This window comes from Oryza sativa, chromosome 4 (assembly GCF_034140825.1).
Source record: "Oryza sativa Japonica Group chromosome 4, ASM3414082v1".
In the NCBI taxonomy this organism is placed as follows: domain Eukaryota; kingdom Viridiplantae; phylum Streptophyta; class Magnoliopsida; order Poales; family Poaceae; genus Oryza; species Oryza sativa.
Window position 1 is genome coordinate 5,243,958 of NC_089038.1, and position 70,918 is coordinate 5,314,875.

Below are 70,918 nucleotides of genomic sequence, written 5' to 3' on the forward strand. Positions count from 1 at the left end.
ATTTTCAACTTTAAATTTAAAGCAAATTTTGAGGTTTTCTCATTAAAATTTATTTTTCAGCATTTGCTTTTAGATCGCTAAGAACACGTATATAAAAGTTTGTATTCACAAATTACTTCTCGTTTACGAATATGCCGTTTGGCTTATTCCACGAATCTTGTCTTCCTTTTTTGATTGCATTCGACGCGTCAAGATTACAGTATATGATTCAATCATTAAAATGGGGACGATCCGCGCAAAAAAAAAAATTAAAATGGGGACGAGTGAATATATGTAGGCAATATACGTTATGTGGATGGACCCATTTTAGTACACGGGAAAGTTTTTATATATATATTTTTTAAAAAAACTTTAGTTGAAGTTGTAGTGGCATATAAGAAATAAGCTATTCTAAACAAGTTGCCTGGCAGGTGGACCTAACAGATGTTAATCTTTAATTACCTAATACTGGCCGATGCAGTGCACGGACATTATTTTCTAGTCCTTTCGTTCTAATATACTAAGTTATTATATTTTTGGACGGATGGAGCTAGTAGTAATTATAAATATCTTTTAGAACATTGGTTATAACTTATAGATATCGATAACTTATGAAATGAGCGTGACAATGAGCGTGACAGATTATATATATATTGCTCAATATTTTAAAACTTTTTAATAACTATTTAGATATATAATATAATACACACGTAGTAAGAGACGGGAAAAATATAGAGTTTAGAAAACTTTCCCAAATATTCAGCCGAGAGTTGCCAATTCTGCGAGGAACGCGTCGACGTGCTCGTCCCTGACGCAGAGCGACAGAACGCTGGCGCCGCCGCCGTCGCGCGGCAGGCACGCCACGCAGCTCGGCACGCCCGTCGGCTCGAAGTGGCACATCACCCGCGCCGCCCGCCCGCCGCCGAAGTCCGGCGCCTCGAACCCGATGTTCCGCCAGCTCGCCACGTAGAACGCGCTGTACCCGAACAGCACGCCGGCCAGCTGCTTGACGCGTTTCCCGTTCATGCCACCGCCGCCGGCGTTCTTGAACTGCAACGGTATCTCCTCCTTGGCTCGCCGGATCAGCCTGACGACGTGCTTGAGGTCGCCGTTCGCCACCTCGTCGCTCGTCGGCACGGCCACCTGCGAGGTGACGCAGTTGCCGTAGTAGCCCTCCTTGGCGCCGACGTGCTTGCGCGCGTTGGCCGCGAAGACGAGCGGCGCGGGCGCGTCGGGGTCGTCGGAGGAGATGACCGCGCGCGTGCGGCTCCGCCACAGCGCGGCGGTGACCGCCTCGAACACGGTGCACGGCTCGCCGGAGTCCACGTTGCCGGCGGCGGCGGCGTACTCCGCCTTGACGCGTTCGATCATGGTCGACGGGATGGTGATGTCGAGGTACGCGAACCGCTTGGTCTCCAGGCTCAGCATCGTCTTCTCGATGGCGGCGACCAGCGGCGGCAGCGCCGGGAGGGAGCCATCGCCGCAGCTCACCGGGAACACCGACGGCCGGGGCAGCCCGCGCGCGAGGTCGCCGACGGCCTGCAGGAACTGGGCGATCCCCAAGCCGTCGGCGACGACGTGGTTCCACGTCACGCCGACGACGAACCCGCCGCAGGCGAACTCCGTCACCTGCATGAGCAGCAGCGGATCATCCTCGCCGCATCCCTCCGCCGGATAGTCCACGGCGAGCTCCTTCAACACCGCCGCGAACGGCGGGTCGAACAGCTTGACGTCGTCGAGAGCGCAGCTGGCCGTGGCGGCGACGAAGCCCACGCCCTCGCCGGTGCAGGAGATGCGGAGCCTCCGTTCGCCGGCGGCGAAATTAGCTCGGCCGGCGATGGGGTAGTAGTAGACCAGAGCTTGGGACAGTGCCCTCTTGATCGCCATGGCCGGCTCAACGATGCCATTGGTGAAGATGTGGAATGACGTGAAGGCGGCGAAAGCAAGAGCCTCGTCGAAGGAGGAGAGGCTGATGTCACCGGGCGGCGGCGGCGCCGGCTTGGTCGACAGGCCGACGAGCTCCGGCGAGGACTTGGTGATGACAACATTCTTCATTTTCTGGCTGATCTCCTGGTAATGTTCGTTCAGAAGTTTTTAAACAGAAGTTGTATATATCGGTGCGACTAGACATAATTTGAAGTTTATAATTACAAAGCGTACAAATGCAGTTTACTGAACAGAAATGCACATAAAAATATTATACTCCCTCCCTTTCTAAATATGACACCGTTTACTTTTTAGCACATGTTTGACCGTTCGTCTTATTCAAAAACTTTTGTGAAATATGTAAAACTATATGTATACATATAAGTATATTTAACAATAAATCAAATGATAGGAAAAAAATTAATAATTACTTAAATTTTTTAAATAAGATAAACGGTCAAACATATTTTAAAAAGTCAACGGCGTCAAATATTCAGAAACAGATGGAGTAGTTAAATTGTCATGACTTCACTCAAATGCATATATAAAAGAAGCAAGAACGGTCCATATTCGTTGTGTAGTATAAGTTAAAAAAATTAACAAATATTCTACTTGTTTTGCTGAGGAAATGATTAATAGATATAAGAAAAAAAAAGTAAACTAAGAAATTGACAACCCTTTTTCAATATTCCAACTCAAATTAATTGTTATAATAAATATCTAAATTTTGTAACCACTGAATATTTACTCCCCTCCGTCCCAAATCGTGACATTCAAAATTTGTTCCAAGTGAAATGAGTGTAGCTGAACTGGTTAGGTTCTTTGTGATGAAATCATGAAACTAGCTCACCCAGATTCAAGGCCTAGACTAGACACATGTTCTCGTATTTACGGCTAATTATTCTTTCAGCGATGAACGATGTTCCGTCAACAGCGAGTCGTTAGTAGTAACTTCATCAATCTCCAGACGTGCTAGCTCAGCCTTCCAAAGATGCTTATTATAAGGGTAGGGTGTCCATGTACGCGTATGCGTCTGTACCATGTTTAAAAAAAATGTTCCAAGATATTAGAGGGCTCAAGAGTATTATTTTTCCTAGCTATATATCCACTTGTCATTTATTTCTCACCCAGTCTTACCTAACCCAACCGTCTTTACACACCCATACACATGCCTCTTATTTAAATAATTAAGTGGAATTATAGTCTTCTTGTCTTTAATGTTAATCTCTTTAATTTATATATGTGGGAGGTTAGCTAGCCAAAACTCTGGGCATTGCCCCAGCCAATATGATTTTCAATTAGTCTCATAGGATTTAACAAACTGTACAAAATGAAGAGCCAATGTTTCAGTGGATCAAGAACAATACACCATAAACTTAGAAGAGAGTGTAATAAGTAAAGTCTAAGGGACAAGGTGATGTTCATAGTTTCACAGTGTGTTTCGAACTGTGTGGTCTCAGTGCAAAACAAAAATATATCTTACGTCCAGTAGTCATACTAATCTGTTAAGTACCTCAACATATCTTTGTGCAGATACATAGATAAAAGTTATTATATTTTACAACAGAGGAAGTAGAAATTAGAATCACATCTCACTTACACGAGAAATTGCACAACATGAAACATACTATCAACATCAGTATCAACCTCAAAAATGACTTCACCATCACCTGTATTGAAATAGGTGACTATACATAAACATGGCGCGCATGCTGTGCCTGTATTGATGAATGATTGTGATGGAGGATGTACATCATTGGTACCTTGTTATATTAAACATAGATTGTCTATTTAAAAAACATTGTTACCGAATATATAACATGAACCAAATTTTTAAGATTGGATTCTCACTGTTATTTGTTACACTAATTTTGGCTGATTAGTGGAGTCAATACCATTGGATAGTTCTGCACTTGCAGAAGAGTCTTCTAATGAGACTGATCTTGTGTGATGTCTAATTCTGAACCCTTCATTACGATGGGCTAACAATGCATGTCTTTCTCCGTTTGTTACAAGCTTCCTTGGTGACATATGCTTGATGCAACATATCCAGGGTTCTCCATTGCAATGGAATATTGGCTTGGAGTGTTGCGTCGCAATGCTTTGTTAGCATTAATCTTCGCTATCTTAGCTTGCCTTTGCTCGGGGTGTCAAATTTACATAATACGCCCTATCAGTTGACCTTTTTTTTTCAATTATCAATGTTCTACTCTATGGTTGAGGAGTATCATGAGTACATTGTGACTGCATCTGATGGTGAAACTCGTCTGGTGGAGGGGTCAAATCATTTGTTAGTAAAAAAATTTGCAAGCATATATTGTTTAACTTTATTAGATTTAGTGGAGGTATAAAACCATGATGTACCATTTAATTGAACAGGGCATGTTTGACAAGATTGTGTCGCATGCGATGAGCTTGGTTGATCATCTTCAAAATTGATGCAATGTGGGTTCTTTACATTTGGAAGGACATTTGAACCCTTTTTTCACTTGTAGGCTTCACAACGTTTTTTAAGTAATTCTAGCTTCTTTTCGTCAGGCATTTGCGCATACCGCTCCCTATCTCTTTGTCTTCTTTTTTGCATTGGGATTTAAGAATGGGGATGATGACTCGGATGGCGCGGCATCAACTTTGGAAGATGAAGCTGTAGATAAACATTATCAACAACAAGCAGGATGTATCTTCTCGAAAACAACGGTGAGAAACAAAGTATTATATCTCTTTTGTAGCTCTACTACTTATGGAATATTGAGATGAATATAAACCTATGTGCTACCTATGGATTGAAATTTATACTCTACACACATGGGTAATCTTATATGTCTTTTCGATCAATTAAAAAGCTTCACATTTAAAAAAACATAATGAATTTAAATAATAAAGCAATAAATATAACTTTGGATCATTCTAATGGTTGTGGACCAATTTATAGCTTGGAAGATGAAGCTGGAGATAAACATTATCAACAACAAAAGAAGATTATCTAAATATATGATAGTATATGATCTTGGGTTTCCTTTCTTGAGTTGTGATTTTGTTTCATAACACCAGGGGGGGCTGTGAATTTGTTATCATGGAGGTTGGTGGAGCTTCAACAAAATAACATAGAATTTAACAACAAAAAAAATTAAACATTGAATTTGTGAATTTTCAATTTTTTTCAACAAAAGATGATGCATCTTCTTGAAAACAACGTTGAGAAGCAAAAAAAAAATGAAATTACTTTGTGGCGCTCAACTATATTGCTGATTGATGTCTTATGTTTTTTTTTCAGATGTTTATGTTTGTTTTATTGAGCTGTAGGAGGGTGATTTCATGGTGATCTACTCTGATATCAAGTCCGGCAAAAATGTAATGTTCTCTCTTCCAATTAATTTGTTCTTCTTACATCCTTTGAACTGCACTTAGTTAGCTGTGATTTTGATCTGGATGCATGATGCATATGTATGAGTAGTTTGCATGCCTCTCTGTTTGTCTTTATTTCTACTGGTCGAATTGGGGGAAGCTGTAGGTTTTATTGTATATATTAGAATTGCATATAGTGGAGTAGTTGTTCTTGCTCTTGGTGCATTTAACATGGCAGAGTTGATGCAAAGAACTAACTTTGGATCATTCTAAAAAAATTAATCTGGTTCTAACCTTTTCATCTATGTGTATGTTAAGAGTGAAAAATAATTACCGCTAATACTTGCTATATTTAATTGATTTTGTCTGAACTTACTCAATAAGGTGCATAAAATGATATATGCAAAAGGTGGAAAGGTAGTGACATTATAAATAAAAAAGAACAGAAATACCATGATGTAAACTAATTATTTGTTTCTACCAGTACATAACCTATAGCTATGTTCTTACACCGTGCAGGAAGTAGAAGAATACTTTACAAATTACAGTGCCAAAAAATAAATGCAATTCTTAAGGTTTGCATCATTAAGGGCTAAATAATTACCTTCATCCATCATAAAATAAATACAATAAACGCAGATTTAGTATCACGTTGAACCGGAAATTGCTCACTTAAAAAAACAAATTTGGGGGCATATATTAGTGTCGAGCTCAGTATCCACACCAAATTTTAGGTACATATGAGTCTTGTTTGTGATCCGTGATTTCAGTTTTATATATAGGTTGATAAGATATTTGTATCATACTCAGACATGTAATTTCTATCGTTGGACTCTTTATGTAATTCGGTATGTAATTTCTATCGTTGGACTGTGTGCATTCCATCTAATTGTTTCCAACTCTATTTGGCCTTTGTAATTCCTGAGTCATGTATTTGTATTCAACTCAATTTGTGCTTCATCGGAAGGTGATTCCACATAAAAAAACTGAACGGGAGAAAACCACGCGTAAGAAAAACCAGCCTTTGAAAAAAAAAACGGATGGCAAAAAAACAGTGGTGGAAAAAAAACTGGACAGCCCAAAAACCACGCGAAAAAACTGGGCCAAAAAAGCGAAAAAAACTAGACAGCCGAAAACTGGGCAGCCAAAAAAAACAGCATGCGCGTGCGGGAAACTGGCAAACCGGACAAGAAAAAAACTGCGTGTGAAAAAAACTAGGGCAAAAAAACGTGGAAAAACCGGGTAGCCAAAAAGAAAACCATGTGCGTGTGCGGGAAATAGATATAGATATAGATATTTTGAGACGGAGGGAGTACATTTAGGAAATTGGGAGGCGTGGCTGGCTATTTGTGTGCTGTCTTAACTGGGCAACATGGGCCTCATGCAGTCGAGCATTGTGAGGTTTTGGACTGTGGGCTTCGTCAAATAAAAAATTCAGGAAGTTAGGCCTAAAGCCTGCCCTGCCATGGGGCTGTCATCGAAATGGAATAAGTTCACTTATGCCCTCTTGTTTAGGCTTATAAGCTAACTTATAAGTCAAAAAGTCTAAACATAAACAAACAAGCAGCTTTTCCGTTTGGCTTTTTTAAAGCCATAAGCCACTCTAACACTATTAAGCCAAAAGCTAGGTTGGAGAAGCTTTTTTGGCTTATGCGAGGTAGATATATGACTCAACCACTAAACTTAGAACATTAAATCCACCGGCTTATAAATCATATAAGCCAATAAGCTAACTTAAAAGTCTAGACCAATAAGCCTAAGCTTAAATAAAGAGGGCCTTACTATCTCTTATCTTTACGTCGAGTTTAATTAGCACCCCTAAACCATAATAGTGGAAATCTTTAACCCTCAATTTACAAAACCGGATTAAATTAGGTCATTTGGCAGTATATATGGCTAGTTTTGATGACTTGGCAAGTTGACCTAGTCCACCAGTCCTAACTTAGGCTGTGTTCTTTTCTCCTCTTTCCCAATTCACTTCCCTCGTTTGTCGCACGCATGCTTTTCAAATTGCTAAACGGTGTGCTTTTTCCTAAACTTTTCTATATAAAAGTTTCTTTAAAAAACATATTAATCATTTTCAAGTTTTTTGGTTAATATTTATTTAATCTCACTATAATCGTGTGCTTTGTTTTCCATGCCGGATCCCGAACGCAGCCTAAGCGTCTATGTGGCAAAAAAAAAAAAGAAAGTGGGTCCCACATGTCATCCTTGTTCCCTTCCCCTTTCTTTCTCCCTCTTTCCCCTCTTTTCTCTCTATCTCTCAAGAGTAGGCGGTGTGCAGTTGCGGCTTGGAGAGCCGGCGGATCACGCGGTTAAGGAAAGACCGGCCTTGACGCGTTGCTGCACGGTGCGTTAGCATGAGTTGGTGCGCGAGCTGCTCATCGGAGGGGCACTCGGTGCCAGGAGTGTACCCAGCGAGCTGGGCGTGGCTGGTGGAAGGTCGGAGGAGACGAGGGGAAGTAAAGGAAGAAGTGTGATGGCCACTTACATATGGGCCCCACGTATTTCAATTTTTTAATTTTGCTGACAAGTATGCCACGTCAGCAAAACCAGTCCTTCATATTGCTATGGGACTTAATTTGTACGGTTTTATCAAGACAAGGGGTGAACATTTATGGTATTATGGTTTAGGGATGTATATTAAACTGGACGGAATGATAAGGGACTGAAAGTGCACTTATTTCCGGAAAGGCTAGTTAGCGCGCGCGCGCTGCCGGAGCGCGTTTTAGGCCTAGAAGGCCCAGCGCTGGCGCGCACCCCCTTCTGCACACTCTTTTCTTTCGTTTTTTTTCCTCACTTTTTTTTCTGATTTTTTTTATCTTTTAGCAAGTTTTGAGTTTGAAAGTTTTTAAATTTTGAGTTGAAAATTTTCAAATCTGGATTTAAAAGTTTTCGAATCTCGATTTGAAAATTTTCAAATTTTTCAAATCTGGATTTGAAAGTTTTCGAATCTCGATTTGAAAGTTTTCAAATCTCAAATTGAAAGTTTTCAATTTTTTTCAAATCTAGATTTGAAAGTTTTTGAATCTCGATTCTCGAGTTGAAAGTTTTCAAATCTGAGTTAAAAGTTTTCGAATCTTGAGTTGAAAGTTTTCAAATCTCAAATTGAAAGTTTTCAAATTTTTTCAAATCTAGACTTGAAAGTTTTTGAATCTTGATTCTCGAGTTGAAAGTTTTCAAATCTAACTTCAAAAATTTTCAATCTGTTAGTAAAAAGATCTCCCAAAAAAATTTCCAGAATATTTTCTTAATTACTATCATTAGTGTTAAGTATATTAACTAATATACGTAATTAAGACTAAAAGGGGGGAAGTGCTCGCCAGGTCCTTTTCCCAGCGCGCGCTAGCAATCCCCACTTATTTCTCATCGAAATACTTGTAACAGCATTGCAGGAGAAGTGAAAACGGATGCTGGCCTATACGTTTATAGTAAGTCTTGGGCCATGCAGAGGAACCAAAGATTGCGAGTAGTGATAGCGGATAGAGTACCTCCTGAAGTTAAACCATAAGATTTGCTCAATTTTTTAGAAACTTTCGATCATCAATAATTTCAAAAGTATTTATTACAAGAATAAATAATGTTCTTAAATTCATGTACTCATAAGCCTTGCACCTAAACAAAATAATAAAAATTTAGCACACATAAGCCTTGTACCTAAACAAAATAATAAAAATTTAGCACACATCATTTTTAATATAATAGAAGTTATTCCTTCTTTGTTTCAAATAAGCTACAACCACCTATAGATGTTGCAAATTATAGAACCACAGATTAATCAACCAAATTTTCATTATGGTTGGTGCGAATATATCTGTTGGGCTGTATAACCATTTTTCTCAGTGGTCTGCAACTGCAAGGGTATGCAGTTCATTGTCTTTCTTAAACTATAAAACAAACCTCCAAAATTAGTGGCCGATCAATTAAATTTCACTCATATTACCACTAGCAACTGATGTTAAACTGAAGTGGAAGATACTACAAGAGAGTAACTAAGCTGCAAATAAATCGTTTGTCAGATCTTATACCATTACTGCAACCATCACAGCCGATCCGACCGATGAGAACACATACATCGTATTTTTTCGTAGTAGATCGGAGAGGGTATTATTTATTAATTTATATTCAATATAATTCAATGGACTGATCACTGATGATACTACCTCTGTTTGTTTTTTATAGATAATGCTATTGATTTTTGTCACATATTTGACCTATTGGAAAAAAAATTTGCGTAATTATAATTTATTGTGTTGTGAGTTGTTTAATCGCTCAAAGTATTTTAAGCATAATTTATATCGTATACATTTACATAAACTTTTTAAATAAAATAAATTATCATCTATTTAAAAAATGGATAGAGTATTAATTATTGCCTCCGATAATAACATGCATGATTGGCCTCATCTTCTGCCACCGTTGGTCGACCCCGTTCCGTTTGGCCGTTTCCCAAAAGATGTGAGTGTCAACTCAGTTGAGCCGTGAGACTGGATGGTGGCCTTTTTGGTGCAGATAGGATTGCAGATAACTTGATCATTATCCTAGTCGGGCCGGGCCGGCACGGGCACGACCCTAGTCGGGCCGGGCTGTGCTTGGGCCGGGCCAAAATTGCGGGCTTTGTGCCGGGCCGTGGGCCTCGGGCCATATGGCCATCTGTACCCGTTTGGCCGTTTCCCAAAAGATGCCGCTATTGTCAACCACGTTCTTGAATTCTCGATCTATAGTTTCCCAAAAGATGTCAGTGTCAACTCAGTTGAGCCGTGAGACTGGATGGTGGCCTTTTTGGTGCAGATAGGATTGCAGATAACTTGATCATTATCCTACCTAGGATGATCTCTTACTAGTAAAGAAAATAAATAAATATAAATATAATTTTACGGTTTTTAAGAAGAAGCTATAGCGCACTTCTCTAAAACTAAAACACAGAAATTGATAGTCCAGCAAAACTAGCCCAAACTATCCTTCAACCCGTGCAGTCCATATTTTTTTTCTGCTTTTCCTAAATCAAGAATGTATCCAAATTATATTATTGTCAATTTAACTGAAATTTATCGAGAACAAACAAAAATGGGTCTTCAAAATTCAAGGTCACATCAAATCATGGCGACATCTTAGGAGCTGAAAATTGGTTTTGTTAAAAATATGATGTTACATTTTTAACTCTTTTCATACATAAGTGTTACACATCCCCAATATCTAAAGTATCTTTTATTTATTAATACTATCTCTTTGACTTTTTGGGTGCATAATATAGCGCCATAAATATTATGGTGCTGAAAATCTCTCATAATTTAATATCACAGCCACCTCCGATAACTTCAGTGTTCAGATTTGAGAAACTCTGTAGCCATACTGACCAGAGAGGCTCACATGGATCCGTACACTAGCAGGGCTCCGGCGAGTGGTGGTGTCGCCGCCGGCGACGACGACGAGGAGGCGGCGTGCCTGCAGGCGTTTGAGCTAATGTGCATCTTCACCGTCCCCATGACACTGAAGGCGGCGATCGAGCTCGGCCTCCTCGACGCACTAGCCGCCGCCGGCGACGGCCGCGCACTGACCGCGGACGAGCTGGCCGCCGCGCGGCTCCCGGACGCGGCGCCGGACAAGGCCGAGGCGGCGTCCTCGGTGGACCGGATGCTGCGGCTCCTCGCGTCGTTCGACGTCGTCAAGTGCTCGACGGAGGCCGGGCCCGGCGGCGAACCTCCCCGGAGACGATACTCGCCGGCGCCCGTCTGCAGGTTGTTCACCGCCGGCGGCAACAGCCACCGTGGATCTCTGGCCCCCTCGGTCTTGTTCGGCGTCGACGAGGACTACCTGTGCACCTGGTAAGATCGACCTCAAAAGTTCCATCGCCAACTACCAGTTTCAAATTCAAGCTAAGTCCAGGATTTGAAATTTCGTCCCCCACCGGAGATTTTCGCCCGAGATTTTCGTTTTTTTAATTTTTTTGTGAATTTGGTCAAATTGTATTCAAATTCATTGACAATCAGTCAAAATTTCAAATAATTTCGGCAAAAAAATTTCGAAATTTCTGAAATTCGGTCCCCCGGCAAAAAAACCAATTTCAAAATTGAAAGCCTTGGCTAAGTCAAGCCGTTTCCTGTGAAGGCGTCAGTTGGCGGCGGCGGTGGGCGGCGGCGGGCCGTCGGCGTTCGAGAGGGCGCACGGGATGCGGATGTTCGAGTACATGGGGACGAACCGCCGGCTGAACACGCTGTTCAACCAGGCCATGGCGCAGCAGTCCATGATTGTGATTGACAAGCTGCTCGACCGCTTCCATGGGTTCGACGGCGTCGGCGTCCTCGTCGACGTCGGCGGGGGCACCGGCGCCACCCTGGAGATGATCACCTCCCGGTACAAGCATATCACCGGCGTTAACTTCGACCTACCCCATGTCATCTCTCAGGCTCCATCTATTCCGGGTAACTAAATATACTTCTTCCGTATAATATTATAAGTTGTTTTAATCTTTTTTATAACTAAATTTATTAAAAAAAATAGCAATATTTACAACATAAAATCAGATTCATTAAATTGTATTATAATATTGTTAAATTTTTCTGTGATTTAGTAAACTTAAAAATATTTGACTATAAAAACAGTCAAAGCAACTTAAAAATATGAAACGGAGGGAGGGAGTAATATTCTATCCATTGCTATGATAGTTGTGTTTGAGTAGTTGACTTATCAATATTAGTATTAAAGACTGACGTAACGTGCCGACCTTTAATTTAACACTAGTATATGCTGAGACGCGAAAAACGTTAATCACCATACGTTCAAATTAAACCACTTTTCACGTGTGCTCAGGGGGGCAGTTTGGACCAAACCATAATGTTGAACTGTTGAAGGGAACCAATAAAGTGGGGATTTTGGAATTTTTCCACCAGTAAAGTATATGCGATTCTAATTTTGAGATTTACAACGGTGGGCTCACCATATATAGTCTAACCCTTTACACACCATTTGCCTTATCTCCCATAATAAAAGTCACTAGAACGGATACCATCATTTCAATCGGATGGTAAGCCACATCTCAATCGGATACGGCGTCCGTCACAGGCTAGAAGTCACAGATGTGAAGAGTTATCTCAATCGGGAAAACAGCCGTCACGGATGAATCTATCTCAATCGGGTCCTAATTAAAACCTGTCACCGATAGCTTTAACCCAGACGACTAGTCAAACTATAGTCCGTCATGGATGACCTATCTCAGTCGGGCCACAACTAGTGTCCGTCACAGATGACCCTTATCTGTGACGGGCATTAACTTTAGCCCGTCACAGATAACCCTCATCTCAATCGGGCCTAAGTTTATGCTCATCACATATGAGTATAATCCAAATTTTTTTTTTTATTTTTTGGCTAGCCTTAGACCTTTGAGGTCCATGCCATGCCGTCCCGCCTCTCCCAGGCCAGTCTTTTTTGTCCTCACTCGTGTGCACCCGGGAAGAACTTCCCGGTCGGTCGGTCACAGATGACCCTCATCTCAATCGGGCCTAAGTTAATGTCCGTCACAGATGAGTATAATCCAAACAGATGAGTATAATCCAAAAAAAATAAGTATAATCCAAAACAAAATAGCTAGCCTCAGACCTTTGAGGTCCATGCCATGCCTTTTGTCCTCACTCGTGTGCATCCGGGAAGAACTTCCCGGTCGGTCGGTCACAGATGACCCTCATCTCAATCGGGCCTAAGTTAATATCCGTCACAGATGAGTATAATCCAGACAGATGAGTATAATCCCAAAAAAAAAGGTCCATGCCATGCCTTTTGTCCTCACTCGTGTGCATCCGGGAAGAACTTCCCGGTCGGTCGGTCACAGATGACCCTCCTCTCAATCGGGCCTAAGTTAATATCCGTCACAGATGAGTATAATCCAAACAGATGAGTATAATCCCAAAAAAAAAAGTATAATCCAAAACAAAATAGCTAGCCTCAGACCTTTGAGGTCCATGCCATGCCGTCCCGCCTCTCCCAGGCCTGTCTTTTTTGTCCTCACTCGCGTGCACCCGGGAAGGTCGGTCACCTATCCCAAAATTGCTCCAGGCCAAGCACGCTTAACATCAAAGTTCTTTGGAGATCAGCTTCCGGAATAGTAGTTGTAACTTGTTGGTATGAGTATTCTATTAATCCTATTAAGCCCTATGCCAGGATGTCACACCCCAACATCCTCCATTCATATACATTCATTCATTCACATACATTAACATCAATATATTTAACATAGCCACATTCACATAACATCTATTTTGATCACATATTTCATATCCATTCACATATTTCACTAGCAAAACCGAGTTAATTGGATCAAATATATATAATTCTAAGAAAAATGAATTTTGAATTGAATTTTATAATACTAAATAAACTCATATGAAAAAGCTGTCAAAAACAAAGTTGTAGAACTCATTGAGATCTGTCAAAAATAAAGCCCGTCATAGATGAGAACTTTAAATTTAATTTTAGGCCGGTGTGTCAAATGCAAAAATCATAAACAAAAAAATTGTATAATTCATCGAGATCTACAACTATTCTATCGGTTCTTTGTACAAATAAGTTCATTTGAACGATTCAAATTTTGAATTTTCAAAATTTGACAACTTTGAACAAAATTTGGGGTTATTAAATGATTTCAAATGGAAAAATCACCAAAACCAAAATTGTAGAACTCATCGAGGTGCAAAACTTTTATTTTGGTCATTTTTCTATATAACATTTTTTGAACTGTTTGAATTTGAATTTAAAAATATGACAACTTCAAAGAACATTTTTAAATACTAAATAATATCAACTGAAAAAGTTGTCAACAACAAAGTTGAATAACTCATCAAGATCAAAAACTTTTATTTTGGTTATTTCTTCCTACGACAAAGTGATAGTAACATTGTTCACAAAATTGACATATCTCTTATATGGTTTTATAAACTATAACACATATATGTAAAATTTGTGAACAATGTTACTAACATTTTGTTGGATAAAGAAATAACAAAAATAAAAGTTTTAGATCTTGATGAGTTATTCAACTTTGTTGTTGATGACTTTTTCAATTGAAATCATTTAGTATTTGAAAATGTTGTCTGAAGGTGTCATATTTTCCAATTCAAATTCAAACTGTTTAAAAAAATGTTATATAGAAAAATGACCAAACTAAAAGTTGTAAATCTTGATAAGTTATATAACTTTGTTGTTGACATTTTTTCCATTTGAAATCATTTACTACCCGTAAAATTATTTTGACTCATAAAATAAATTATTATACTGCACTTAATTATTTTGCTATAGTTAAACTTACAATATAAACATTTCATATGAAAAATGGAAAAATACTCATCGGTGACGGGCTTTAATTAATGCCCGATAGAGATTAAGTTATCTCAATCGGGCATTAGTATATAGCCCTTCACTGATGATGGTCATCTGTGACGGGCCCTAACTTGAGACCCATTTGAGATATGGAATGCTATCCTAATCGGGTCTAAACTACGGCCCGTCACTGATAGGTGCCATCCGTGACGGGCTTAAGTTTTATGTCCATCTAACATGTCTGTGCATTCATATCTCAATCGGGCACTTTTCGGCCCGATTGAGATGACTTCCTTGTGATGGCCCGCTATTTGTAGGCATGTTAGAGGCCGTCACAGATAGAAGGATCTGTACTAGTGAGTATAGCAACATTATAATTAATTAAGCTCGTCGTAGATGTATTGTAGCGATGTTAGACGATAGTGGCATGGCCGATTTTACATGTAAATGGTGACCGACTTATACACTCCAAATATCAAGAATTAGTTTGATTAGCTGGTATATGTTAGAAATATATCAAAGAAAATAATTTGCATAGTTTTTTTACCCTAAATCACGGGGTTGTCTGAAAAAAAAAAGCAAAAACCTAGGGAGTCTTTCATTACATATGCCTCGAAACCTAGAAATTTTGTAACATTTCCTCGATATTTTCGGCAACCCACTGTAGTTCTATCTAGTTTAAAACACTAGTTACTTGGGGGATGATTACGAATTGAAGAGTTGAACATTGTGTGGTTCAATTTAGTACCAAAAGATATGAAAATGACTCGAAAGATGGCTAAGAAATACTACCCATATAGTTTTTCTATGTTGGTTTTACATGCAGGTGTGAAACATATAGCTGGAAATATGTTTGAGAGCATATCTAATATTGGAGATGCAATTTTCTTAAAGGTATGGTGAACAACATACAACAGCTCCTTCTCTATGAATTCAATATCTATATTAAAAACTAAGATAGCATGGTGGTCATAATTTTTGGTTGAATCAAATGACTTTATCATATATATTACAGAATAAAAACAAATGTTTGTCAAAATATATGTACAGATGATCCTCCACATGCAAAACGATGAGGACTGCATCAAGATCCTCAAGAATTGCCACCAAGCCCTGCCGGACAATGGCAAGGTGATTGCTGTTGAGATTGTCCTCCCGACGATCCCAGATCTGGCCCAAACAGCACGATACCCGTTCCAGATGGACATGATCATGCTCAGCAATTCCCGGGGAGGAAAGGAGAGGACAGAGCTGGAGTTCGCCAAGCTAGCCACGGACTCTGGTTTCAGTGGTGCCTTGCGAACAACCTACATCTTGGCCAACTATTGGGTTCTTGAGTTCAGCAAGTAGCTCTGAAAAATCATGTCAAGTTCAATTTGCTAAGCATTTTAATGTGTGCATGGTTATTTCAATACCATACAAATGGTGATCAGAATCGCTATATATACTGAACAATATATGTCAAATATACAATATAAAATGTAAAGTGTCCCTTAAAATTGAACAATATTGTACATATGTTTCAGCATTGCTAATAAAAGCATCCAACTCAGGTTATGGCTATACTGAGTAGGGCTGAATAATATGGTTTGGCTCATTAGGATAAGGAGTTGGCTCAGCTCAGTTTGCTATCCTAAGGCTTAACAAGCTAGACAACCAGCTTTCTCGTCTTGTTACAAGTCTCGACCTAGCTCCTTAAGCTCATGAACCAGAGCAATAAAAATCAGCTCAAAATCCATCTGTGTTGACAACGATGGCCTCTTCAAGTATGGCACGTAAAACAAGAAAAGTCATTAGCGTGTGATTAACTGTAATATTATACTAGATGATTCCCCGCGCGTTGCAGCGGAATTTACAGAAAACAAAATGTACATAGCGTAAGCTTGACAAATGAAAGGAGAAAAAAATTGAAAGCAAGTTAAGGGGCTATGTTCTTCTCATAGATTACCTATGCAAACTAACTCCTCGAAGACAACTTTAAAATGTATATGACATACTGCCCATACGGATAGCTTTATGACCAAAACAGTAAAAGAACGATTGTTCTTAGTTTGATATGCTGATTGTTCTTAGTTTGATATGCTGTACAGAGAGCAACAAAGTAAAAAACTTCAAGTGCTTTCTGAACCCTTATTATGGATGAGCTTCATGGAACCAATCGCCTGCTGTCACAATAACATCGAGCAAACCCATTTCGACTCCTGAGCATATCTGGTAATTGTATCTCAGCTAGGTCATGTAAAAGGAACCCTAAATCGTGCCTCCATATAAAAAATTAGTTCTATAAAGTGAGGGCACAGAAAATATCATTGACCTTTTTAGATTGTCCTTTGCAACCAAGTGTCAGTGATAAGACTGAAAGGATGAAAGTTGAAATTTTAGTAAGAATAAGAATATGCAGTGCACTAAGCAAATGGGGTAAATGAAAATAAAGATCCAATATGCGATACCTTAATAGTCATGAAATAATCGAAAAAATAGAGTGAAATCTTGTACTTACCAATTGAAATAATCGAATAGTCATGAATTATTTAATTTCTCTAGAGCATAATATACTTGTGACATCCAACCAATAACATAATGTGAGCATTGATAGTTGATCTCTAGCAATATCTAAGACGTTAACACTTATTTCTTCTCCTGAAAACAGTTCTCAAAATTAGTGTTACTAATTCTTGCAGAAGAGAAACTCAATTCCTCGGCCGATCAAAATAACTTACTTTATTTGCTGATACAACTCCATCTCTAGAAACAACAAATTCTTCTTAATTGTCTCCAACTTTGGTATAGATGTTATAGAAAACTATTTCTGGCAAAATGAAATAAGGAACCAAATGCAGCTATACACCTGAACTTAGATGACAAAAAGTGTGCAGCATGCTTATGCTTACTCGATAGGGAATTAGGGGTTTATATAGAACATCACATTGATAGATCTGCTAGAGACTGGTAGTAACAGAGGATCCTATCAACTCCTTTCTGCAGTCCAAAACCCAAAATACTGATAAGCAAGAAAAGAACATGCGGACAATAACGTGTTGCATTGCTGTAGTACATACCAGAAGGTTGACACAATACAACAGTTTGACAGCAAGAGAATGAACAACCTTATCTTTTCATCGTCTCACATTTACAGGAGTTGCAGCCATTGGCGTGATGAATAGATGTTGACTTGAAGATAAAATCCAGTTATGGAGTGATGACTCTTCAGATAATTACTTCTATGCTTCCGTTTCCTTATGGAGTGATGGAACAGCTCCCAGAGAAAGCGATCAGCCTAGCCGGTTCAGGTTTTGTTCGACAGCAAGCCAGAATTGTTTCAGCGTTTATGCTTTATAGCGAACAGATGATTAGGGAAAACCAAAACAGGAAGGGAAGATGATGATATACCAAGTAATGCCAGATTGATACATTTATTCATTGCTTTAAAAGTGAAATACTCTTCCTATTTAGGATTAAAGAAACTAAACAAAAAGTACATTGAAAGCTTGAAGGGTACGTGGGAAACCATTGTATCAGAAACGGTGTTGTCTATCGAAGCCTTAAAGGATCTCTGATATTGAAAGCTTTTGTAAAGTTTAGGCATACCATAGGCAAAGTCAAACAAATAAATAGTAATTTGTTAAAAGAAAAATACTTGAGAAGGGAACGTATCTTACATCATAAACATATATCTGCTCAAAATTGCATGAGCTATCATAGATTCTAATGCCCTGGCCCCTGGGCTGTCCAACTAAAGACCTGAACACACCAATCACAACAGGGAGCAAAGATCTGAACATTAGTCAATCCCAATATAGAGCAATTTTATGGTCTTTGAGGAGGTACCATGAAGTACCATTTTTTCTATTGTAAATTTGGTACCCCATAGTACCTAGGTACTGTGAGGTACCATGAGGTACTAAAATTTACATTAAATTTTTGGTACCTCATGGTATCTCCTCAAGTACCGTAGAATTACTCGTGAAATTAAGTAAAACACAGTTTTATATATGCATAAGAAAGATGGACATACATGGATATAGATGCTCGTCATGTGACGAACAATCATCAGCCATAAATAAAACCAATCGGTTAGGGTCAAAACCATCAGAAATTCAGCATCACCGAGGATGAGACAAAGAGCAATAGTTGTATGCACTTGCTGCTTGACTGCATCAAACGGCTGGTTAGCATGTTGCTGGAGCCTGGAGCCCTGGAGCACGAAATCCTCTACTTGAACACCAAATAATCCAAAATTGAGATCTACGCAAAGAAACAACACAAAACGTAGGGGAAACCATAAATCTGCCCCCTGATGAACTTGGTGTCCGACGACAGCGACGCTGCCAGTGGCCGGGAACCGGAAGGGGCAGAGAAGCGAGTAAATCAAACTACAGGGTGGGTGACCTTTATTACGGGCATGGTTTCTGGTGATTGATGGTCAATGATTTATAGTGTGGGAGGCAAAGAGGATGCAGGAAGGGGAGACGAATCGTGCGAGACGACGGGTGCGGAGCGACAACGGTGAGATCAATGGGGGTGAAGTGGATGCGGGAAGGAAAGACGAATCGATGCAGGAGCAGGACACTCATTACTCGTGTGAGTTGTGGGAGAGCGATCTCGGCGGTCCGGGAGAGGAAGAGGTGGGCGCCTGCAGCTAGGGGACGCGATGCGGTGCGGCCGTGCGTGTGGACGATCGATCGCTTGATTGAGATCGAATGATGGAGACAGAATGGGGTGACGTGGAATGTCACGCCCAGAAATTCACGAACCAGAATTTCTAAGCTGAATGTGCATTAAACCCCTGTCCAGGACCAGCCAGGGTACACAAACGACAATTGTTGACATACAGATCCACGTCTTACAAAAATATAAAAGATTACAAATGCAGCGGAAAAAGATAAAAGCGAGCTAAGCCTGAAGACTTGACTCCTGCAGCGGGCGATTCCATTCCACAGGCAACCCTTGACGGCAGCGACGAAACCAACCTCTTCAAGACCTCTCCAAATGAGAAGAACTTCAACTCTGGTGTGGGGGAAAAGAGCAAGACTGAGTACTACCCACTGTACTCAGCAAGTCATACCGGAAGAGGAGGTATGATGCAAGATATATCCAAGGGAGGCTAAAGGTTCTTTTGCATAAAGCCGGCATTTCAAAGCAGTAGTTGAAAGCAGTAAAACAGTTGTAGTAATTAATCCATATTAACCAATCACTGTCCAACGTTACACCACGTTGCAACAGGCCCAAACCACCACCTGAACTAATCAGTTCATTAAGCTAAACTAGGGGTGAGACTAATCACGGTGAATCTGGTCGACCGCCCATAACCGCGGGCACGGCTATTCGAATAGTTTTACTCTGATCAGAGGTGTACAACTGTACCCACAAGACACAGCCCCACGACACGTTCCCGTGCGCCGACATGCCACCACGACATACCGGAAAGAGGCCGTGACAGGACCCTTCGCATAACCCCCTCTAACCGATCGCACCACACCTTAGGGTTCGCCCCCGTCCCCAGCCGGCAACGGGCAGCCCCCCTTTCGTGCCGCGGTGAATCCGGCAGCCGATCAACCGGACACCCCGGCCGACCCAACTCCATCACGCCCACCCTCGCCTGGGTACGTCGGCTAGAGAAAAGCTACACTACAAGCCCAGCCGTTGCCCACGCTGGCTTGTGGTAAGTACGATAAATTCTTCCAGGGCATCCCGCGAACCGGTCCTTAATCGCCATGGGCACGTCTAGCAAAACCATGCACCCACAGCCCACCATGTAGTGTATTTTAATTAACCAACACCATTGCGGTGGCACTAATCCAAAGCTATTGCCAATAATCAAAGTCTATGCTTTAATGTGGCCCCTTTTGTGTACTAGTTGAACTAAGCATGGCTAAGCATCTCCTAAACCAACCTCTAGTCATTTTAATACCCAAGTTATCAATGGCGTAAGGGAAACAACATATAGCTGAGTAATAGGACCCATCCCACATGATATTGTAAAACAATGCAAAATTTAATAGAAATGCGGGATATTTGTAAATTAGGTACAATATGATCAATTGCAATGTATGACTTGCCTTGCTCTCGCACTGATGGAACCACAGCAACGTCTTCGAGAAACCACGAATCGACGGAACGGCCGAAATCTACGCGACAAACAAAGCACACAAGCAAAACATGCTATAAGACTACTGAAACAGGAAACAAAACCATTTTTAATGGATTCTATACATTTTTATGAATTTACTGAGACTTGAATAGACTTAATCGGAGCTCGGATGAATTAGTTATGATTTTTAGAAGATTCTCTGTGTTTTTACTAATAAAGAAAAAACCTTAATGTATTTATTGCGCAATATTGCCCCAGGGCTGACGTCAGCAAGGGGTGGGGCGGCGCCGACATGCGGGACCCACGGGTCAGTGACTCAAAGAGAGAGAGGGGCGGCTGGCAAGCGGGGCCCACCGGGCGGCGGCTCACGGGGAAAGGAGGAAGGCGGCCTGGCTCGGCTCGGCTTCAAGCCGGCCGGCCGGTTAGGGCGAGGGCGGCGGCGGCAAGCGGCCTCCGACGGCGGCGGCCGGCGAGAAGACGACGGCGGCCGGCGACGCGGGCGACGGTGCATCGCGGCGACGCGCATGCGGGGAGCGGCGGCGCGCGCGGGAGGAAGAGAGAGGGAGTTCTCACCGGGGTTCGGCCGGCGCGGGAGGAGACGACGGCAAACGGCGACGGTGAGCGACCGAAGAGCGACGGCGAACGGCGGCCGAGCTCCGGGACACCCTAAGAGAGGAAGTGAGAGGGGTTAGAGGGAGAGAGGGTGCCCACGACGAGTGAGAGCCATGGCCGACGGCGGCGGCTATGGTGGTACTCACCGGCGTGCGGAGGGAAGCGGGCCCCGATGGCGGGATTGGATGGGGATGCGGCGGCCGGGGTAGCTTTGGCGGCGGCGAAGCTAATGGCGGTGGCAAATTGGCTCGGCGGCGGCTCCAGCGGCGGCGAGCGGCGACCGGAGGAGTGGAAAAGGCGGCGGCAGCGGGTATAGCGATGCGGGAGTGATGGAGGGCACGGGAGAGAGCGGCGGAAAGAGGAAAAATGTGGAAGGGAGTGCGGGGATGGTTTATATGGGCTCGGGAGGGGCGGACGAGGCCGGGAAGCGGCCGGATTTCTCGCCGACGTGGGGGATGGAGAGAGAGAGAGAGAGAGAGAGATTCGAATTCGAATCCCTCCGTTGCGGGGTGCACGCGCGAGTGGAAGGAGGTGCGGGGAAGGTGGGCGGCGACGTGGGCGTGCGGTACGGGCGGAGTGGGCGCGGGAAACGGGGAAACCGGCGGCGTCGGTGGCGGTTTCGGCGGCGGCGGTGCCGTCGGCTGGAGGAGGAAGAAGGGGAACGGGCCGGCCCAAGCGAAGGAGGCCGAGCGCGGGAGGGAGTGGGCCGACGGCCCAATAGAGAAAAAAAAAAAAGAAGGAAAAGAAAAAGAAAAGGAAGAAAGGATTTTTCCTGGGATTAAAAATTGCACTTTGGTGATTTTTAATTGGTTAAAATTATTTCCAAGGCTCTGAAAATTCCACTAAAAATCCTGTTAACATATTTTGACATGTAGAATCCAAGAAAAATTCCACATGCCGATTCCGATTATTATTTGCATTTATTAATTATGGAATTAGCTCTAGGTTAATTAAGATAATTTCTTCGGACAATTTATTTAACCATTTTTTTTAAAGCAAGCAAAAGGGGAAACTTCCGGGCGTGACATGGAAGCACCAGGAAACAGAGAATTCCAGTAGTGGGGATGATTTGTATAGGTATATAGGATTCTATCCATTGCGAATAAGGATAATTTGGTCTGAATGTACTGATAAATGCACTCAAAGGGCTGGTAGTGGCGTATTTCTTCAAATAGATGTAAAATTATAATGTTGTGGTTACATATACGCAAATACTAGTGATACTTTTCAAAATCAATAATGTTTTAATGGTATCGATTCAATTAACCCATTTCTATATTGCCATGTCCTCCCCATCCCCGCCATGCCATCGCCGTCTCATCGTCTCCATGCGGCGGCACAATCCTACCGGAACCGGTACATCAGATCCATTGAACAGCTCGGATCCGGAGCGAGGTAGGCAGAGGTGTAAACCTGGCGACACAATCGCCTCTACCGACAACAGTGAGCCATGATCAGCCATCGCTGCTGGTAGGGAGAAGCAACAAACCAAGAAATTTCTACCGGTCTTCATTTTGCATACGTTGCTTCTGCTATGTTTCTGCTGATTACCATTTAACATTCATACCTAGACCCTCTTTGTTTAGGCTTAGATTTATTGGCTTAGACTTTTAAGTTAACTTATTGGCTTATATAATTTATAAACCAATGGATTTAATGTCCTATGTTTAGTAGGGGAGTCATACATCTAGCTCATATAAACCAAAATAACTTCTCCAACCTAACTTTTTGGCTTAATAGTAGAGTGGCTTATGGCTTAAAAAAGCCAAACGAAAAAACTACTTATTTGTTTAGGCTTAAACTTTTTGGCTTATAAGTTGACTTATAAGCCTAAACAAAGAGGGCCTTAGTTTCTTTCTAGAACAAATATTCAATATTCAGTGTAACACAATGGTCTTCATATAAGAGATGATAATCTAAATAAATAGTAGATTTAATTTGTTATTGATTCCTCAAGTTCCTGTAGTTTTTTTTATGTAGGATTCAATTTTTATGATTAATAACAGGTGAACTATATATGCGTATGGGGCTTAAAGAAATATATATCTGAAACCCAGGTGCATTTGGGACAGTAAGAGAGTATGTTGCAGCTGAAGATGCTAATACAACTTCTGCAATTTGGCAAAGGCGAACGTTTTCCTGCACAAGGACGTCAACTCTCATGAGGTTTTGATATGGGCCAAATTGTTCCGAAACATATTTTATACAAAATATTAACTGTGGAATCATCCTTAATTGCTTGCAAGAATAGTTGTGAGTATATCCAAGTTCATTGAGGGGAATTTCCAGAAATTACAAAGCTAAGCAAATACAGAGTTTAAACTAATTAAGCCATGATCTTTAACATTTTTGTATGTAACTCATCATTCTGTCAACACTATTCATATTTTTAAAACCTTGGTTACCTTAAATCAGGTTCTGGGCCATTGTTATGGCTCCATCTTTCCATGTGGTTCAAGGTGACCTTCAGATATATCATATTGTTTTTCATTGTCCCCCGCAAAAAAAAAAATTGTTTTTCATTGTCTGCTGGAGTCCATCATTTCCTACAGGAATACATATGCAAATTTCATTTTAGTGTGATTTTGAACCAAAGCCATGCCATTGAGCTAATAAAAAGAGCAGTCAACCTCTTGATTAAGAAGGTAATCTTCTCTTTGATTGTTGTAGCTCTGAAAATGTTTTCCACTACTACTACTTCGGTATCCATGCTAATATCTTACGATTCTCAGTCATGATGATTCTTTTTAAGATCTTTTTGGCTTGACTATTATGTTTGTATTCTCTCAGAGAAGAATCCGCGGAAGGTGAAAAATTCTGAACAAACTGGTCAAGCTTTCACCTGTTGATTTTCTATCATTACCAACTTAGCCTGCTTTTGTTATCCATATGCTTTCCCACCACCAATGAGAAGCAGTAAATTCAGTCATGTGATATCATATAATGTTTAAGAAATTTATTTGAAGTCTTCCTGACCTGAATGCTGTAGCATGGTTCAGATGTGTTGTATTTGTGACAATAAGCTATTCATATATGCAAGGTGCCAACTGACACTCTGCTTATCAAAGCATAATAGCAGTGCCTATTGCGTGCATTTTTTTGTGAATAAGGGGGAAGAGTTGATGTAATGATGAGCTGAATATGTTTACTGTGTATTCCAAACCATAACAAAAGAAAAAAAAACTCTAGACAAATGATTTGTCTGCTCTACCCTTACCTGCCCATTTCATAACCTATGCTGCTATTTTTTCTACATGCAAAATGACTGTGTAAATAGTACTACTATGTTATTTATAATTGTACCCATCTGTGTGCAGTATGTTGGAAATTTGGTCATAATTCGGCATATTTTAATCTAAAATATTAAGACAATAAACATGACATACACAATGAGAAGCGATCTAGTGATAAGGCTAAATATAAACATGAGCATGCTTAAAGTAAAATAAGCATAGACATCGTTGACATTCACATAGGATTGAAATCCTATGGATAACATTGTGAACATGTAAATAACAAAAAGAAAATCAAATAAAGTTAGAATCTTATACCCAGATAATGGTGCAGAAGATGTTGAGGCACTCGTATTGCCTCCGTTGATGTTGTCTCCTCCGTTCTCTCCAGTAGAAGCCATGGTGAAACAGAAGTAGAGGAAGATGCAACATTAACGTCGAAGAACAAAGAACAGGAGCAGTCACGCTTGAAGCGCTACCCAAAAACTTGATCGCCCGCCTACCCATGCAGGTTGTCAAGTGGACGGAGTTCTGGAGGCACCTGCTCGTCTCGTACACCTTCCGTAACCGACGGGCTCGTTAATACGAAATCAATTCTCCGTATTTATTACCATCCGTTAAACAAAACGAGAGAGAGAGAACAGCAGCAGATGCCTGCCTTGCCTCGCCTCGCCTGGCTGTCCGCGCACCATCTCAACCAATCAACAGAGACTGTCCACTAGCTCCGTATTTAAGTTGAGACATCTTCACTTAGATTTCCAATGTGGTATTATTACCCATAGCACTTAATGTGGGCCAATGGAATTTATTAGGATTTAATTGGGCCTAGCCCATTAATCTAACATGGTATAGAGTATTAACATTGTATACTTGAAATTATATATCTGTTCAAATGGCGTGCACTTTCTAGAAGTATACAAAATTTGGAAATGTTTTCTCTTTATTGCAATTAACTTCATATGTTGCAAATAATTGCGAACACTCTAGGAAGAGAAAGGTGTGTAAAGCAATAGAGAAATAAGTGACCAATTTTACAGCTCATACCTTTAGTCCAACTTATTTTAATAAATGATCCTTTAGTGAAATTTTCACTAAGGCTACATGTACATAGTAAAGTTGTAGCTAGGTAATTTTGCTTGCTAATATTGCAGTTATTTGATTGTTTGGTCAATAAAAAAAAGTTGCAATTCCTTTAAATTCTCTCTTTGTTGATACAGATTTAAGCTAATCAGTACAAACAAATTTAATACATTTATCAGAGAGGAAGATCATGGTCTCGTGAACACGCAACTCCACATGCTAGTAATTGCGCACCAGATTATTACTCCCTCCGTCCCATAATATAAGGGATTTTGAGTTTTTGCGCGCATGCACTGTTTGACCACTCGTCTTATTCAAAATTTTTTTGGAATTATTATTTATTTATTTTTGACTTACTTTATTATCCAAAGTACTTTAAGCATAACTTTTCGTTTTTTATATTTGCACAAATTTTTTTGAATAAAACTAGTGGTCAAACAATGCAAACAAAAACTGAACTGAACATCTTTTATATTATGGGACGGAGGAGAGAGTAATTTGTTTCTGTTGAATGAATCAATTATTTAATGGACCCACACGACACTTGTGTGATATGATTGACGTTGTGTACTGATTTCACTGTTGTGAGCTTGGGATTGATGTTGTTGGTCTGGTGGCTTGGTAGATGCAGAAAAAAGTATAACGTTGCAGATAAGTTGATAATAACCATGAGAAATTTTACGGCTAACAGAAACAATAGAATAAGTGAAAAAACGACCCCTGCGCTCAAGATTTGTACTGCCATCCTGAAAATCTCATGTCACCCATCTTTTTTTATCTGAGCAAATATGTTTTCTGTATATGCGTGAAAAATGTAAAACTGTAAAACTCAAAGCTTTGTCAGATCTTAGCACCTCGAAATATGTTTCATAAAATGAGATGCACATTGTTATAGATCCCTGTGTTTGTACTATGTTTTTATATAAAAAAAATTATATCCAGTACTTTAAAGCACCTCATAGGTGGTAAGGTACTGTCACATGGGTTGTCACATGGGTTGTCACATGTGTGTCGGTTTATTTAAAACCAGCACATATTACTGTTTTCCATCTTGATAGGACCACTAATTTAAATAAAAACCGACACCTCTACTATATGTGTCCTTTTCTTAAAAAAAATCTTATACTTATTTGATAGGTGCCGGTTCTATATAAAAACATACACATATAGTATTAGCACTTTTTTTTTAAAAAAGGCACGTATGACAAACTATAGGTGCCGGTTTTTAAAAAATGGGTACACGAGCCAAGCCCAGTGCCACACACATAAAAATCTCGGCCGCCCCTCTCCTCCAAACCCTATCCACTCCCCCTCCCATGGTGGCTGCGGGACCGTGGGATCGGCAGAGATGATGGTGGATGAAGACCGATACAGCAGGACGACGACGACGGTGTCGTGGTTGGTATGTTCGGCTCAATTCGAGCTGGCTCTCCTTTTTAATGACTTATACGAATCTAAAAATACCGGTTCTATTTTTCTTATAGGTGTCAATATCTTCTATTGGTTACCTATAAATCCTTACAAACCGATACCTATGATATATTATGTAGTAGTGCCATGTAGTGCACCAACACGCCATATACTAGTTTCAGAATTGAGACACACTGATCATTGTGAGAGAGAAGTAGACCAAACAAGGCAAGCTCGCATGGCTTCGGGCATTAGCAGGACTCCGGCCACGGGTGTCACCGCCGGCGGCGGCGACGACGAGGAGGCGGCATGGTTGCACGCGCTTGAGCTGATCTCGGGCTTCACCGTCTCCATGACACTGAAGGCGGCGATCCAGCTCGGACTCATCGACGCACTTACCGCCGCCGCCGACGGCCGCGCGCTGACCGCCGGCGAGCTGGTTGCGCAGCTCCCGGCGGTGGACGATGCCGAGGCGGCGACCTCGGTGGACCGGATGCTGCGGCTCCTGGCGTCGTTCAACGTCGTCAGGTGCTCGACGGAGGCGGGGCCTGGCGGTGATCCTCTCCGGCGCTACTCGCCGGCGCCTGTGTGCAGGTGGTTCACCGCCGGCGACAACCACCAAGGGTCTCTGGCACCCAGGCTCATGCTCGACGTCGACGAAGACAATCTGAGCACCTGGTATGCGAATTTTTATTACTTTCTTTTGAACCTTATTAATTTTTAATTTAAAAAACAAACCCTTCCAAAATCTAAACTGACGTGATAATTTTTTCATGCCATGCACTACCGAAGAAACCATCATTACCGGGTCGGTCAAAATCCATAATTGCCCTGGTTTATTAAAAAACCAGGACTAAAAATCATCGTTAGCTCCGGTTGAAAAGCTCATAGCCATTTTATAATACCAACCAGAATTAAAGATCATTTTTAGCCCCGTTCGAAAAAGTGTCCGCCCCCTACTCTTTTTGTTCCCGTTTGGAAACACCAACCGGCACTAAAAATCGGCGCATAGTATATAATCCCTCGTACTTATCCTCTAGCAACTACCTCTTCCCTTATCCTCCTCTCTTTTCTTATCCTCTTCCTTTCCTCTCTCTATTCGATCTTATCCCCTCAAGAGCACGCAGATCGGGCGCGCGAGCGAGCGAGTAGGACGGCAGAGGGAGGCACGGCAGGCGGCTGCGCGGTAGGCGGCGGCGGGGGACGGGTGGCGCCTCTGCCAGACGGGAAGCGGGAGGCGATTGCGGCATCGCCGGATGGTGTTTTTGGTTTTTTTTTTAAGAATTTGTGATTCATTGCATTTGGAGATAATCGATTTGAGGATTTGTGATTCATTGCATGGATCTATGATGTATAATCTGTGATGTATTTGATTGTGTGTGGTGTGAATATGTGATGTATTTGTGATGATTTTTTTAGAACTTGTGATGTAATTTCTTTTAGAATTGTGATGTATTTTTTTTTAGAATTAGTGATTTGAGGATTTGGAGATGATCCTTTTGTTCTGTGATGATCGATTTAGGGATTTCACGATTTGGAGATGATTTAGGAATATAGTGAAATCAATATTCAATGTTGAAACAATGAAAAAAAAAGAAAAAACAACTACCAACAGGAGCTAGCCTAGCTCTATTTTTAGTCCCGGTTTGCAAAAATAGATTTTTAATCTTGGTTATTTCAACGGATTCATACTCCCGGTTGCATAACCGGGACTCAGGGGATTACGAACAGGGGTTAAAAACCTTTTCTCTAGCAGTGATGCCAATTAGCTGACGTGTTCAAAGTTGTTTATTTATAAAATTTAAAATTTAAATGGTTAAAAAATACATAAAACTTTTGACACTCCCACTTAAAAAAATTCATCGCATATAATGCCGAATTTAACTACATGTTTTTTTCATGTGAAGGCATCAGATGGCGGCGGCGGTCGTCAGCGGTGGGCCATCGGCGTTCGAGAGGGCGCACGGGATGCCATTGTTTGAGTACATGGGGACGAACCACCGGTTCAATATGCTGTTCAACCAGGCCATGTCGCAGCAGTCCATGATGGTGATGAACAAGCTGCTAGACCGCTTCCATGGGTTTGATGGCATCAGTGTCCTCGTCGACGTCGGCGGGGGCACCGGCGTCACCCTGAAGATGATCATCTCCCGGTATAAGCACATTACTGGTGTCAACTTCGACTTACCCCACGTCATATCTCAGGCTCCATCTCTTCCGGGTATGGCAATAACCTATCTATTGCTAAAACAAAAACGATATATATTATTCGACAGTTTTCACTTTTTCAGGGACAAAATCACTCAAATTTCTAACTTTCCTAATCACTTCACGACTCATGCTCCATGACCTCCTTCTCCAGTTCCGGCGAACATGGAATGAACTCTAACAAACTCAGACGAGCTCTAGAGCGGTTAGGTCTTCTGGTTGGCGATGGTAGGATGGGTGCAGGGTAGATGGGAGGAGTTCCCTGTGCAGTACGCCCCAGTGGCGGTGGCAAAGCGGTGAGAATATGGTGTTGGTGGAGCCAGAATTTGCTCAAGAGTAGGGACAAACTAAGATAATTTACGTAAGTTTATCTTTTATCTTCTATTTTTTAAAAAATAAATTATAATTTAAATAGATATTTGCGTCTGAGTTATGAGTATGTAGGGCTGTAGACCTAGCTACCCTACTTTTATATATGCTCCTGGGGGCTAAGTTACCGCATTCCCGCTAGTATAGAAGAGGATGGTGGGCAGGTGTAGGCAAAAGGCTTGTCATAGGACTGTCTAAGAGGCCATGAGAGGTGGTAATAGTTATTGTGGCAGGAACCGATGGAGATGAAAGATGATAGTAGTGTGGGGTCACCAGAGCTAAGGAAATGAAGATGAAGACACATGGTGAAATAAGGTTGAGGGGAGGGGGGAAGTGGCGTGGTCTAGCCTATCTCACCAGCAGTCCAGCACCAGAGGGAAAGCCGATGAGGCAGAGGGTAGTGGGGCACGGGGTTGGAGGCAGAGCAATGCTACTTTGGACTTGAATTGAATGGAACGAAGAAGTTGATAACTAGGAAACAAAGTAAAATCTGAACAATTCGACTTAGATCTAACGGTTAGATAGATTTGTGTGATTTGGTGAGATGAAATGTATTGAGTGACACATACATGGTTCCTTTCTATAATACAAGTGTGTACTCGATATCATAAAAATACTATAATTGAGATTTCAAATGAGCACAGCTTGTTAATTAATATCTATGTGGCCCACATAGATAATGTTATTTTTGATGGAAATTATTGTCAGGCTTTGCCCAACAGTATAGCTTTTATAAAAGAAAAATATTTACATCATACAAAGAGGACACAGAAAGATCTGAAGAATATTACAAAGTTTGTAACCAAACAAACAATAGTTGTTTAAGGGGGTCCTTCATTCTACACATTTGCCAAAACTATCATCTGGAAGAAGTTGAGATTGGAGCTCCAACTGATACCCAAGTGCTGCCAACATTCCAAACTGAATGGACAGGTAAAGAAAAGATGCAGTTTCATTTCTCTCCAAACTATCATCATCTTCTTTTGCACAATGACTGCGGTCTAACATATCTCTTGTGTTAAATCGGTCCATCGATAAAAGCCAAGCAAATACTTTTATTTTCATCACGCATCTTGTCTTCTAGATACAAACAAATGGCCTTGGTGGTTGTAGGAAAGAAAAAAAAATAGTTTGTAAAGTCTTTGAGTCGAGAATTTATCAACATTCCAGATGAAATTCCAATGATCACCATATCCCGCTTGCAAGTGAATTTGTTCGAGCTCTGACTGCAAAATTAGAAATTCCTCATAAGTATCAGCATTCAGTGGCAAAAGAAAAGCATCTTCCAACGGCTTTGAACAAATTTGTTTGACAAACTCAAGCTTATCTGAGCCAACAATATAGAGAATGGGAAATTTATTGCATCTAAGTTTCTCATTCCAAAGATCCTCCCAAAAAAAAGACTAAGGTTCATGTTCTCACCGTACTCTGTGCAATCCCTTTAAAGATATCACCTAGGGATATAACATCCTTCCACCAGAAAGAGCTTTTGTTCATTCCCAAATGGGGTGGCTTTGTAGTATAATAAGAGTTCCATATATGATACACCTATGAAAGGTCTGCACTCCTATAGAATTTGGCCAAGTGCTCTATCAACAAGGCAATGTTTTGGATTCTCACGTTAATTATATCTAACCTACATTTCTCCTTTGGCCTACAGACTAGCTCCCAAGAATCAAGTGACTTTCTGGTAGAATTAGCGTTATTACCCCTCCATAGTAAATTCTTTCTTGCAGTACCAATAGCCTTGATCACAGTTATAGGCAACTTTAGATAGCACATATGTTACGTAGGAATTGTTGAAAGCACCGAGTTAATCAGAGTTAATCTACCTCCTTGAGGTAGAAAAATAGAACTTATTGTCAAACGCCTTTCAACTCTATCCACCAGTGGAGCAAAATCTATCACTTTTGAGCTTGTGATATCCATGGGTAACCTCAGATAAGTGAAAGACATAGTGCAAACTGTGCGACCAAGCAAACTAGCTAGCAATTCCACCTTCTCATCAGTCAAGTTGACACGGTAGAGGCTTGATTTATGATAATTTCACCTTTAAGCCTGCGGATTGAGCAAAAGAGTTCAGAAGAGCCTTGAAACCGAAAAGTACAAATTGGGAGGATTTTAGAAGGATCAACATATTATCAACATATTGGATAATAGGAAAACCTTTCCCATCCATCTCATTTATGTGCTTAGTAAGCAGCCCCAACGAATATGCATTGTTTACCACTCTCTGCAGGAGATCATCTCCTTGGCGCACTCCCCTTTTACAACAGAAAGACTTCCGTAGCACTCCATTAAGCATGACAGAAGAGCCTCCCAAAATAAAAAAAAATGATTCATCCAACCTAACCACTGATCATTAAAACCCATGCTCCTTATAATGGCCAGCAAAGCAGAATGTTCAATTGTATCAAAAGTTATCTCAAAATCACGCTTAAGAAGTACAATTTCTCTTTTAGATTGCTGACATTGGTGGATATAATAAAAAGACCAGGCCAGACAATCTTGGATTGTTCTTTTGATGAAACCATATTGGTTCTCATGAACAATTTTCAAAATAACATAGATAATGCTATTGTTAATAATGTGGCTGTGTGCGTTAAGACACGTCTAATACAAGAGGTCTAGCCTCACAGGCAAGTGTCTCTGGCAAGAAGCTAATTAACTGACTGTGTACTCCACTAAAATATCATGTATTAATTTGTTTTAACTAGTACTCCGTATCTTGCAAATTAAATTATCAAGGAAAATAAAGAAAACATGTGGTATAGGCACAATGCATATAGCTCGTTTAGCAATTTGGAGGAAAGGGATTAAGAGTTTAGAGAAGGAATTGGTGTAGTATTGGAAATGAGAATTATGTTTACTCCGTCCTTTGTTTGGGAGTAGAAATGACGATTATGGGGAGTTCATGTGAAAATTGAATTCTAAGTAACAATGTAAGGTTTTGATTTATTTCCTCATACTTAACAAAGTAATAATGTAAGGTTTAGTCTTAAAATTGCCTTCCTAATCCCTCCTAAAACACCCACATCCATCAATCAAACAAGAGATTTAACAATCACACCTCCCAAACTCTCATTCCCTCCTTACTATATTCCCACCAACCAAATGCATCCAAGGGGACTTTTGCAGTATATTCTACTGCTAGTATATATTAGCAGTATGTGAAAGGGTAGATTTGGTATTTGTTAAAACTCTGAAAAGGGCTGTTTAGTAATTTGAAATTGAGATTTATTTCTTGCGATTTAATTCAATCGGGAGTTCCTTCCTGGATCTTGTCGTCCGGGCGTTGTAGCGCTCCCATCGGGCGTGGCGACCACCCGAATGGAGGCGTAGCGATTCCTTCGACGGTCGGATTTAATCTAGTAGATTCAGTTTGCAATGGGCATGATTTGCATAAGAACACTAGGAAAAAAAACTGGTTAGGGATAAAACCACATAATAGTGTAAATAGATTTGATATGTTCACAGCAATGAAGTGGATTATCTCATACATTCTTGGTTCGATCAGTTTCTAAGTCTCTGAATTCCTAACACATACCAAGTCCTTAATTCATTGAACATAAGAAAGAACAGCGGCGCCGATTGTGGTCGTCGGCAGCTCGCAGAAGAAATTAGCGGCGACGGTCGCCCATGCGCGCAGCATCGAGAAAAAAAAGGCTTCAACTGGGTGGCGGCTATCGATCGGATCTGACCAACTGAGGAAACGTGAATTTACAAAATTACCCCCCACGCAATTACGCAAATAGATAAAAAGATAGATATACCCTAAACAATTTATACTGCAGGATATTTGGAAGGAAGATAAGATGAATTTACACCGTTAAATTAAATATACTGGTAGTATATACTAGCAGTAGAATGTACCGTAAAAGTCCTCTTTATATATAATCAGAAACATGGAGAATTTTATACAATCGTCCCTGAAGTTCTTTTTTTTATTTTCCCTTCTGTGCATAATCTTTTTTTCTTTTTTAATACAATGTAGTTATTTATATTTTTTTATTGTAGCGCCGTATATAGAGCTCTTATGGTGTTTTTGAAGAAGATCGATATAGCCTATTTAATTTATAAAATTTACTGTAGGGGCTTTCCTTACATTTTCCAAGTTGGAAACATGGTGTTCTTGTAAAAAAGTATAAAAAAAGACGTTTTTAGCGTAACATATGCCTCAAAACCTACTATTATTGAGATTTGTTCACTCTTCAGCAATCTGCTATGGATCTTGCTAGTTCAAAATATGATATCGTGTAGACGAGAAATATGACTATAAGCACTACAGCAAGTGCGAAATATTAGTATCAAGTGCCAAGGCCCATCTGTACATGTTCAGAAATCGGTACTGATGATGGGGTCATTGCCGAAAGTTTGGTGCCTGGTTCAGAACCGGCACCGATACCAATTACTAACCAGCATTTATATGCATGTTTACGGTAGTGTGCTACATATGGAAGCGGTTCCTCTGACGTGAACTGCCCAATGACGTGGTCACTGATAGGTGGGCTCACGAGCGGTAGGGCCCACATGTCAGTCACCACGTCTCTCTGACTTCACGTCAGATGATCACAATCCGCTACATATGTATATAAATTAGTTTTCCGTGTTCGACTTTTCATATGCAGGTGTGAATCATGTAGCTGGAAATATGTTTGAGAGCGTACCTAAAGGAGATGCAATTTTCTTGAAGGTACGATGAACTACATATAACAACTGCATGCCACTGCATAAATTTTAAACAAAGTTCTCGCTAGAATAACTCCTATTGTCTTACCTTTATAAACATCTATATGTACTGACTCAAGATCTGCAAACCAATGCTCCATTATCATACGAAAATGTAGCGACTCAAAACTTGGGGCAGCACAAGCGGATCGACAGGAAGTTGTTGGCCCACTCTTCATTAATTAAATAAACTAATTAAGTTTCACATTTTAGAGATTCAGTATGTGAAAGTTAATTATTTCATTTGGTTAAACTAGAATAGGTCAATAAATAGCCATGAAAGGAATTGTTTGTAAATTTATCATATTTTACAAACCATAAACTAATGTTGCTTGAATAAATGTGCAGTCGATGCTCCTACGAAACGATGAGGAGTGCATCAAGATTCTCAAGAACTGCCACTATGCTCTCTCAGACAATGGGAAGGTGATTGTTGTTGATATTGTTCTCCCTGAAACCCCAAAACCGGTACCCGAAGCACAAAACCCACTCCGGATGGACGTTATGATGCTCAACAATCTTCGTGGAGGAAAGATAAGGACAGAGCAGGAGTACGCGAAGCTAGCTATGGATTCTGGCTTCAGTGGTTCCTTCCGGACAACCTACATTTTCGCCAACTTTATGGCAATTGAACTATGCAAGTAGCTCTTGAAAATCATGTCAAGTTCGTATTACTCCCTTCATCACTAACTGAACTTTTGGCTATGTATGTAGACAATCATTTTGCTCAGATATCTTGTCCATATGTACAGCCAAATGCTCACGAAGGAGTATGTATTTCAATGTGTAATTGTGTATGGCTAACACTATACCATTCAATGGTCTGAAAATTAAAAACTTTTCTTCAATAATATGAAGTATCACTAGAAATTGAACAGTATTACAAATAGTTTAGCATTTATAAAAAAATGCATCAAAGGTAGGACGGTTTGGTCTAGGCTGAGGATTGGATTGGATTAAGTGGTTTTATCTTTTTTAAAAAAAAAAATTCGTGCAATCTTTTCACTTAGCATGCCCACGAAAATATTGAAGCTATCCTTCCCACGCTTAGGTTCTTCTCCAAGGAAATTGCTATGTATATGACCCAACTGTCCGACTCAGATACGACTGAATTTGATAAAAGGTTGTAAATGGCTACAGTGCATATGAACATGTTCTTCTTTGATTGATCTATGGTTGCATGTCTCTAGTTGTATATGAGTTATGCAACTGGGTCATACGTATAACAATACTCTTTCTCCAATACCTAGTTTCGCCTCCGAATTACTTGATAGATAGAACCCAACTAATTAACCTACTCCGCGGAGGGCGTTGCGACGGAGCGATTGGTTGAGACGGACGGAGGCGTGGACGTCGAGAGCGGAGACGTGGTGCGGTCGTGGACAATGACGGGTGTGGCACTAGTAAAATAGAGGGATCCCCTTGCCGCCGACTTGGTCGCCTCCGGCCATGATCAATTCACAACCATCGGGGAGAGAACTGAGAGGCGATGTGCCATACGGCATCGGTGGAGGTGGTCGAGGGGGACAGAGTGGAGCGGACATGTGGAGGAACGCGTCTACCTGCTGCCAAGCTCGCCTCCTCCCGCCATCGCCTAGAGTCTTGCGATGGCCGCCAAACAGGTGTGACGGCGGACGAGAGAGCGGAGCAAATCCGGGGCACGCGTGGTAGATGGCACGATGGGGCTGCGGTGGCATGGAGCGCCGATGGAAGGCGGGGGTAGCACCAAAGCGAGGGGAATAGTGAGTGAGAAAGAGGGGAAACCGGGGGCTCCTAGTTCATGTTAACGCGCCAGACAAGTAACTCGTGCATGCCGAAGGAGGCTCGACTTCAATTCCTCAGCTTCACTTTTCGCGTATGTCCAAAATTTTCTGCGTTTTGCTCACTTGCGTTTCTGAGTTTCCATTGTCTCTTTCCTGAACTACAAGTTCCATTTGTAGATTTAAGTAGAAAAATAAAAAAATTACTTCCTCTGTTTCATATTATAAGTCTTTCTAGCATTGTCCACATTCATATATGTGTTAATGAATCTAGACATATATATATATGTCTAGATTCATTAACATATATATGAATGTGGACAATGTTAGAAAATCTTATAATACGAAACAAAGGAAGTACTTGATAATTTTTCTTTTTATTTTAGTCTAATGATGTACTTAGCGTTAATGAAGGTGTCAAGCATATTTTTATAAATAAAATAATAATAAACAATCGATTCAAAAATTTTAAAGAATAACTTCAAAGCTGAAAATTTTGAGTTCAAAAATTCAAATATGCGTGAAAGTATTCATAATTTAAGTTGAAAGTTTTTAAAATTTGAGCCGAAAGTTTTAAATTTGAGTTGAAAATTTTCAAATTTGAAAGTTTCCAATTTTTCACTTGAATGTTTTTAAATTTTGGCTTGAAAGTTTTTAAATTTTAAATTAAAAGTTTTAAGTTGGACTTGAAAGTTTTCAAATTTGAGTTGAGTCGAATGTTTCAAATTTTTGGTAGAGTTTTTTCAATAAAATATAGTCTTAAATTTGGTTTGAAAGTTTTAAAAATGGGAGCAAAGTGGATAGTGCTCGTAAATAAAACGATCTGTACTAAATACAACACTAATTTGTGAGTTTTAGTTTTCCGTTCCCATTTTTGGCCAGATCCGTAAGGCCTGACAGCACCACATGTGTGCTCCCTGGCCGGCTGGCTTGGAAATTATGTTGCTGTTTGGTTGGAAATTATGTGCGACTTCATTAGCCAACGCACGGTACGAATTAGCAAAACCGGGGGAGGGAAACCGTGTGCGAAGTGAGGAAGAGGTGCTCGATGTGGAGAAAAAGAGACGCGATCTGACACGTTGGATTTGGTGATCCCACGATCCATATTTCGCGTGTCTGCCTTGGTCCGATTCAACACCACCACTATATTTTTTTTAAAGTAAAGTATGTATGTATGTGTGTATGTGTTGTGTGTGTGTATATATATATATATATAAAATCTATTTTACACCCCTCCACTAGAATAACTATTCTACACCCCCTTCTCATGGGTCAAACCCACCTCCCCCACCCTCCCTAGGGCCCAAAACCCTCCTCCCACCTCGGTCAAAGCGTCCTCCCGCCGGTCAAACCCGCCCACCACTCCCTCCCCTACCCACCACTTTGCTGCTCTCGTCTTGTAGGAATCGTGCAGTAACAGGACGGTCATCGTGCAGTAACAAGACAACATTATCGCAGTAACAACGTCAAAAAGTAGCCATGATGGATCTTGTTTCGTTAAGCGTTTTTTTATGAACTTCATGGTGAAAACGGATTGGAAATACAAGATATGATGTGAGAGATATTGCTTTCTAAAGATCGAGATTTACCTCTTTTTTAGTCCTCGTCTCACTGAACAGCGTAGTAACACGATGGCCAATATGCAGTAACGCCTCTGCTTTTCGCAGTAACAACGTTAAAAAAATAGTTTTGATGGTTCTAGTTTCGTTAAGAATTTTTTTTTTTACGAACGCCATGATGCAAATGGGTTAGAAAAATAAGACATGACGCGTACGTTAGTACTCTCTAAAGATTGAGATTTAAAATACTCTAGATCTAAAAAACATTACTACTATATGGCCACTGTTACTATGCATATTCTCTGTTACTACAAATTTCGTCATATTGTTACTGCCAAAAGAGCAGTAACAACCTATAAAGTTTACAGTAACAACCTATACATTTTTATAGTAACATATGATGTTACTACCCTTCTGGGATAACGTTACTTCCGAATCATAGTAGCAAGGTATGATTGTTATAGGTACATAACTGATTTGCTCACAAATCATCATATGGTGATCTGGTTAGAAGTGCTTAGCATAAACCATGAGATCATGGGTTCAAGTCTTGAATTCACCAATTTATTTTTAATTTTTCTAAAAAAGAGAGAAGGAGGGAGAGAGAAAAAAAAGGAGGGGGGCGCGGGAGAGAGGAGCGATGGGAGAGGGGCGCTAGGGGAGAGAGGAGCAATGGGAGAGAGGGAGGGGGCGCGAGAGAGAGGAGCGAGGGAGCGCTGGGGGAGAGAGGAGCGATGGGAGAGAGGGAGGGGGCGCGGGAAGGAGGGGAGGTGGGGACGGATGGGAGGGGGTGTAGAATAGTTATTCTAAGGGAGGGGTGTATAATAGAGCTTTTATATATATATATATATATATATATATATATATATATATATATATATATATATATTAGGTCTATTATACATAAAGAAGTACATCATTTATTGATCCATAACCGTTTTCATGGTATTGGAACTGTTAGCCATACACACATTGTAATACATAGTAAACATGAACTCGGCATGCGTTTTGAGATCTACTTGTTAAACTCCAGCGCCCAATAATTGGCGAAGATGTAGGTTGTCCGCAAGGTACCACTGAAACTAGAGTCCATCGCTAGCTTGGTGAACTCCAGCTCCGTCCTCTCCTTTCCTCCCCGGAAATTATTGAGCATGATCATGTCCATCTGAAATGGATATTGTGCCGTTGGGACCGGCTCTGGGATCGCCGGGAGGACAATCTCTACAGCAATCAGCTTGCCATTGTCCGAAAGAGCTTGGTGGCAGTTCTTGAGGATCTTGATGCAGTCCTCGTCGTTCTGCAGGTGGAGGATCGACTACACATATATGAAAGAAACATTTGTTTATGGTCTGCAATATAATAAACCGACATAACTAAACATAAAATTATAACCAGCATGCTATCTTAGCTCAAAATTAAATATTGAATTTAAGGAGAAGTGATCATTGTATGTTGTTCTTCATACCTTTAAGAAAATTGCATCTCCATTAGGTATGCTCTCAAACATATTTCCAGCTACATGTTTCACACCTGCATGAAAAGACCAATAGACCATCATAGAAAAACTATCTTATCTGGGTAATATTTCTTAGCCATCATCTTATATTAATCCTTCCCTAAGTACGTCATGTTTTAAACTAGATAGAACCCCAGTGGATTACTGAAAAGATCGAGTAAATTTAACAAAACTTTCAGGTTACGAGGCATATTGTTAACACAAAAAAAATTGCTACGGTTCTTTGGCGGATTTAGTTAAAGAAATAAACCGATTGGTAGATGAAAACTTACATGGATAAGGCTGAATTCAAAGAGCATTCGTGAAGAGCATGGCAATGCAGTTTTATATTTTTAGTATATCTTTTAAATAGGCAGGATTAGTTATTTTAGTTATTTTTCTTTTCTTATTACAAAATCTTACCTCGTGTCCAATATGGACTTGTACAAACCCGAGGGTATATAATCTTTATGATCATCATACGTAGAATACAATAAAATTTTGACGCTTCTCCAACCTTTCGATGGGTTCTTGTTTTCGAGTAGGGTTGATTCAGTTATGTTCAATCTCTAGCGAGAAATCAAGTTCGGGGCCTTGTTCTCGAGTAGGGCTGCATCGGTTAAGTTCGATCTCCAATAAGGAAGTAAGCTCGGAAACTTCGCTTGTATCAATATGTCTAGAACTTCCTCGGTTAGGTCATATCGATTCTATCTTTAATTGTATTGTTGTTTAGACTCGTATCAGCCTAGTTAGAACTTTCTTGGTTACGTTTGATATTCTGACTAAGTCAGTATCTCTTTAACCACATTACTATTTTAGATTGATTCGATATATCCATCGTGTTGTATAGATCTATCGACTAAATAGGATTTTCTTGTTATCTTCAATCTTATATTGTCTCAGTTAGTTCTGATCTATTAGATCATTGCTAATAAGTTTAATTCCAATGAACCAATATATTTTATATCATGTTCATCAGAGTTCTAACCGATGAGTTATCATACTCCTAAGCTTTAGCTATCAGACGTATCGGCTAGCTGGCCAGTACACATGCCAATCTATTGGCATCAGATCTCCATCCGATGTTTGCTCTAACCTTGTTAGTTGTAGGATCAAACTAACCGGCATGCCCTGAACCCCAAATTTAGGACCTGCAGTGGACTTAAAGCAAATCTCTCAAGCCTTTGTGTGTTGCGTCATATTTTACGTCAACACATATGTAATGCAAAAAAATTGGTCCTTTTTATAGCATTTGATACTAATTTGAACCACATGTTGTTCAATGCTTTTATTCATAATCCTTCCCTATGTATGTTTTGAAACCAATGTTTTTTATTTATATGTATTTTGTGGTGAAAATTGGCATGTGATTTATATTGCTTTTCATATTTGTTGGATCATTGGCTAAGTGGTGTTTTGTCTTTTTATGGGACTGGCCAGACCGGTATGTTGTGTGTGGTTAGACTGGTTGGCCCGATGGTCTAATCGACTTGCTCCTGTTCGGAGTCAGATTCAGATTGTTTATTTGATACTCATGAGTACTTCATGTTTTATGACTTCTAGATGGTTTCTATTTACGTATAGCTCAGTTCCTAATGTTGAGTCATGTTAGGAAAAAAAACTTGCGCTCGGATATGGTTTCTTGTTTATTTATGATTAGATGTGTTCTAATGCCAAGGAAGAGTATTACCGGTGATGGACCGTGAGTTGACTTGGGAGAAGTTGATGTCTGGACGATCACGAGATCATGCGGGATGCTTAGGCTAAAGAATAATGCACGTGGTGGTGAAGATTACATATGGCATACAAGAGGGACTGTGTGCGTATGGAAAGCGGAGTCAAATTTGGATGTGGTCCAAATTTAGGAAGGCTAGAGTTTGATTTGTAGTAGGATAAGTTTGTTACTTGTATGGATAGATTTCCTATTGGATTAGAACTACTTATTCAAGTAAAATTCGTGGTTTTGGGCTGCCACCACTGGGTAAAAATAGGAAAGGGGTTGAGGCTTCTCGAAATCGATTTTTGAGAGAGAAAAGTTAAGAGAAAAAATTGGGTTTAGCGTAGATTTTGAGTTTAGTCAAAAGTTGAGAGAAGAGCGTTGTTGGACTTTGTAAACACAATTAGAAGCAATAAAGTAGATCTACTTTCAAGAGTTAATTTGTGTTTTTCCTCAGGTTCGAAGGCCACATCGACGACTACACGGCGATCAGACCAGCGGCATCCAGGTGGTTACACCGACAGCATGAGGATGTTGCGGTGGTAGCATGGCGGGCGACCGGAGCAATACCATCGGTCAGACCAACAATATCTACGTAGTCAGACCTACGCATACACGTCGGTCAGACCAGCTCCATCAGGTTTTGAGAGTAACTTTTAATTCCGTTAAATATTTTGGTTTTTATTCCTTCCATTCACCCCTGGATAGGTTTGTTTCTTGGTATTCGATTATACAAGTTATATTAGAGCCTTGTTTACTCTTTTTGATCTTTACCGATCTCAAATTTTAGCAATAGCTAATAAATTTATAACTAAACCACATGCTTTTGAGGAAGTTGATTTACTCGTGCAAAAAGATGTAATCTTTCATCATGTCTCAGAGTTTCCAAACCATATGAGGTGCCTGCTCAGATGAATACTTATGTTCTTTAAACTGATTTTGTAAATAATTGTAAAGCTCGTAATATTTTTACTTAATGAAATTTTTTAATATTTAAGGGTAGTACGCAAACTCTAAGGTAAAGTAAATGCGAGTACTTGGACTTCTCCTATTTATATATACATGTATTTTTTTTGCAGGATAAGATACCTGTATTTAAATAGACCATATTGTTGCTAGAAACTTAATTTTCCTCTTTGATACACGAGTTCTTTGAAAAATTAATATGTGCGGTTCTGTATTATGTGCTCTAAAACCAATAACGTTTAATGAAAGTAACATTCATGGTAAAATACTAAACATGAGATGCAGGATTTGCTTTATTGGCCATAGTTGAATTGATTTGTACGACTCTCGGATATGATAGTGATCATCCCAGACATAATTACGTCCGAATTATAGTATTATGTAATGACTTGTTCCACCGTCTATAATTATGACCCCCACATTATGGCTGGCACACATTTTTCAACCTTTTGCTTTTTAAAACTAAATTTCCACATCAGCATTTGTTAGTAAACAATTTTCATCCAATCTATCAACATTCTAATATGTAGTGCCGGTACGTGAAGGGCTCACAATGCAGAATAATCATTAGAATATACTAACATTACTGAAAATCCGAAATAAACTGTTGATCTAAAGATTTTCTAAATAAAATAAAAAATAACAATTTTTTCAACCATTTCTTTTTCAAACAAACTTTCCACCATTTCTTACTAAAAAGTTTTAATCCAATCTATCAACATTCTAACATGTAGAGTCTGTTTGGCAAAACTCCAGCTTAAGCTTCACTTCTCCTGGGTTGAAGCCCAGCCAAACAGTTTCAGAAATAATTTATGAGAGTGCTCCATCTAGCTCCGCTCCTAATTTATGTGGAGCTGGAGCTGTGTCAAACATATCCTAATTTTTCAAAAATAATTGTAATTAACTATATTTTTAACAATGAGGTTAGTGTGCCGACTACAGCGAATATATTATAGGTATATTGTCTAGTCAACATTTGACTAACGTTAGCAATAGATTATTGCAGTACGTACCCGGAAGGGATGGAGCCTGAGAGATGACATGGGGCAGGTCGAAGTTGACTCCGGTGATGTGCTTGTGCCGGGACATGATCATCTCCAGCGTGCCGCCGGTGCCACCGCCGACGTCGACGAGGACGCCGACGCCGTCGAACCCATGGAAGCGGTCGAGCAGCTTGTTAATCACGATCATGGACTGCTGCGCCATGGCCTGGTTGAACAGCGTGTTCAGCCGCCGGTTCGTCCCCATGTACTCGAACATCGGCGCCCCGTGCGCCCTCTCGAACGCCACCGCGCCGCCGCCGCCCACCGCCGCCGCCAACTGATGCCTTCGCAAGTTCGCATCGATCGCCGGCATATGGAGAAGAAGATGTAGTTGCGATGGAAAATAAAATTTGTGAGGTGTTCGATCGAGTTCTTAGTTCTTACCAGGTGCTCAGGTAGTCCTCGTCGATGCCGAACAAGACCGAGGGGGCCAGAGATCCATGGTGACTGTTGCCGCCGGCGGTGAACCACCTGCAGACGGGCGCCGGCGAGTAGCGCCGCCGGAGAGGTTCGCCGGCAGGCCCGGCCTCCGTCGAGCACTTGACGACGTTGCACGACGCGAGGAGCCGCAGCATCCGGTCCACCGAGGACGCCGCCTCGGCCTTGTCCAGCGCGTCCGGGAGCCGCGCGGCCAGCTCGTCCGCGGTCAGCGCGCGGCCGTCGTCGTCGTCGGCGGCGGTAACTAGTGCGTCGAGGAGGCCGAGCTCGATCGCCGCCTTGAGTGTCATGGGGACGGTGAAGGCGCACATTAGCTCGAACGCCTGCAAGCATGCCGCCTCCTCCTCGTCGCCGGCGGCGACATCAGTGGCCGGAGTGTACGAAGCCATGGGAGCTTGTCTGCTCAATATGCAAGGCTCGGCTGTCGTCTCAACTCTGAACTCTGACCACTGAGGATATGTGAACTCTCAATTCTGAACTTTGATGACAGAGATTTTCCGCGGACTAGCTATTTATAGTGTATAATAATTTTTACTGAAAAAATCAATTTTTTATATTTTAAATAACCTACATTCATACTGTAATTATATATAATAGAAAATTTTAAACATATATTATAAAGAAAATTTATTGTGTACCTCTGAAATTTTAGTCCATCGCTTTTACGTCATTGAGTTTTTCTGATTACTTTATTTATATACTCTCGAATTTTGTTTTTATCCCTTCTATATATTTTTTAGTTGACCATTTAATAGGTATAAAACGTAATCTTTCTAGTATATAGAAAAATATATGTAGTAGTTACTTGGAAGAGAGGATGATAAAAATTTGTAGAGTAGATTTAACAAAACTACAGATATATTGGTCAAATTATCGTAAAACTATAAATTTAATATAATTTATTAAAAAACTAAAGATTTAACACCAAACTTATCATAAAACTATAGGTTTAATGTTAAGTATTACAAAACTGCATATTTAGTAATAAAGTTATCATAAAACTACAGGTCTATCGTCAATTTAATTACAAAATTTGGATGTTTATAAGTCAACCATAACATTGGTGCTAAGGACTTAAATCCCAAAATATGTAGTTTTGTGATAATTTTATTATTAAATCTATTTTACGATACTTAGCCTCCAACTTGTAACTTTGTGATAAATTTATCGTTAAATCTGTTTTGTGACACATCACCTTAAATATTTAGTTTTGTGATAATTTGGTCAAAGAAACTGTTGTTTTGTAAAACTTACTCTTAAGCTGTGCTGGCATATTTTTAGCAAAACCAATTCTCCGCTGATAAGATCTGGCCTTGATCTCTACATGAATTTTGGAAACATATCTGTGTGGAGATTATGAATACCCCATATCCACACGACATGTATATCCGACTGGGTATGGGGTGCCATGTATAGATAGAATATCTTTAAAGGGACTTGGGTTAAATTCCAAACTTGTATGTCAAGGAAATACCCGGGGTCCTAGTCGGTTACGATTGTATCTTATCTGTAACTACCTATTCCGTTAGGGATATGGGCTGTACTTTGTAATACGGACCACTTCCCCTATATAAGGAGGGGTCCGGGTGCCTCTTGGGGCACGATTTTTCTCCCAGATCATACGATCAATAATACACTCGATGGATCAATCCCTAGACAGGAGTAGGGTATTACTTCTTATTAAGAAGGCCTGAACCTGTATAAAATTCCTTGTCTCTCAACCCATCCACTTTTCCAGCTTGATAGCCACCCCTTTTAATATTGCCGAAATCTTGTTTCGACAGTTGGCGCGCCAGATAGGGGTAGCGTCTAGTTCTTCGCCGACTAGTGCGATGGGTTTCGTCTCCGGCATCGACGACTTCGTCTTCCCTCCAAGGCAGGCGTTCCGGTTCGGTAGCCTCGACTTCATCACCAATGACTTCGGCAAGATTTCTCTCCTCGACTCGGATCCGAACCAGTCGGGGAGAGGCCAGGTCTCCGCCCCGTACGGTATCCCGACTAGGCCAAAATCTACTCCGAGATCATCTAAACTGAGTCGGCTTCAAACCACTCAGACGAGATCCAATCTACATCAACGCGACCTGATCAAGACGATGGGGCCTATCCCTCAATCCTGATGAAACTCCCCGACGACTTGGCTGTAGTCTTCACCACAAGGGCGTCTTATCCCCGTAGGCCTAGGCGGGATCCAGCCTCGGCCCCGATCCAATCTAGCTCCAGGGAAGTCGGCGTCATACTCCAACCTCTCGGGACGGTTTTGACGAAAGAATTGGATGGCTACCTTAGCTCCCCCGGCGTCGATTCTCTACCGACGGAGATCCTCTAGTACGATGACTTCGGCTACCACTACGACTACCGCAACCTCGACGACTTCGACGAAGGCTACAAAGACAACTACACGCCTCTCTTCTTTGGCGTTTTCATGGCCGACAACGAGACGTAAGAGCAACATCAAGCCCGAGAAGCAGAAGAACAACGCGTATAACAAGAAGCCGAGCATCGCCGACTGGAGGAGGAGCGTCAAGTATAGGAGCAAGAACGGCTGCAGCGTGAGCAACAAGAGCACGAACGGGCCGCGAAGAAGGCTGAGGACCGGCGACAGCGCGCCTTGGAGGCTGGGCGATGAGCACAAGAACTTATTGGACAACAAGACATTGAAGGGACGGCGGTTTTTCGCACCCCGCAGTAGAACGCGGTTGCAGCAATCACCCATCTTGATACTCTACTCAAGGAAGACGCACCCAATCACGTCGTCAACATCTTAAACCAGACCAAGACCATGATTGCTGCCTCGGTCCCGGTGAACTCCGCAAGCGTCCGCACGCCGACTGGTAGCCGGGTTCCGCCTCTTCGATCTTAGGACTATCACCAACCAAGCCTCAGTGTTGCCAGCGCTGGATCTAGTCGCAGGAGCAGGGATCACAGTGAACGATCTGTCCACTCGCCTCCTGACCGACACAGGGAGCGTCAAGCTGAACAGCCCCGCTCTCCACGTCGCAGGCGTCCTGTCGATCTTCGCGATACCATCAACCAGCGACGTGCGGCAAGAGGCTACATCCCCCACCATTCACCAGATCATTACGACGACGATGTGGATGGAGTTGCTGCCTTCACAAGTGATCTGCGCCGTGTGGATTGGCCGGCCGGCTTCAAACCGACTGGAATTGAGAAGTATGACGGCACGATAAATCCTGAGTCTTGGCTCACCGTCTACGATCTCGTAATTCGCGCAGCAGGAGGAGATAGCAAAGCCATGGCTAATTATCTGCCCGTGGCCCTAGTAGACTTCGCCCGGTCCAGGCTTCACGGGCTACCCCGTGGCACGATCGGGTCCTGGGCAGAGCTTTGCGGCCACTTCATCGCAAACTTCCAGGGCACTTTCGAACGCCCTGGTACCCAGTTTGATCTTTACAACGTTATCCAGAAGTCCGGAGAATCCCTTCGAAATTACATCCGACGTTTTTCTGAGCAACGTAACAAGATCTCTGACATCACTGAGGACGTCATCATCGCCGCCTTCACCAAGGGCATCCGCCATGAACTCTTAGTCGGCAAGTTTGGCCGCAAGCCTCCCAAGACGGTCAAGTAGATGTTTGAAAAAGCCAATGAGTACGCCAAAGCCGAAGACGCCGTCATCGCATCCAAGCAGTCGGGCAGCACCTGGAAGCCAAAGAAAGATACGCCGACTACAGGGGGTAGTGGAAGTGCCAATCACAAGGATCGCAAGCATAAGCCCGAAGAACTTGTGGCAACTACTACACCATCCTCCCGACAACATTCACGCGTCAACACTTTCGACAAGATCATGAACTCCCAATATCCGCATCATCCGAATTCAAATCACGCGGCCAAAGATTGCTTCATCTACAAACAGTTCGCAGAGCAATACGCCAACAACACACGCAAGCCGACTTATGGCGATCAAAGCACGTCGAAGAAGAAGGATGATGAAGATGATGCACCGACTGGTTTTCAAGACCCTCGCAAGGAACTCAACCATATCTTTGGCGGACCCCTGGCTTATGAATCTAAGCGAAAACAAAAGCTGACCGAGCGGGAGATCAATGCTGTTCAGCCCGATACGCCCCAATATCTTAGGTGGTCAGAGACAGCTATCAAGTTTGACCGCTCGGATAATCCTGACCGAGTGGTCCACCCAGGGCGGTACCCCCTGGTACTAGACCCAGTGGTTCACAACGTCAAGCTCCGACGATCCCTCATCGATGGTGGCAGCACACTCAATATCCTTTTTGCCAAGACTCTGGACAACATGCAGATCCCTCGCACAGAACTGAAGCCGAGCAGTGCGCCCTTTCACGGAGTCATCCCTGGGCTATCTTCTACCCCACTCGGCCAGATCACTCTGCCAGTTACCTTCGGCACTCGGGAGAACTTTCGCACAGAGAACATTTGATTCGAAGTTGCTGATTTCGAGACAGCGTTCCACGCTATACTTGCACGCCCGGCGTTAGCCAAGTTCATGGCCGTCCCGCACTACACCCACATGATGATGAAGATGCCAGGTCCTCGAGGAGTCATATCCCTGCGGAGCGACATCAAGCAAGCCGTCACTTGCGACAAGGAAAGCTGCGAGATGGCCCAGATTCGCGAGATTACGCTCGCTCGAGAGGAGATCCGACTGGCTGCATCAACAGCAACCGAAGGAGAAGTGCCTGCGACCAAGACATCAAAGAGCGGAGAAGGCAATGCCAAGACTAAGAAAATTCCTCTAGATCCCTCTGATCCCACCAAGACAACTGTAATAGGCACTGAGTTAGATTGTAAATAGGAAAGCGCGCTCATCACCTTTCTTCAAAATAATAAAGATATCTTTGCGTGGAAACCATCTGATATGCCTGGTATTCCTAGAGAGGTGATTGAACACTCTTTATATGTTAAGGAAGACGCTAAACCCATTAAGCAACGACTCCGCCGTTTCGCACAGAATAGGAAGGATGCGATCAAGGAGGAATTGACCAAGCTGTTAGCAGCAGGCTTCATCAAGGAAGTCCTACATCCCGACTGGCTGGCAAACCCGGTCCTAGTTCGGAAGAAGACGGGACAATGGCGTATGTGTGTTGATTAAACCGACCTCAACAAATCTTGTCCCAAAGACCCCTTCGGGCTACCTCGCATTGACCAGGTAGTTGACTCAACGGCCGGCTACGAGCTACTCAGTTTTCTGGATTGCTACTCAGGATACCATCAGATCCTTTTAAAGGAGTCCGACTGCTTGAAGACTTCATTCATCACGCCCTTCGGGGCTTACTGCTGAATTACCATGCCTTTTGGATTGAAGAATGCGGGAGCAGCTTATCAACGCATGATCCAGAGATGTTTTTCAACTTAGATTGGTCGCAACGTTGAAGCTTATGTTGATGATGTAGTTGTCAAGACCAAGCAGAATGATGATTTGGTTGCGAATCTAGAAGAAACATTTGCGAGCATCCGCGCTTTCAGGATGAAATTAAACCCTGAAAAGTGCATCTTCGGAGTACCGTCAGGGAAGTTGCTTGGCTTTATGGTATCCCACAGGGGCATACAGGCCAACCCGGAGAAGATCAGCGCCATCCTCAACATGAAACCGCCGAGTTCCCAGAAATAATCAAAAGTTAACTGGATGCATAGTGACGCTCAGCCGGTTTGTTTCACGACTCGGCGAGTAGGGGATGCCCTTTTTCAAGCTGCTAAAGAAAACCGACAATTTCCAGTGGGGACCCGAAGCGCAAAAAGCCTTTGAAGACTTCAAGAAACTTCTCACCACTCCACCGGTCTTAGCTTCACCACATCCGCAAGAGCCGCTGTTGTTATATGCGTCGGCAACATCTCAGGTTGTGAGCACGGTCCTGGTTGTCGAGCGTGAAGAAGATGGCCATGTTCAAAAAGTCCAACGACCAATTTATTTCGTTAGCGAGGTTTTGGCCGACTCCAAGACAAGATATCCTCAGGTGCAAAAGTTGTTGTATGGTGTTTTAATTACCGTTAGGAAATTATCTCACTATTTTCAAGGTCACTCGGTCACGGTGGTCACATCGTTTCCACTCGGGGACATACTTCATAATCGCGAGGCAAATGGACAGATTGCAAAGTGGGCCTTAGAGTTGATGTCTTTGGATCTATCCTTCAAGCAACGAACTTCGATCAAGTCCCAAGCCTTAGCAGATTTTGTCGCCGAGTGGACTGAGTGCCAAGAAGACATGCCTATAGAGAAGATGGAGTATTGGACTATGCATTTTGACGGGTCAAAGAGGCTTTCAGACACCGGAGCAGGAATTGTCCTGATTTCCCCGACTGGAGAAAAGTTGAGCTACGTATTGTGGATACACTTTTCTGCGTCCCATAACGTGGCGGAATATGAGGCGCTTCTTCATGGATTAAGGATCGCGGTGTCTTTTGGAATTCGGCATCTGATAGTTCATGGAGATTCTCAGTTGGTTGCTAATCAAGTCATGAAAGAGTGGTCCTGTCTTGATGATAATATGGCTGCTTATTGGCATGAGGTACGCAAGTTAGAAGATAAGTTTGATGGCCTCGAGCTAACCCATGTTCTTCGACATAACAATGATGCAGCCGACAGACTGGCCAATTTCGATTCGAAGCGAGAAGCAACTCCTTCTGATGTGTTTGTTGAATATCTTTATGAACCAACCGTACTAAGGAAAGAAACAACCGAGGCCATGAACACTCAAGAAGTAAACATGATCGAAGCCGACTGAAGAGAGCCCCTCATCAAATTTTTGACCAAGCAAGAACTCCCTCAAGATAAAGTCGAAGCCGAGCGGATCTCCAGGTGCAGCAAGCTTTACGTCATACATGAGACTGAGCTGTACAAGAAAAGCCCATCAGGGATTCTGCAACGCTGTGTGTCTTTGGAGGATGGGAGGCAATTGCTAAGAGATATACATCCAGGCATCTGCGGCAATCACGCTGCCGCACGAACCATTGTTGGCAAGGCCAATCGGCAGGGTTTTTTCTGGCCTACTGCTGTATCCGACGCTGACAAAATTGTGCGGACATGCGAAGGTTGTCAATTTTTTGCCCGACAGACTCACTTACCAGCTCAGGAGTTGCAAACCATCCCGTTATCCTGGCCGTTCGCGGTTTGGGGGCTCGACATGGTTGGCCCATTCAAAAAGGCTACTGGTGGTTACACTCATCTTTTTGTAGCTGTTAACAAATTCTCCAAGTACATTGAAGCCAAACCAGTCGTCATGATTACAGCAGACAAGGCTAGAGATTTTTTCATCAACATCGTGCACCGGTTTGGAGTACCTAACCAGATCATCACCGATAATGGTACTCAGTTCACTGGCGGTGTCTTTAAAAATTTCTGTGAAGACTTCGGCATCAAAATCTGTTATGCCTCCGTAGCGCATCCCATGAGCAATGGACAAGTCGAACGCGCCAATGGTATGGTACTTCAAGGAATTAAAGCACGAGTTTTCGACCGACTGAATCCCTATGCTGGCAAATGGGTAGATCAGCTGCCGTCTGTACTTTGGTCTCTGCGCACTACACCCAGTCGGGCTACGGGCCAGTCACCGTTTTTCCTGGTCTATGGTGCGGAAGCAATGTTGCCAAGCGAGGTAGAATTCGAATCATTGTCATTTCACAACTTCAAGGAGGAACGCTACGGAGAAGACTGAGTTGATGATCTCAACCGACTGGAGGAAGCCCGTGAAGCAGCCTTAATTCAGTCGGCTCGGTATTTACAAGGGATGCGACGTTATCACAACCGCAATGTTCGATCGCGGGCTTTCTTAGTCGGAGACCTGGTTTTGAGGAAAATTCAAACTACACGAGATCGGCACAAGTTATCTCCCTTATGGGAAGGACAGTTCATAATTTCTGAAGTTACTCGGCCAGGTTCTTATCGACTCAAGCATGAAGACCTTCATGATACTCACGTTGACAACTCTTGGAATATTGAGCATCTTCGTCGTTTTTATGCTTAGGCATTACTTTTGTATATCCTTTCCCTCTTTGACTGCCAACGTCAGGCTGCTCCTTGAGTTGCCAGTCGGGGGCTACTATAATAATAATGGAGTGTGATTCTTATCAATTCAATTTGCTTACTTGATTTATCATTGCTCTGTTCGATTTTTTGGCTTAGTCAGTGAGGACTGAAGGTTTTTAAGAACTTTTGCGGGTTTTAGGCTCAATAAGGTTTGACAAAAACTTTTAAGAAATCAGAAGCTAAGTTTAAATTATCAAGCACAGCATAAATTCATCAGTATTGTACAAATTGTGCCTCCATCATCATAAGTTATACTATACAATGTCAATAAGACTCAGTTTTTTCATCATCAAAATCATCAGACCCAGTCGGCCCGAGGTTGTTGTCCTGAAACCCCTCAACTACATCCGCAGCGATCTTGTCGGCAATCTTTTGTGCATCATCGATGAGGTCAAGGGCGTGTTCTTCACTTGTCCCGTCTGCAAAGCCGTCGACGGCATCAATGTCGATCTTCGGGTACAAGGACTTGGTCATTGCCAATGCCATGCTCGCCCCCATGCATCCAGCTTCCTTGATGTTCTTAAAATATGTATCCGGAGCAGCTCTCAGCTTGTCGAAGATTTCAACAACATCAAATGAACTCGGACCATTTTTATTAAAAAACATGGCTTGGATAAGTGGTGTAGCGGTGTTGGCGACCTCATCCCTAGCTCCTTCAAGCTTCTTAATTTTGTTGACCAAGACGTCGAATTGAGCTTGAGATTTAATTTTGCGATCTGCGTAAATGATTCACGTCAATGATGGGGCACGAAGACAAGAATGGTTCTGAAGTTTCTGCTACAAGTACCTTCGACGTCTTTCAGAGCCGAGTCCCTTTGTTTGGTCAATTCACCCTTGTCTTTTTCCAGAGCCTTGATTCGCTTTTCTAGCTTGGATATCTTGGCAGCTTGCACTATAATACTTTCCATTGGTTAATTACATATGGATAGCAGCTTGAAATAAGTCAGACAGGAATAAAGGTTACCTTTGGATGTACCACTCAGCTCAAAATTGGAATCTTGGAGCTCGGCGATTCAGTCCCTGAGATCTTGTTCAGTTTTTCTGGCAAGCTCCTTGGTTTCATGAAGTTGGGCTCTGGTTGCTTCCAGGGTTCCAAGGTGGGGAACTAGTTTCTCAAGGGTTGCAGTTTTTGCTTCATTCCTAAGATGGATTCTCTGCATTACAAATTCATCTCTATTCAGTAAAGTGGCCAACAGGATGAGTAAAGCTATGTGTCAAGAGACATACATTTACGAGACGAATGGCCTGATTGAGCGTCTTTGTAAGCAAAGATACTTCTTCGTCTTCCTTCTGTTTATTGATTACAATCCCTTGTGGCCGCATTTCATCATCCCACCATTTAACTAAGATGGGTGGACGAGAATCTTCAGCTGACTGAATCCGAAGAACTTCCTTTTCGTCACCGATCATTGGGCCTTACATATTCACGGACGATGATAAAGCAATCGAAGAAAGTTTGTCGGATCAAAATGAATTTAGAAGAGATGATTACCTGTTATGATCTTTGGTTGAGGACGAGTAGGCCCTTGCACCCTATCGGATGAACTGGACTTCGGGTCGGTGTTGGTATCTTTTTGGGGAGGGCTGCTTGCTTGAGCCTCTATTTCCGGGATGTCTTCATTTTGTTCTTTACCTGACTGGTTTCCAGTCTGGGGCTCCTGATCACCACTGATTTCAGCTTTGGCCAACTGGTTTCCAGGCGGGGGCTCGTTGCTGGCCTCTACATTGTCGGTTGCCGGTTGATTATTGCTCGGGCGATCTTCGGCAGTCGGCCCGGTTTCTGTCACAGGACCAGTCTCCACGCTAGTCGGTTCAGAGTCTTTTCCAGAAGGATCGATGTCAGATGGCTTCCTATAGATTTGAGATATGCTGTTAACACTACTTCGATAGTAAATGTTTCGCGATACAGGAGAAATTGCTAAATGACTTGTATCTCGACGACTTCCTGATTTTTGGTATGGGACGACTGGATGTTTTCTTCTTCGTGTTAGCTTGTCTTGGCTGTTTTCCAGTCACCTCTTTGTTGCCAGTCTTTTCAACATTGTCACCCTCGTCGTCACTCAGAACTAATTTCCTTTTACGAGAGTCTGACTGGTTAGTCGGCTTTGAGATGTTTGGTTGAGCGTCAGACCAGATTTTCGGGCCTCCACTAGTCTGACTAGCCTGCCGATGGGGTGAGCGGTGCTGAGCGATTGGGGGATCAGATTTCATCAAGGAAAATTCCTATGTATGATATTTCAAGTTTTCAGTCAACCTTGCAAAAGATAAAAGGATGTTATGAGAGAGGCCGAGATGTCTGATACATACCGGTGGAGGAGGGTTGAAAGCATTATATGGCACCATTGGCAGCAAGTGTGAATAGCTAACCACGATAGCGTTTGAAAAGATTTTGTACATTCTCTCCTTCATGATTTTAAACTCAAGAGATTCTGGATCTTCACGGTTGGGGTCATGATTGCCATCAAACTCAAAGGCCGTGCGAGATCTCTCTTTGATTGGTGCCAGCCGGCTCTTGATAAAATGTCGGGTGATTTGTTCCCCTTGCAGACCCTGCTCTTTGAGCTTCAGCATGCGATCCATCAGAGAAAGTGCTTGGGCAGCCTCATCTCCCATTGGAAGCGAGTTCCAGGTGTCTTGGTATACTGGAAGAAGGCAGGAGTACTCAGGAAGCGCTGGTTCAGGATTCTGCACATAAAACCAATTTGCATGCTAGCCCTTGTTCGAGGTTTTGAAGGGCATGGAGAAGTATTTCTGGCTCAAGGTTCCCCTTAATTGAAAACTGGCTCCCCCAACAACGCACGGCTTGCTCTTGTTTGGCTAGGGCTTGAGGAAGAAGATGCGGCGGAATAAGGCGAAGTGCAGCCTAATACCCAGGAAAGCCTCGCAAGCATGGATGAAATTGGCGATGTGAACTATGGAATTGGGGTTCAGATGATGCAGGCTAATCCCGTAAAACTCCAGAATTCCCCTGAAGAACTTAGAGGTTGGAAGAGAAAAACCACCATAAAAGAAATGGGAGAATACAACGACCTCGTGTGTATCCGGGGTCAAGAACGTTTCGCCACACGCCGGACGCCAGCCAATGATCTCCTTCGCCGGAAGGACACCATGCGCCACAATCTCTTTCAAGTTTTCCTCCGTAACATCAGAGGGCGCCCACTGACTTTCGAAGCTTTCTCTCTTCTCTGCCATGGATGCGAGTTGGATGATGTGATTTGATTTGGAAATGGCCAGGAATGGATGGCAGGTTGATACGATGGTTGCGCGGAAGATTTTTGTGGGAGCTGTGAAGCTCTAGAGAGATGGATTGGAGTGGATTTGTGAACCCTAGCTTTTGCCGGTGTGGTTTTGCACTGTAGCGGAGAATGGGGAAAGTGGCGGAGGTTTCGGCGGGGAAGACGAAACGGCGCTTCGGCGTTTATTTCGCTAGGGTATCGGGAGGTGCTAATGGGCCTGGGCCTAAACAGTACTTTCAGCCCAATTTTATTGTCAGCGTGGCTGGTTGTGATCCTTAGGGACTTAGGCATTTGTTTTTGCTTTGGCGACATTTGCTCATGACGGAATAGCCCAATGCTGCTAAAATCCTTTTTGACGCAGTTAGATAATTCTTTGAAATTACTACAATGCAAATAAAGAGGTGCCCAACAGAATAGTGCTATACTAATTTTGTAGGCCTTTTTAGGCTACAAATCTATTCGGGTCTTATTGAGATGACCGGTTTTAAATGGTCATTCTCTCGGCATGTTATATGCTTACTTTGGTAATGGCGTGAGTCGTAGCTTAGGCTATTTAGACTCGACGTTTATCATGCTTTATATCACATTTGATAGATCTTTTTGAGAGTTTTTACTCGGATTTTATCAGATGTGTTGATTTATAGACCTTTAGAGTGTTTCTCACTCAGGCCTCTTCTATATCTCCCTTTTGATGTATTAAAGCTAAAGCAGTCGATTGGATGTTTTATTAAACGCCGCATATGCTTAGCTATATGATCCCTTGGATGATTCGGTTGTAAAACCACTCGGATGGATGTTTTAATGCACTTTGACTATATGTTTAGTTTTTATTTAACTAATCACATAGTCGGGGGCTACACCTAATTAGGTGCATCTAGTCGATGCACCTGATTTTTTCTATTTTCAGCCCTTTACAGTCTTTGATTTTAGTACTCGGGAGAACAAGGCAAAGGAAGTTGAAGCAATCGGATTATCGTTTTGAATTACGAGAGAAGACTATTTCGTCGACTGTAAAGGTCTCAGGGGCTACTGTGGAGATTATGGATACCCCATATCCACACGACATGTATATCCGATTGGGTATGGGGTACCATGTATAGATAGAATATCTTTAAAGGGACTTGGGTTAAATTCCAAACTTGTATGTCAAGGAAATACCCGGGGTCCTAGTCGGTTACGATTGTATCTTATCTGTAACTACCTATTCCGTTAGGTCGGTTACGATTGTATCTTATCTGTAACTACCTATTCCGTTAGGGATATGGGATGTACTTTATAATACGGACCCCTTCCCCTATATAAGAAGGGGTCCGGGTGCCTTTTGAGGCACGATTTTTCTCCCAGATCATACGATCAATAATATACTCGGTGGATCAATCCCCGGACAGGAGTAGGGTATTACTTCTTATTAAGAAGGCCTGAACCTGTATAAAATTCCTTGTCTCTAAACCCATTCACTTTTCTAGCTTGATAGTCACCCCTTTTAGTATTGCCGAAATCTTGTTTCGACATTTATTGTAGATAGATTTTAACTACTTCCACAAAAAATATAGATTTTAACTAGATTTACATTATTGACTTTCGGAATGGCAGAGTGCACGGGTTGAGGGATTGTTTGGACTCAAGATCTTGATAAGATTGATTACTGGAGCCTGGAGTTCTCTTGCTTCTTTTTAAAGAGCGTAAAATTGCATTTATTTTATTTATTTATTATTGTTTTCTTAATTTACTAGCATTGAGACCCTGCCCTGGATAGAAAATGTTATCTGCAACGCGATAGTGGCATCTTTCGGGAAACGGGCTGGAGGAGACCATGGATGTTATCCAGTAATCTACTGCAATAATTCATACTCCCTCCGTCCCATAATATAAGGGAATTTGAGTTTTTTTTGCTTATAACGTTTGACCACTCGTCTTATTCAAATTTTTTTGAAATTATTAATTATTTTATTTATGACTTACTTTATTATCTACAGTACTTTAAGCACAATTTTTCGTTTTTTATATTTGCAAAAATAATTTGAATAAGATGAGTGGTCAAATATTGTAAGTAAAAACTTAAAATCCTTTATATTGTGGGACGGAGGGAGTATCACATAAGCTAAGTCTCATTCAGTCCATTAATTTATTAACGGAATATAAATAATACTCTTTCCAACATTAATTATACGACGAAAACTATGGCTGAGTTCTACAGCTCGTTTGGCTTTTGCATATTCAGAGCATATGTATTGTTTAGAAATGGAGAAGGTCCTTATGGAGGGCCCCACGGCAGGGATGGCATCTTGCAAAAATATCTGCAGGGTAAAAAGGCACCATCAAAAATAATATGAATGGGACCCATCACGGTTAATAAAAGAAAGATGTTGCAAGTAGCTAAAAAAATCACTCCAATGTGTAGGATCGATTCCATCTGTCTCTCTCTTTTATATAAACCCCTCTAAATTTCACGCTGCGCATGCTCGATCTCTTTGTTACCTTGGATACGCTTACCCTAAATGTTTTTAATTTTATAATAATTCATATTTAATTAATCATATCGTAATACCTTATTTTGTAGTGCGAACTATAAACTCACCACTACAGAGCACCCATAGGTGTCAGTTCTATTCCATTCCAGAACCGGCTCTATAATCTTTAAAATAAAAAAAATACGGTCAAAAAAAAGAAAACTTTGATCCGCATCATGGAGCTTGGGGAGGCGCCACCATCATTGGGTGGAGCTTTGGCTGAAAGACGATGGCACCGCCATCAAGTAGCAACAAGATGGCGCAAAGAACCAAATAGGGTGGGGGGAGGGGGAGGAAGGAAGAAATAGTATCGTGCGTTGTAGCATGGAGAGATATGAAGGTAGATTTGCTTAACTTAACTTTAATGTATGTCCTCAAAATCGGGTTCAGAGCATGCCAGTTTATTTAATCCTGCAACTAACAAGACAGAAAAGCTTACAATTCACCATGCTGCCATCCCGAACACTGAGGAGTTTATTTGGATTATCCAAAACAGTAGCCACATATGAAATAATAAGTACAAATAATTATCACACCAACAGATAAATAATTAAGAAAATGTATAAAATTTAGCTCCATCCATAGATTTTTTGACCAAATTAAAACAAATATATAGCTACATTTTCAACACAAAACAAACAAGTTGTCGAAATATATCCATTAATATTGTTACATTTAATGAGACTAATTTGCTCATGTAGATGCTGCTAAATTTTTTTAAGAAGTTTTACTTTAAGAAAATCAAAAGACAAAGAGTCTTATAAGATGAAAGATGAAACGGATCGGAGGGAGTACTCAGCATTATTTCTGCATCTGCATCTTTAATAATTTACGATAATCTCTCCAAACGGGCACGAGCTTATCGCCAAATGTCCATTCCATAAAGAAGACTCCTTGGCCACAAAGCTTACCCAGGGGATGCTTTTTATTTGCATTCACGTATTTTAGAAAGATCCGCTACATTAAATTCTCTTTTAGGGGAAGAAAGTATAACTGCTTTGTCAATAGTTGAGACTATAACTGCTTTGTCAATAGTTGAGACTCAATCTGAAGATGTTTATGTCTATATTCCTACTAATGTAATCTCCATTTCAGGTGGGCAAATATTCTTATCCGCGGATCGATTTAATGCCATAATTCGACCTGCTATTAATTGTTATTTGATGTTAAATCAGTGGGTTCTGTCAAGTTAGCTATAGGTTGTGTCATATCAACGATTTCTATGGAAGGTAATAAGATATTATCTTCAGCAGTTATGTATCTAGGACCTTTGACAAAAATTGATGCGTTTCTAACTCCACAAAGATTACTTCTCAATATAATTTCTTTCAAATTTAGTAAAATTTCTTTTACCGGTTCTTCAATACATGCTATTGTAGAATCTTCGTGTGGCACGCTTTTGCTCATGGAACTATTTTCAATTGCAAGAGTATATATGTTGATAACCAATTATGTGGAGAGATGGCTAAGTGGTTGATAGCTCCGATCTTGAAAACCAGTATAGTTCTAGGAACTATCGAGGGTTTGAATCCCTCTCTCTCCTTTTGATTTCCTCTCTCTTTTTGTTTGTGTATTCAATACGTTTGTTTCTTTATTTGTTTTTTTTCTGTCTCCTTAATTATCTTTATTTTATAGAAAGGAATGAATGGCTCAGCTAGATAGAATAAGCGAGTCAGAATAGAAAAAAAAAATAGTAGAACACATATAAATAAGAGAATCTTAGTTAAGAGAACAGACTCCTAATTACTGGATTGATCAAAGAGGTTCCCCAGAAAGCCATCTATCAACCATAGCAAGACACTCCTTTGGCATGTACTCCGGGGCTGTGTGCCCAGCACCCTACATATTCATGCACACTGATCAATCACTCAGATTATAAATTTCAGGCCTAAATTTAATAACTGAAAGCATCAATGCATGTGAGTATCCACCAAATAGGCAAATACTATACCTTCACAGTTGCGTATGTCAAGTTATTGGAGTAAGTTCTTGTGAACCTAGGAAAATTAGAAAAAATGAATGTACAGGACATTAATATATGCATAACATAACATTATTGCATATATAATTAACTAAATGGATGTTCCAAATAATCCATAGATTCATCATAGTTAAACTTTAAACACACCCTGAGAACATTATCTTTTTTTTTATTTTGACATTTTTCGCCTTCTTTTACATATCCATAATCTGCCCCTTCAGAAAACAATTCCCAATAAAGGATTTTTTTTATTTTATAATTCTATAAATTGCCCTTATAAAACTATTATTAGAAATAGCCATTTTTTCTATTATATTTCCATAAGTTGCCTCTGAAGAAAAGTATTAAGAAATTGCCCTTTTCCCTTTCATATTTCCATAATTTTATCCAAACGAAAACAACTGTCAGAGTGGCCCTTTTTCATTTCATATAATATAACTCAGTGAAAAAAGTTCGCACTGAGGTTATAGGGGTACCCATGGCCAACAGGAAATCTTTGCTAAGTCCCAATATAGGCTAATCTTTGACAATTAATTCTTAGAAATCCATGTAGTTTAATAACATGTGAATTTATATATTATCAAAATATTTCTCATGATATGAATCTGAAATATAAATCTTATGGTGTTAAACTATATATGTGAGTTTATAGAAATTGATGGTAAAGGACTGAAATCTCGACTCACAGAAAACTGTTGACTGCGGCCTGCTGGTCACAAATTTAATTTATGAGAACTGAATTGGATTTAACAATAAAAAGACCAGCCGGTTTGTGTTATCTCTGTCCGAACATGTAGAACTGGTTCCCAGTGGTAGTTGGGAATTTTAACCCTGCCGACAGTGAATGCATGGAACAGTAGAATATATAGTGCTCTGATCCTTACTACCTCCTTCCATGTTTGACGTTGGTTAGTTCAATTTTGAGCTAACCAACTATTGAGGGAGTACTTACTTACCCTACCACTTGGCTGTTGACGTACCATGGTCGCCAACCATGTGTGATGGACAGGTTAAGAGATCTAAGCCATCCTTGGGTGCCAATAAGAGATACTACACTGTCATGATCTCCACTGCAAGATCAAATCAAGGAATATTAATATGGTCGACCTAGGGCAAAGGAAACAGAAGAAAAATAATTCACCTGAGGCTAAGTTAAATTTTATCATGTTAAGAAGATAGCAGGAGGTACCTCTGTAGTAGCTCGATGTACCAAACAATTTTAGTGCAAAATTTATTACCTACAAGTACTAGTAGTTTCTCAAGTACCGTAAAATTTCTCTAATACTAATATCAATTCTTAGTGGCTGATTCTTCAGTTAAATATATCTCCTTTTGTTACATTTTTTAAAAAAAAAATATTATCTAGCCCACTCCATTACCTGTATACCAAGCCTCGGTATCCTTGGGTAATCAGGCTTAAATGATACTCCACTGAACTAACGATTTGCTTTTTGTAAAGAAGGTCATGATTACATCTTTCCCATGTTGTTACTGTCCCCTGCAGTGTAGTACACAACAGTTGTTTTTACCTCTAAGTAGTTATTTACATCACTAATTATATAAAATTACCTTACCTTGTGAATACCCAAACTCTCCCTTACAGCTTCGTCGTTTGCCCATATTTTGGACAGAACATAGGTGGCATTCTGCAGTCAAATGAAATACAACAAAAAGATTGAATTACAACCACAATGATAAATACTATATGGAATTTCAAATCCTAAATTCTTAGTGTCAGCAATAAGACATAAAAAGCGTAACCGCGAAGTAAGAGATATTTGTTTCTTACCCTACAAATGGACGAAACTGCCGACTCAAGTAGCTTTGTTCTTCTATCGTGTGATGAAGCCGAGTTGTCGGACATGAGGCTTATTCCATCTTCCTCGCAGCGTGGCTCCAAGATGTGTAAATCATTCACATCCCTTATGCACTGCATATTATTATCATTCACATCAACTTGGTATAGTTCCAAAAAGAATAATGAGAACGGAATATACATGTGCCATATTATTTATGTATATGTCATTCACTAAAATTATTTTTTTTCCGAAAGTAGTAGATGGGTGCCTTACATCCCTGATGGCTTGGACAGAGTTGGCACACTGAGAGTTTGGAGGGGTCATGTAATCTCCCTTGCAATTCTTCCGAGCAACCTATATACACAGTGATAAAAATACCAATGTAAATTAAGTAGTTGTTGAATCAATTTCGATGTTTCTACGGTATTGGTTACCAATCTGATATGGAAACATTTTATTAATTCAATCGAAATGTATTTTTTTGAATTGATAGTTCAATCAAGTGGTAGCTAGCCAAACAACCAAGCAAAACCATACCCCTAGATATTCGAAAATTTTATGTCCGATTTCTATGTCCGAAATCATAATAGAAACAAAACAGCACATGATAAAGTCATGTTTCTTCTTTATCTCACCTCATATAGTTCATCATCTATAATTCCCAGACTATGAAGAAAGGGAAATTTACTGTTGTCATCATGGGTAGTGTCAGTCAATGGATTGCCAGCAATGTAACCCTGAATATTCGTTCAAACAAACATAAATTAGAATCATAGTATACTTTCACATAGGTATCATGTTGATCACTCATTTCATAAGGTTCACAGATAATCAAAAGATAATAGATTAACAATGTCAAAACAAATATCGTACCATTAAATTCTATGGCATAATATCTGAAGATTTTATTTCACAAAGAGAGTGTGACTGTTGGAGTGTAGCTACCACTGTTGGGATATCAGAAAACTGAACAGAGCAAAATACCGGTATGCTAAACCTCAGAATAGAATAAAAGCTGTACCAAAATAGCATTAAGTGAATTGAAAGAAATTCATGTCACCAAAAAGCAAAAGAAAACCTTGAACCTTGAGATTAAGATGCCGCTCGTCGCTGGATTCTTTTCCTAGAACAAAAGAAAAAAAATAATCAGTGAAAAAAGAATATGAACAGAGCAGTAAAGTTAGCCCTGTATGTTCACTGATATAAGAGTGAAGAAGGATGATCAAAATATAAGTTAATTACCTTTAGCTATTTCCATGGTGAGAGTAGGTATAATTATACCGCTATAAGAATCACCCGAAACATAGAGCGGATTCGAGGAGAATTGTGGATGATCGTCAAACCACTGCAGGCAGACAGTTCAATATATTCTTAGAAAAGAACACAAATTCACAGCGAAGAGGAATGAAAATCCTCGGCGAACTAGAAATAGAAATATAACACATGTACTAGAGCATATAGTTTGTGTTGTGTATTGAACCTTTTGGATGAAAGTGTAGAGCTGGTGAACAACAATGGTGTCACTGGACTTGAGTCCTTCGGCTGTGGTGGCATATGTGAAGCCAGTCCCAGGTGGAGAATCGACGAAGATAACATTGCTTATCTGCAATCAGAGAACCAAACTGAAAGAAAATTAAGCATCTTCCTCAATCAAGAGACATTTATATATGTTTTGAGCTTGATGTTTGGGGCTATGGATGCTAACAAGAGTTTTTACATTAATTCTTGATACCTAATTACTGCTAAGATATGAAATAGAGACAAGAAATTGTTATGTATTTCATTGTTCATATACTTGTACAAGAAAAGGAGTACTAACTTTGGTCCAGGAGTTTGCCTTGTAGTGCAAAGTAGGCAACCCTCCTTTGTGGCCATGAAAATCAAAAAAGAGAGGGCCTGCACATAACCAAATAATAATAATAATAATAATAATAATAATAATAATAATAATAATAATATGACAGCACTGTTAAATCGTTTAAGAATATTTTGCCTATGCCATCCTGACTTCGCTATAGCATGCACGTATTCTGTTCGTCCTAAAAATGATTAACTTCTAGAGACCCATCAGTTGTTTTTGACAAAGGGAGTAAGGGTGTGTTTGAGGAGAAGGGGATTGAGGAGATTGGATAGATACGCAAAACGAGGTGAGCCATTAGCTCATGATTAATTGAGTATTAACTATTTTAAATTTTAAAAATGGATTAATATGATTTTTTAAAGCAACTTTCCTATAGAAATTTTTTGTAAAAAACGCACCATTTAATAGCTTGGGAAGCGTGCGTGCGGAAAACGAGATGCTTTCTCCCTCAATGTCCTCCAAAAACGCTGCCTAAGTGTTTTAGAGATGGAGAGGGGCCAAGTGCTACTTATAAGAAAAGGCAGAGAGAGAGGCCAGGGGGCTAAGATACCAGATGTAGAACATATGTGCTCTAGAAAATAGAAATACTTGGTTGACCATGGGAAAATGGCTTGAAGGAGCAAGCTTGAATATGTCCATAGAAAATGCAAAAAATTCAATTTCCAAAACTACAGTCATGTGATGGGATCAGTACTGTAGTAGTATCATGGGTACAGTACTAATAAAAAAAATGAGATTATCTATCTAGATGTCGACATATTTTAGACTAAAAAATAGCCGAATTTTTTTTTCCACTACAGCAGCTGTAATGCTTAATCTATCTCAATTGAATAAACTGGATTTGCCATTCTTAGCCTAGCTGTAACATTCATCGTAGCAACAGTTGAATTAACTTGTGCCATAGCCCCACACCCAAGCACGCTTCCAATTTTACTGCCTTAACTAGCCGTGTTCCTTAATCAGTTCGTGTCCAAACTGTTACTCTTACACGGATTAGAGAGAGCATCAAACGGCTCAAAAAATCGACTGCAACTAGCCCTAATATCTGTGATAAAATTTTAGCAAAACCGTAAAGTATTTTAGTACATTACCAATCTCGTAGATGAGTCCGGAGAAGGCAGAGCATCCGGGCCCACCGGTCAGCCAGAGCAGGACGGGGTCCTCCTCCGGGCTCCTCTCCGACTCGATGAAGTAGTAGAAGAATCTCGCCTCGCCCACCGCCACGTACCTGTCATGCCATGCCATGCCACGCATGCATGCCGCGTATACATAATCTTCATCAGGCATCAACACAAGATCCTCTTATTTCACCGGAAAGATCGAAGGAGGCCATCCAAATTTAGTAAGAAGGAAAAAAAAGTTACAAGAAAAAACACACATCGAAATACACACGATCAAGCACCACGCACAAGCACAAACCACTGAGGGCCCTTTTCAATCGCGGAATTGAGAAAACGTAGAAATAGGAAAAACATAGGATTTCGAGGAAACGCAGGAAAAACACAGGAATGACCGTTTGATTGAACCGTAGGAAAAACGCAGGAATTGGATGAGAGAGATAGACTCAAAGGAAAGTTACCAAGAGGTTGAAGCTCTTGCTAAATTTCCTCCAAAATCTCTATAGGAATGTCCATTTTATAGGAATTTCAAAGGATTGGATAGGATTCAATCCTTTGTTTTAAAGGGCATCATAGGAAATTTTCCTATAAGATTGAAATCCTCCAAAATTCATATGTCTTTCCTTCAATTCAAAGGGGCCCTGAGAGTGGTTTTAGATGACCGAAAAGTTTAACCACAAACCGCTAAGGGCCTATTGAGTTGGTGAAATGAAAATTTTTGATGTCACATCGAACGTTTGATCGGATGTCGAAAGGGGTTTTCGGACACGAATGAAAAAACTAATTTCATAACCGCCTGGAAACCGCGAGACGAATCTTTTGAGCCTAATTAATCCGTCATTAGCACATGTAGGTTACTGTAGCACTTATGGCTACTCATGGTTTAATTAGGCTTAAAAGATTCGTCTATTGATTTACATATAAACTGTGCAATTAGTTTTTCTTTTTATCTATATTTAATGTTCTATATATGTGTTTAAAGATTCGATATGATGTTTTTGAGAAAAGTTTTGGAGTAACTAAACAGGCCCTAAGAACATCAACACAAGATCGAACCGAAACATTTTTTAGTTTCAGAGGTCACAGCAGAGCATAGGAGAGCATGCAGTTAATCACTGCTCAGAATTCAGAATCAGATCGAATGCAGGATTTCAGAGAGATCACAGCAGATCGAGCAAGCAACACAGAGCGTAAGATTACTACTAGTACTACTAAACTTATATTAATACCCTGTTTCGAGGGAGAAGGGCAGGGGGCCAGCGAACCCGGGCAGGCGATCCACCGCCTTCCTGCTGCTGCTCATGGCCGCCGGCGACGCCGCAGCCACGGCGGCGGAGCTGCAGGAGCAGAGCAGCAGCAGCAGCAGCAAGCAGCACTGCTCTAGCCTGGTCGCCATGGCTAGCTAGCTTAGCTCAAGCTTGGGGTAATTAGCAGCAGCTACCTCGGTACTAGTAGAAGCTACCGACAGGGGACAGGTGAACGGGGGAAATAATAGAGGTGAAGCTACAGTGGAATTGAAGTGTGTGTGGATGGATGGGACGGATGAGTGACATGACATGGGCACGTCGTCGTACCCAACGGAAATGTCCATCCAACTCAACGTTGCTTCTAACCGATTGGTTTAGGCCATGTTTAGATCCTCTTGAATTTTTTTTCACCGTATCATATCGAATATTTCGACACATATATAAAATATTAAATATAAATAAAAAAATAACTAATTATATAAATTGCGTGTAAATTGCGAGACGAATCGTTTAAGCCTAATTGATCTATGATCTGACAATGTGATGCTACAGTAAACATTTACTAGTAATGGTTTAATTTGATTTAATAAATTCGTCTCACAGTTTATAGGCGGATTCTGTAATTTGTTTTGTTATTAGTTTATATTTAATAATTCAAATGTATGTCTGTATATCCGATGTGACACGCCAAAACTTTACACCCCTGAATCTAAACACAGCCTTAGAGCATCCACAATGTATCACTAAAGTAGGCATTATGAAATAAATGCAGCTATAAGGACAGGCCATATACATTTTTGAGGTAGTTCATATGGCATTAATTGCTAAAGTAGTCCTTAGCTATATGGGCTGGCCACAAGGAAATAAAATACAATACTTTTTAAAGTTCACCGTGTACAAATGAATATAAAATCTAAAGCAGTTGGTGCGTGAGCAGGTGTCTGTTGAAGTAGCCGTTGCTGCTGGGTGTTAGCTCTCCTTCTCCATGCTCCTATAAAACAGACCAACAAGAGATTTCAGTTTGTATCTCTTCATTTCATCAGGGGATGGATTCATCCAACTAAAAATTCATAGATCTTCTCAGTCAAGACTCTCCAAACCATACAGAAAAGCCTTGCCACAACTCCCCTCCCCAACAATTCCCCAATAATTTTCCCCAATCTCAGTTTACCCAAAGCTTCAACCCACATTTTTTACATAATTTCTATCCATTTCGTTCCCCAAGCAACTATCCACCATATGGTTATTCTCCTCCAAGCTATCAAGGTACTCCACATCAAGGAAATTGGGCACAACCTAATTTAGCCAGCTTACAAGGTTTCTAATGACGCTCTCTCTCGTGGCCCAATCTTCTGGTGAGGGGATAACTCTTGCTTTGATCGACTGTGACGCTTGCGACGTGGCTACCAACCAGAACAAGTCCAGGACGTCGTGCAATCGCTACACCACAAACGATGTCGTACCAACCGTGACGTGCGGTTGATGATCCCAGCAATGCAAACGAGAGAACACTGCAAGAACAAGATAAGATGAAATCTAAATATTACAAATAGGTGTGATTAAGCACAAATAAATAGTTGCGATTGAAGCGGTAGATCTAATCGACCCGGCAAATCAACACACCAAATATTGGGGGCTCTGAATCAATAGTCGCCGACTAATCGAACGAGGACTAGAGACAAGGTGAATGGCACTTGGCAAAATTCAACTAAACAAAACCCGATTGTTTTTGAGGATGTACAAAGCTATCTATAGAGGAAAATAAAGCTATGGTTAAGTGCTAATTCGTGGAGGTGGAAGGAGACACTTCCGAGATAGGCCTAGTCTATTACAAGGCCCAAGGCCCAAGCTCGGTTTCAGCAACAACACTGCCCATTTTTGACGATTCCCGTTGACTCGGAATGAATTTGGATATGAAACTGGATGCGTTTGAAAGGTAGCAAGATAAGATTTCCATCAAGTCCAAGATCACCCAAATCGGAGTTGGCATGAAGGCGCTAGGTCCGTTTGAAGTCAGTGCTGTCTCCAGAGGCCGAACTGGATTCCAAAACTTATTGGACTTTAATATCTTGTAGATCCTCCATTCACTCGATGTATTCTTTGGCCATGTTTTATATTTCTCATGCTTGGATGTATGCATATACTTGATGGTCACATCATCCTCCCCTCTTTGTTTGGAAACCGTCCTCGGTTTCTTATTGCAATTGTCGTCATACGAGAGATCAACTGAAAAAATAACAAACAAGCAATCATTGTGTAGCATCATTTGTTCCTTATAAATCCAATTTACATCACGAGGAAACCAACTCACCTTACTGAATGAATATGTCTTAAAATGATAGCGAGATTTGACCTTCGAATTTAATAGTGCATAGCACTCCCCTTCTTAAATATTGTCATCAATCTTTAAAACAATGTTAGGTGAATTTATCCCAATAGTACCAATGTTGTACGATCCATTTGGTTTCTCATATTTTTCCATATTTAAAGGAGGATTCATATCTAAACATATATAAACACGATGCACCATATAACATCCTCTATTATTATATTTACCAATAACATGATAATTGTTCCAAGAATAACATGGAAAATCATAAATTTTCTTCTGTAAGGTATTTAGATCACAAAGAACATCATATTCAATATAACCCAAAGTACATAAAGAAGACAATAATTTCAGCTCTTCTTGGTCATCAGCAATAACAAACACACGTTTATTTTGAGTGGAAACCAAATATTTAGAAATAGAAGTAACGTGTTCTTTCACTAGTTGTGGCATGTATGTAAGTGAAACATTGCACAACTCTTCTTCATTACAAGCATTATCAATATCAACACAATCTGAATTTTTAGCTTGTGATTAAGGCAAATTAGAAATCTGTTCCACTAGAGGTTGCTCTAACATAGCATAATTAGTGGACAATTGTAGCATATCGCAATCTTTCTTACCTTGGTCTAGTTGACCAACCATTAGTTAAATTACTTGAAACGCTCTCTTCACCTAATTTACGTTCTTCATTCTTCTTTTCTTCAAAATTATCTTTACATTCCTGCACGATGCTAGGTACAATAGAAAGCACAAGAATATTCTCATGTATCATAGGCATTTTTGTTTCTTTCTCAATCTGACTTTCAATATCGCAAGCATGCAAAAGTAATCTGACTTTACATTCCTGCACGATGCTAGGTACAATACAAAGCACAAGAATATTCTCATGTATCATAGGCATTTTTGTTTCTTTCTCAATCTGACTTTCAATATCGCAAGCATGCAAAAGTAACTGAAAAAGATGGCTATGTGTTTTATTTTCAAGCCTATGCTGAATTTTTAAATCAAGCCCAAGTAAAAATATTTTAATTGTATCTCCTCTAGACTCCTCTATACCACCGTACAACATACAAATTTTAAACTCCCGGTGGTACTCTCTCACGGTTCTATGCCCTTTTTCAAATTTTGCATTTTCTTTTGTAAATCACGAATATAATAATCGGGTACAAATCTAGCTCTCATCATTTTTTTTAAGTGATTCCAAGAATTAGGTTTATTACCGACAAAACAAATATCACTCCACCAAAGAGATGCAAAAGAAGTAAAAGAACTTGTGGCTGCCTTAATCTTTTGTTCCTCAGACAATTCATAGTATTCAAGTTCATCTTCCACTTCTAACTCCCAATCAATATAGTCCCTAGGATTAAACCTACCAACAAATGAAGGCAATGATATCTCATTTTCACAAACCTCATCATGTACCTCTTCTTGATGTGAAAGCCAATGTTTTATATGTTCAATCCTGTTCTCTTTATACACACCTGCCATTGTTAGTAGCAAACAAGAAAAACAAACAGATGCATGTAACTTCTTGTTAACAACAAATTTTGCTTGTGGGGTTGCAAGTCACTCAACACTCGAGCATATACCAAATTCTTATAATGTTCTCAAAGAATGCAAAGCAGGTGAATCACCGTGGCTAGTTCGTGGCACAATGACATGCTTGATGAGTGGAGCGATTGCAAAGTTGAACCTGTAAAGGTTAGTGGTATGTGGATCTTGGTAGGCTTAACTATATCGCAAGGAATAGCAAAAATCAAATAGATTTGCGAAATTGAATAATAGTCCAAAGTACTGATCAAAATTGCTGGCCTAGTCTAGACTCAATCCTAGCTTAAGCAAGCAAATGATCATACTTGGACAAAACACAACTCGCTATATCAAGCAACTCTCTCCAAGATTCCAAAAAAAAAAATCCACACTTTCTTTTCCTGATTTTTTCTCTTTTTTTATTTTATTTTCTTTTTCTGATTTTTTTTTGGTGCGGCTCTTTTTTTTTTTGCACCGTCTGCCTTTTCTTTCTTTTTTTTTCCATTTTTTTCACTTTTCTGTTTCACAAATGGCAGCTATCAATCGAATTGGAAAACATGCATGTGCTAGAAACTGGGACGGTACACCCAACTGTGAGGGTTATGGATACCACATACCTAATAGTAGTTGGCTAAATCTCGGCAGGGCCCACCACATACCATGTCCTATACGGAAATAACCTGCAGATATAGAAGGAGTTCCGGATAAGGGAAGACAACCAGAGTTCTACATGGAAACGACAAGGACTACTCGGATTGTATCCATATTGGTTTCCCTAGTTTTACTTGAACAAGGGGATACCTATGGGTATAAATACAAGACCCTCTAGGAGGAGAGGGGACAATCAACACACTCACCATAGAAGACACGAAACAATAGATCTAGACACAAGATCAACATACAAGCCAACATACGCCAAGACAAACCGCCGGATATCGACTTCAGGGATAAGCACGGCTAGTCCCCTACAGTGTCTCCGGATACTGTCAAGAGAGACGAAAGCGTTATCTCTGATCTCGCCGGGCACGGATTCAAGGAGAAAGACTACCCTGTTGTCGACTACGAGTCAGACCTTCAGACCGCCATGTCGACAACAGTTAGATAGGCTACCCCAAATATTGTACTGGTGTGATTATGGTGAATAAGAGCAATATCGGATTCGGCCAACAGGATGTAGGGTTATTACCTGACAATTCAGGGGCCCGAACCTGTATAAAAATCCTCGCCTCCGTCTATTTTACCTCAGTCTCGCGTATACCCTAGTACCAACGATCCCCATACTATGCAAATACCGGAATCGCGACATCAAACGTCGACACCAACAAACTAGGAGGTGGAGATTTGCATGCACATGGAAACAAGCGTATACACCACCAGAAGGAAACGTGCATGCATGCACAATAAAAACAGGAAAGCTCGGTTTTGGAGTAATAAGGTATAAAAATTGGTTATTGTTTCGGTGTCTCTGGTTACTCGAGCAGATCACGGAGAGGATAACAGATTTTCCAAGGAAAAAGTACGAATTACCCCCCTAAACTATCGTGGTCGGCCGAATTCCCCCCCTAAACTCGAAAACCAGACATTACTCACCCTAAACTTTCAATACCGGACGAATTACACCCCTTGACCAAATCCAGAGCAGTTTTATCCTACGTGGCGTACGCGTGGCAACCCAGTCAGCATTTTCCCTTTTTTTTAACATGGTGGGCCCCACTTGTCATTCTCTCCCATCTCCTTTTTCCTCTTCCCCTCTTCCTCTCTCTCGTGACTTCAGGTGCGGCTGCGCGGGCGGTCGGCACGCGAGGGGGCGGTGGGCGGCAGCGCGTCGTCAGGCGCTACCGTGCGGTCGGTGGGCGGTGGCGCGGGTATTCAATTACGGATAGTATGGGCAATCTAGTAGTTAGCCAAACTAGGGAGGAAACAGCAACACATTATCAAGAAAACATTCACATCACGACGACGAGGAAATCGGAAGAACACCTAGAGTCTCCTGAACGCGTCGGACATGGCGTCAGGCCG

General features: G+C 41.0%; 5 protein-coding genes and 2 long non-coding RNA genes across 13 annotated transcripts; 2 read left to right on the forward strand and 5 right to left on the reverse strand.

Moving 5' to 3' along the window:
• Positions 1-593: 593 nt before the first annotated feature.
• On the reverse strand, positions 594-2,156 carry LOC4335076 (acyl transferase 15-like). Its single transcript, XM_066309302.1, has one exon. It carries the CDS (start codon positions 2,032-2,034, stop codon positions 739-741), a length of 1,296 nt encoding a protein of 431 aa, XP_066165399.1. The 5' UTR covers positions 2,035-2,156; the 3' UTR covers positions 594-738.
• Positions 2,157-10,490: 8,334 nt separating this feature from the next.
• LOC4335077 (probable inactive methyltransferase Os04g0175900) lies at positions 10,491-16,122 on the forward strand. Its single transcript, XM_015778459.3, has 4 exons — positions 10,491-11,075; positions 11,359-11,672; positions 15,386-15,453; positions 15,610-16,122. Exons 1-4 carry the CDS (start codon positions 10,621-10,623, stop codon positions 15,907-15,909), a joined length of 1,137 nt encoding a protein of 378 aa, XP_015633945.1. The 5' UTR covers positions 10,491-10,620; the 3' UTR covers positions 15,910-16,122.
• Positions 16,123-16,455: 333 nt separating this feature from the next.
• LOC136356067 (uncharacterized) lies at positions 16,456-17,019 on the reverse strand. Its single transcript, XR_010740712.1, has 2 exons — positions 16,874-17,019; positions 16,456-16,770 (listed from the first exon to the last, which is right to left on the reverse strand). It is a non-coding gene; the product is annotated as an uncharacterized lncRNA (long non-coding RNA).
• A 677-nt stretch (positions 17,020-17,696) lies between these two features.
• On the reverse strand, positions 17,697-18,722 carry LOC9266632 (uncharacterized). Its single transcript, XR_003242095.2, has 3 exons — positions 18,575-18,722; positions 18,219-18,300; positions 17,697-17,836 (listed from the first exon to the last, which is right to left on the reverse strand). It is a non-coding gene; the product is annotated as an uncharacterized lncRNA (long non-coding RNA).
• Positions 18,723-26,831: 8,109 nt separating this feature from the next.
• LOC4335079 (probable inactive methyltransferase Os04g0175900) lies at positions 26,832-35,160 on the forward strand. 6 transcript variants are annotated; one of them, XM_026025027.2, is made up of 5 exons: positions 26,832-26,977; positions 27,060-27,663; positions 28,893-29,206; positions 34,191-34,255; positions 34,639-35,160. In XM_026025027.2, the coding sequence occupies exons 2-5, from the start codon at positions 27,110-27,112 to the stop codon at positions 34,933-34,935; spliced, it is 1,230 nt and encodes a 409-aa protein (XP_025880812.1). In that variant the 5' UTR covers positions 26,832-26,977; positions 27,060-27,109; the 3' UTR covers positions 34,936-35,160. The 6 variants fall into 6 exon arrangements, with proteins under 6 accessions (XP_025880812.1, XP_066165245.1, XP_066165243.1 ...); XM_066309146.1 differs by having other exon boundaries at positions 26,875-26,973; XM_066309148.1 differs by lacking the exon at positions 34,191-34,255.
• Positions 35,161-38,396: 3,236 nt separating this feature from the next.
• Positions 38,397-43,750, reverse strand: LOC4335081 (probable inactive methyltransferase Os04g0175900). Its single transcript, XM_066309497.1, has 4 exons — positions 43,215-43,750; positions 42,801-43,114; positions 39,075-39,139; positions 38,397-38,924 (listed from the first exon to the last, which is right to left on the reverse strand). The coding sequence occupies exons 1-4, from the start codon at positions 43,655-43,657 to the stop codon at positions 38,625-38,627; spliced, it is 1,122 nt and encodes a 373-aa protein (XP_066165594.1). The 5' UTR covers positions 43,658-43,750; the 3' UTR covers positions 38,397-38,624.
• A 12,868-nt stretch (positions 43,751-56,618) lies between these two features.
• Positions 56,619-65,286, reverse strand: LOC4335083 (serine carboxypeptidase-like 10). 2 transcript variants are annotated; one of them, XM_015779591.3, is made up of 15 exons: positions 65,020-65,286; positions 63,764-63,900; positions 62,631-62,707; positions 62,292-62,414; positions 62,054-62,156; positions 61,897-61,934; positions 61,447-61,548; positions 61,085-61,165; positions 60,802-60,942; positions 60,587-60,658; positions 60,392-60,510; positions 59,969-60,082; positions 58,983-59,028; positions 58,769-58,870; positions 56,619-56,818 (listed from the first exon to the last, which is right to left on the reverse strand). In XM_015779591.3, the coding sequence occupies exons 1-14, from the start codon at positions 65,184-65,186 to the stop codon at positions 58,787-58,789; spliced, it is 1,404 nt and encodes a 467-aa protein (XP_015635077.1). In that variant the 5' UTR covers positions 65,187-65,286; the 3' UTR covers positions 56,619-56,818; positions 58,769-58,786. The 2 variants fall into 2 exon arrangements, with proteins under 2 accessions (XP_015635077.1, XP_015635076.1); XM_015779590.3 differs by lacking the exon at positions 56,619-56,818 and having other exon boundaries at positions 58,710-58,870; positions 65,020-65,285.
• Between the last annotated feature and the right edge of the window lie 5,632 nt (positions 65,287-70,918).

Bases quoted from the DNA above. Each gene is read 5' to 3' on its own strand.
- LOC4335083 (XM_015779591.3), bottom strand. From the start codon at position 65,186: ATGGCGACCAGGCTAGAGCAGTGCTGCTTGCTGCTGCTGCTGCTGCTC. The intron at 60,943-61,084 runs GTAAGGCACCCA...AATAATATGCAG, and splicing joins CTGTCCAAGCCATCAGGGAT to TGCATAAGGGATGTGAATGA. The intron at 59,029-59,968 runs GTAAGTAAGTAC...TAATTTTCCTAG, and splicing joins GTCAACAGCCAAGTGGTAGG to GTTCACAAGAACTTACTCCA.
- LOC4335077 (XM_015778459.3), top strand. From the start codon at position 10,621: ATGGATCCGTACACTAGCAGGGCTCCGGCGAGTGGTGGTGTCGCCGCC. The intron at 11,673-15,385 runs GTAACTAAATAT...TTTTACATGCAG, and splicing joins TCAGGCTCCATCTATTCCGG to GTGTGAAACATATAGCTGGA. The intron at 15,454-15,609 runs GTATGGTGAACA...ATATATGTACAG, and splicing joins GAGATGCAATTTTCTTAAAG to ATGATCCTCCACATGCAAAA.
- LOC4335076 (XM_066309302.1), bottom strand. From the start codon at position 2,034: ATGAAGAATGTTGTCATCACCAAGTCCTCGCCGGAGCTCGTCGGCCTG.
- LOC4335079 (XM_066309146.1), top strand. From the start codon at position 26,934: ATGAAGACCGATACAGCAGGACGACGACGACGGTGTCGTG. The intron at 26,974-27,059 runs GTTGGTATGTTC...TTTTTCTTATAG, and splicing joins ACGACGACGACGGTGTCGTG to GTGTCAATATCTTCTATTGG. The intron at 34,256-34,638 runs GTACGATGAACT...ATAAATGTGCAG, and splicing joins GAGATGCAATTTTCTTGAAG to TCGATGCTCCTACGAAACGA.
- LOC4335081 (XM_066309497.1), bottom strand. From the start codon at position 43,657: ATGGCTTCGTACACTCCGGCCACTGATGTCGCCGCCGGCGACGAGGAG. The intron at 43,115-43,214 runs GTAAGAACTAAG...GAACTTGCGAAG, and splicing joins GAGGACTACCTGAGCACCTG to GCATCAGTTGGCGGCGGCGG. The intron at 38,925-39,074 runs GTATGAAGAACA...ATATATGTGTAG, and splicing joins GAGATGCAATTTTCTTAAAG to TCGATCCTCCACCTGCAGAA.